At 42.0% G+C, this 72,089-nt stretch overlaps 1 protein-coding gene across 1 annotated transcript; it reads right to left on the bottom strand.

The window, feature by feature from the left end:
- Positions 1 to 12,153: 12,153 nt before the first annotated feature.
- Positions 12,154 to 54,964, bottom strand: LOC149287856 (formin-1-like). The gene is made up of 8 exons (XM_089492449.1): positions 53,191 to 54,964; positions 42,739 to 44,108; positions 42,065 to 42,182; positions 30,560 to 30,605; positions 26,003 to 26,021; positions 21,987 to 22,714; positions 21,527 to 21,671; positions 12,154 to 12,174 (listed from the first exon to the last, which is right to left on the bottom strand). The coding sequence occupies exons 1-8, from the start codon at positions 54,962 to 54,964 to the stop codon at positions 12,154 to 12,156; spliced, it is 4,221 nt and encodes a 1,406-aa protein (XP_089348575.1).
- Between the last annotated feature and the right edge of the window lie 17,125 nt (positions 54,965 to 72,089).

The raw sequence follows: 72,089 nt of genomic DNA on the forward strand, positions 1-72,089 counted from the left end.
ATAACACCCATACTTTGAGTTATTTTTATTAGGTTATAAACATGTGGTATCTTTGAGGTGGGTGGCAAACATTTCTAGTTAGTGTAGAAAGTAATGTACAGGTAAGCAGAGGATTGGTACCTACTTGGCAAGCCTAGTCACCCCCCCCAGTCCATGTCCCACCTTAACTAACATACTTTTACATTCATTCACAATAACACACACTCATACACACTTACCTTGCCTTCATAGCAGCTTGCACGCTGTGCGACTGGCCATTATGTTACTGTATGTTCACATAACGGTATGTTACATGGACCCACTGACTTTCTGCTTCTGTTAAGAATTAGAACTGACCAAGGTGGCAATTACACCCTGGACCAGTATGCCTCTGCAGATAAGAGACGTTTTATATCAATAAACAAACCAAACCACATTCAGTCCATGGTCCTGCCTTGTATTTAGGATAGCCTAATGCATAACCCGTGCATGTAGCCGTATGCCAATTCAATACACTTTGTTAACATGCCACACCTACTGAAAGTCTGTTCCACTCATCTATAACAATCTCAGTGAAGTAAATCCTCATATCCTCTGGAATGATATTTATCATGAAAGCTTGATAGGCAATGTGGTCCAATCATTGTACGGATGCTTTCCCATCCTCTATCACATCTGCATAAATGAATAACAGCTGTTATTTCCATTCACTCAGTACTCACGCTGCCAGATATTGTTTGCTGCCCATTCATTGTATGTGCAGTTATATGTGTAACAACCAAAAGCAGAAAATATGCTCTATATTTCTCTAAAATTGTGATGTCACTATATTTTTGTCAGTGTTTGGGTATGATATGCTCTTTCTAATTAAAATGATATACTATAACTGAATTGTTTTGTTACGTGAGACACTTTATCCTTGGATATGTTTTGCTTGGTTATACATCTAACCTATTCCAAATAGTGTTAAAGTAGAAAGCAAAAAGAAAACCGAATGCTCAGTACAGTTACTATCATCAAATAACCAACATGGTTCCAAAGGGGAAGGTTGTGTGCTTTTTGGGTCTAACACAAGCATGGAAAAGACCAGGCCTGGGGTGGCCAGCTGATGACTAATTGACGCTCACCTACTTTTGCTATCTCTCGTACAGCACATTCAGTCCGTGTGTGTGTGTCTGTCTGTCCGTCCATCTAGGGGGTGCCTCCACGTACATCATTTTATTGGCAGCTGGCCTTGAAGTAACAGAGCCAATTTTAATCGTAGTCCAGTCGTAGAAATGTGAGCATAAACCTTTTGAAATGTTCCCAAGTCAGCATCATTCCAAAAATGAATGAAAAAGTCTTAAGATTTCCTCCTAAAACTGAAGTTCCCAAAACCATACATGCCAGCATTACGTTTTAATTTTAAAACTTGTTTTTCTTTCAGTGTTTTATGGGACTCATGCTGGAAGAATCATGTCAGAATCTTATTTGGTGAAAATCATATTAAGGGAAATAAGTATTTGAATGAAAAACTATTCATATGTTTGCTTTTTAGTTTCAAGGATATTTGGACAGAACAGATTTTAAGTCATTGAGCTTCGTTGGACCAAAGTGTTAAATTGTCTCGTTCTCAATAGGATGGATATAAGCTTTGATCTACTCTGGAAAGCAGTGAATTTTTATTGAGTAGCATTTGTTGTGAGGAGTTGGCGCATGTTCCTTGACTGTGTTCCCTGGGAGTTGAGACTACAGCGGCTACAATTTAGTGGTGTTTTTTCAAACAGAACTTGTTGGGTCTTTGAATTTGGCCCACACATTCTTATTGTGATGTGTCTCCTGACTACAATATGATTGAAGAGTATACATTGAAGTGTTGAATTAATGCCGTACAAAGGATACCATTTGCATTAGACCAACTCTTCAGCTTTTCCTGCAGACTATACGTTAAATGATTGTGTGTCTGCGATAATATATAAAATACCAGGACATATCCTGTAAAGCAGAAATTAGCCAATTCAAAGCAATAAATCAGCGGTGTGATATAATACCCAAAGAGTATATAAAACTCTGCGTGTAGTCTCCAAGGAGACATATTCACAGTATGTTAGTTGGTATACACTTCCTAGGTTCTCAGAAACATATGCCTAATGCAAACAAAAAGCAATCATGAGTGTTAATAGGTGCTTCTGAAAACTGGAATGTGTTCCAGGGATTAAATGGCATTTATTATAAACTGCTGTAAACTCACAGAAGGACCCAAAAGTGTCATATATTAACCTTTCAGTGTTTTACGACTTAACTCTTTTCAAGACACTATAGTGACAGAAAATATAATGTAAGTAAAGGTAAGTAAAGATAATGATAAGTAGGGAGAGGGGGTGAGGGGAAGGCAGTTAGAAGGGGCAGAGGGGGGGGAGGCAGTGAGAAAGGGCAGGGGGAAGGCAGTTAGAAGGGGTGGGGGGAGGCAGTTAGAAGGGGCAGGGGGGAGGCATTTAGAAGGGGCAGGGGGGAAGCAGTGAGATGGGACAGAGGGGGGGCAGTGAGATGGGGCAGAGGGGGGGGCAGTGAGATGGGGCAGAGGTGGTAGATAGTGAGAAAGGGGAGTTTTGTGACAAGATTTTTTTCCTTTCATTTTTTGGGATAGGGGGGGTCCCACAGGAGTAGTCCGCACAGGGCGCCGGAACACTTAAGGCCGGCTCTGGTCGCATGTGCGTAAGTATAAAACCATAATGTTCTGGGGCCGCTTACACATTCCCCATAGTAGCATTATAAGATTTTCATGACCACTTATGGATCATAATGCCATGTATGGGGAAAATCCAACTAATGCTGTCATTTTTACATTCGCAATGACCAGTAATGCTTAGCTCTGCAATCCACACACACTTTTCATCATATTAAGTATGACAAATAATTTCTCTTATCTTTACCAGAATCAGCATAAATCCTGAGCAAAGACAATACAAAGAAGTGGAAACATATGGTGATGAAGAAGTAGATGGAAAAAAATTAGATTTTGTAATGTTACAAATATTCGCCAACCTTTCTACCATTTTTAGGATCCCTATAGGGGTTCATTCCACCTACTGATACAGTTTATTTTGTTTATTAATATTATATTTTACTTATATAGCGCCAACAATTTATGCAGCGCTTAATACAATACATATATTCAAGGGTTATGACAAGATGAGAATTGACAGACTAAGACAAACAGAGACACTAGGTGGAGAGGGTCCTGCTTTCTAGTTTATAATCTTGAGGGAAAAGGGTGAAGACAAACATAAGGCACAGAAAAAGGTGAGAGGTAGTGTGGGGCTATATCAGTAACAGGGACGTTCTAGCAGCTAAGATGGCGCAGCTTCTCTGAAGAAGTTGGTATTGAGATTTTTCTCTTGAATGTTGGGAGGGAGGGTGAATGCTGAAGGTTCGTTGGAAGTAGGTTCCAGAGATATGGGGCAGCCTGAGTGAAATCTTGTAGACGGGAAAAGTAAGAGGTGATAAGTGAGGAGGAGAGCCTTAGCCCATGGAAAGAACGTAAGGATTGAGCAGGAGAGTATTTGCTTATAAGGGCAGAAATGTATGGAAGAGCAGTGTTATGGAGGGCCTTATATGTTAGTACCAGGATTTTACATTTAATTCTTAAGGTAATAGGGAGCCAGTGGAGGGAGCAGACGTAGAGTAGTGTGCAGGGAAGATTAGCCTAGCAGCAGCATTTAGGATATACTGCAGAGGAAAGAGTCAAGAAGAGAGTTGCAATAGCCAAGACAGGAAAGGATAAGGGAATGAACCAAAGTGAGGAATGGGCGGATGCGAGAGATGTTTTTTTAGATGCAAGTGGTAGGATCTGGAAATGTGAGGGATGAAGGAGAGGTTTGAGTTAAGGTTCACCCCAATACAGCAGACAAAGAGGGCGGACCGCACCAACACCGAATGTTCCTTATTGCACGAGCAGGACTTCACTAAATACCCACAAATGGTTTAACAAATTCAAAAGACGCTCAGCTATAAAAGGCATCAGGTCTGGTAAGTGGAAGTCATGTTGTTAATGGTGATAGAGAACTCAGGTACTGGGGTGGAGATGGAAGGAGGAAAAAGAATGAGTTCAGTTTTAGAAAGATTAAGTTTCAGGTAAATGGGGGTGTTTCCCACTGACATCAGCGGGAAAGCCCCCGACATCAGCAGGAAAGCCCACTGATGGCCCACCAGCGTCATTGGGACCGCCTGCTGATGTTGGTGGGCAGTCCGTGCCGCGCCCCGCAAGGAAAAGCTCCGGGTATCCGGAGGTCAGAAGTCCTCAGGTATGTATACAGATATAGTGACAGTCTAGATGTCCCCACCAATAAAATAAAATAAATGTTACATAATTATGTATATTACATCATACCTGATAAAAGAAAATACATGGCTTTACTATCATTAAGAAGCACAAATTCTATTATTTTTAAAAGCTTGATTGAATAAGACTTTAATGTGTCTGACACACAACACAAGTATGCAGTAAGCCCCTTCCAAAGATCTCACTTCAGTTATGACATAACAAAAATATCTGTACTTAGAATTTGTTTATAATACTCTGTAAAATAACAGATTTCTCAAGAATAATTTGGACAATTTGTGAACATAGCAGATACAATAGTTTCAGAATGGAGATTATGCAATGCATTGGCAGTGGAACAGAGATGTAACTTGTGCACACATTACAGATGTGTTAGTATTAAGAATCATATTAGAAAGTATAGAATAATTACAGAGTGTGTAATGTAATCATATGGTTGGGTGCAGGAGTTTATTTATCTACAGTACTACCAATTTTGCTGCTAGCTTTAAGGTGTTAAAGATTAGCTTCAAGACATATTTCTCCTTGTTCTTTCCAAGTAACTTGTTCTGCTTCTAGAGCTGGAGTTCAACATGCTGTTCAACAAGATGTGTTTCTTACTTCCAATGGTCATTATTAGGTGGACAGAATTTGTAAACCAGAACAGGGTTGAAGGAAAATGTATTTTTTCGTCCAAGCATGTGGCGAATGACAACTGGTGGCATTTGTGTTAAAATAGATGATCATAAATCTACACTCTTCAATAAAGGTCATTTTGTACACAACATTTTCATTTTAACTATAACATTAAAGGCAGCTCTAGAAAGAATCTTCTGTATCATAGAAAATTTTATCGTGAAATAAACAGTGAGAATGGTTTGAACATTTCCATTGCCGAACAAAACTTTGATAATCTGGAAACCGTGAAGATATAAATGGCATCACCATATCATTTTAAAAAGAGAGTATGTAATATACACCAAAATAATTTAGCCTTCTGAAGTGACATTCAGGAACTCTCATTGCTTTACTTGCAATCCATAAAAAAAAATGTATAGCTCAATTTTGCCAAGCTAATTAAATGGAATGGGGTGCAGCCAACTAGAACCAGCTCCACTATCGGTCCATTAAACGTTTGCCTCCCTGTTTGTTTCTGACATGTAATCCTTCTACATGTGCTATTGTTGATGGAAACACATAATGAATCCCAAAGCAAGCAGCTGGTCTGCAAAACAAGTTTGAGGGAACCTGTCATATTTGTTAAAATCATGAATCTGTGGAAATCTTATCATAATGTCTAACAATTCCCTGCCATCTATGGTACTTCAATTTTAAGCACTACCTAAGTACTTGTTACAAATAACTAGTTCCAAGTTATGTGTTTAAATACAGGACATCTTATTAAACCCATATGGTTTGACTTTAAACCCTTTCTTTAAAAAAAAAAAAAAAAAAAAAAAAAAAAAAGGCTGTGGCCAAGGAAATACTGCTTACTTAATAATGGGCACTTATATTACTGAGGATGTAAAGGCAATTTCGCTGAAAATATTTTCCAGCGGTATGTTAATTAACACTAGTGTGTTCGGATTTATACGGCAAATTTGGCGATTCATATAAAGCCACAAAAACAGTACCAGACCCCTCAGAAAATGGTCTGAAATTCACGGGTCCTTTCACTCACACGGTCTCTCACTCTCTCAAGCTCTCTAAATGTTTCCCTACCCTTTCTGACGACCATTTACGCCAACCGTTTCCCCATCTTATTGCTCTTCATCTTCTATCGTTTCTCTTTCATCTTCTCTCTATTATCTTCTTCCACAGGATCGGACATAACCTGGCACGAACTTCCACCAAAATGGTGGAGCTTTCAGCATGTCCTCTCGCCCGATCGTCCAATCGGGAGGGAGGACATCACCAAATGGGCCGCCACTTTGGAATTTCGCACCAGGTTTTTTCCGGTCATCCAATCAGGTAAGGGGATGTCATCCAAAGCACCACAATTTTGTAAAGCAGATTGCAGAATTCATAAGGTGTCACATTTTAAATTGTGAAGGCAACAATCCTTGGCCACTTGATCCATAGCTTGAAAGAACTTTGGAAGTATCCTACTTTTAATGGTTGTTGTATTGAATTACTGTATGAAGTTCAACTTTAAAATCTTAAAATAGCAACGTGAAATACTAGCAACTAAACAGCTTTAATTGCACACAGATTGAATCAATTTCAGTAAGTTTATGAACTCTCCACCAATTAATTTGCACATCAGCTTATTTAGAGATACATCTGTGAAACATATGTTTTTTACCCCTTCTGTGCCAGGCGCCAAAAGCACAACGCAAACTTTAACCCTGTCAATATTCTATGCAGGATATTTTTAAATGTAAAAAAAAAAAAAGAATAATTTCAGCAGCTATTCATGCAATCATCAAATTAAAATGCAGTAACAAACAGAAGATCATTATAACCCCATCTCCCATAATAACAGTATTTAGCATGTCATAGTTTACAGTATGATATTGGGGACATGCAATAAGCGCAGCAGTGTAAGAAGTACAGTAGTCAGACACACAGTCGGACTGGCTATAGCTTGAACGTTGGCTGGATATGCACATATTATGTGTCCAGGCATATCCGGCTGCCGGTCATACGCTTCTTCTTTCTGGCCATATAGTATGTATCCAGCTGCCGACCACATGCTACTTTATTTTGGTCACGTAGTATGTGGCCAGGCGTATGCACCTGCTACCCACACGCTACTTTTTTCTGGTCACATAGTATGCGGCCAGGCTCATCCAGCTGCGGGACACCGGCTCCAGTACCCAATGTGGCACTGGAATTGCAGATTGGGTAAGTATGTAGTGATTTTGGCCGGCAGCCCACTGGGCATTTGCCCAGTGTGGCAGATGGCGAGTCAGGTCCTGGTCTGAAATGTAATGTATACATTAAGTCCCTGCTCTGTATAGTATATAGTCAAGGTGAAATATAATTTTGCATATATGGTGTTTATTCATATATGGCCAAAGCCACTGTATTTTGTATAATGCCTAACATCAGATTTCTTGAGTCATTTCAATGATTTAACCAGAAGTGTACTGGAGTGTGTGTATTGAACATTGGCATTATTAGCTACATATTTTGGGACACTCGGTTGAATAGTGATGGAGCTCCCTGGATTATCTTGGTCCATCGCAGCCATTCTTGCAGGAGGAATTTATTTTAGGTTAATAAATGTGTATTTGATGGGTTAATGAAATAATGAACTTCATATTTATGCTAAATGCTACATTAATCCCTTTAGTTAATGAAGGCATATAATTGTAGCAAATTATATTCTGACTCTTTGGTTAGCTTAATTAGATTTAGGGGAAATAAAGTACAACATTTTGGAAGAAATAAAAAATCCCAAATTCAAGACTTTTTTCTATTTTAACTGGCAGCCAAAAAAAGTTGGTTTAGTCATGCATTCAAATTTTTTTGAGCCAGAGATTTTGGCATTTAGTGACTGTACATTTTTCATTATGCCACATAGTACAGCTTTTAACCCTGTAGGCTCTTAATGTGTTTTGTAAAAACGAGAGGCTTTTTAATTAGTGTTACAATCCAAAATACAGTTTAATAATCATTATCAATTTAACACATGACTGCAAACAAACTTCATAAGAGCAGACAATTTTCACAAAATTACACTTTCTTTTTTCTTAACCAACAAAACAGCATTATAAATTATCACATAAATGAAATAATGTTAAAACATTAACCTTTCAAAATGAAAAAATTGCCCTGGCACCAAACTATAGCCAATAAACCACATGCATGCACTTTTGTAACTGATATAAAAGTGTAGTGTTCAGCCACGTGTATGCTGCAGATGGCCACATACATGTGATATGACCTGAACAATCAGGTCTATGTGGCTGTGCCATAAGGTCGCCACATGGGCCATATTTTCCAAGACACACATTTTTTAAACACTGCTGATAAACTTAATACTCAGTTTTAACTCTCATTATGATATTAATGTAGGCGCTAAATTAATTGATTAAATATAATTCTAACTATATAATTCTCTCTATAATATCAAACAATAATAATAATAGGTTTATATAAAATTTGAATTTTTGTATGTTTTTATGTAAACAATTGTATTATTAAAATTACTATTAATGTGCACCTTTCCATCATTTGTCTTTTAAAACCTGCTTTGCTATGCTAGACTGGCATTGTGCTGGATCGGCAAAATAATCTATCCCGAACCATGCAACTAAGAGAATCTAAGAAAAGAGAACAATGTTTTTTTGTTTTTTTTAGGTACAAGACCAGTATCATTTATTCCTGGAAAAATAATTTGATATTACTGCCCCTTTAAGATATTTTAAAATATACCTATTGGACTAGAAGTTTTAAACACTTCATTGTTGGAGGGGTGCGTAAAAGTAACATTTAAACTATCACATATTTACTCACCGTTAACGTTATTATACAGAACTATGTGAATGTTTTGCTAAATCAAAAATTGCCTTTGTAATAATGTAAAGAGAAATGACAATGCAAAACCAAGCATACATTAACATCCTGTTGTCTGAATATAAATGGGAAGCATATGTATCCTTATAGAGGTTTTACAAGGTCACCTGTATGCTAAGATACACAAGTCAGCACAAGTTCCAGAAATATCTGTCATCATATGAAATCATTCTGAACAATGCAGGTAAAGGGTCAATGATCACACCAAGGATAACAGATTTTAAAAATTTGCAAACGCTCTTCACTTTGCATCCTTACTCAGCAGAAGATGGAAGATTTGTAAAAAAAAATATGTGCACATTTTGGCCCCCATATGGAGATACATTATGCAGATATTAAAGATATTAATACAGAAGCATCATATGTGTTTATCGACTGTAAACATACATTGCATGACGATTGTGTATAATGAAATAAATTGACATCAAAAGCATGTGGTCAACTTTGAGAACGTTATGGCAATATTGAATAATTAATGGGCACTGTCACCACTGGCAGTGCTAACATTTGTCAAATGCTCTGAAAAATACCCCTCGTCTTATAATCGAGGTCGTCTTATAATCAGACCTCAAATGAGGTCTGACTATGAGACTAAGATCCAGATACCCCCCAGTGCTGCAGGGGACCTGGATCCTCCTGTCTGGTAACCTCAGATGCTGCTGGCACTTACACAGGGCGTCTATCACCCAGTGCCGGTGAAAGTGCTGGCAGCAGCGGATGTTGTCTACGCGCATACCTTCCCCGGCTGCCAGAGAGGAGAATTCCCTGCAGCGCTGCGGGGAATTCTCTTCTCTTCCAGCCAGTGAACATCCGCTCGATGAACACAGACAACCCCCGCTACTGCTTGTACTTCCGCCGTAACATCTATGACGCAGCACCAGCGTCACATGACCTTCCGGAGCTCATAGAAGTTCTGGCGGAACACCAGGGAGTCAGAAGCACTGGTAAGTCGGGGTGGGGGGAGTGTTGTATGGGTGGCATAAGGCTTTTCTGAAGGCAGAGTGCCCCATGATATGCCCTGTAACCCCCTATATGCCACTCTCCCTCCAGAAATGCCTTATACCCCCCATATGCCACTCTGTCCCATGATATGTCTTTTAACCCCTATATGCCAGAGTCCCTCTGCCCCTCTGTGCACTACAGCAACACAATTTAATGATTTGGAAACTGATATGAAAAGTATTTATATGAATTGTGCCATTAAACTACTTAAATGCAGTATTGCAGATCTATACACAAAACATTGTTGCCTTTAGAATCTCTGTTGTGTTAAAAGCACACAAAAAAACAAATTATATATCTATATATATCTATATATATCTATATATATATATTTCATAATATTATGGGAAAGGCCCCTATAACAATGCTTGTCACATTTGCTGTAAACATTATGTGTCATGCTACCAATATTACCAATATTGTACAAAAAATTATGTACAGGTTAGGAAATGTTTGCCTTAACTGGCTTCATGCAGTAGGAGTTGTAGTCCAACATCAGAATGTTGGGTTGTTCAGCCATGACACAATTTTTCCTTTACTTTGCGGGGGATTTATTTTTCTACTAAGAAGTATCTTCAGCCAACATTTCAGGCCTTCTGTTGGTAGATCAAACAGCATTCATGAGTAAATTCTAAGAACACCAATTTACATCTGGAACATATACTATACATATTATCATGCATATAACATTTTGTATACTATAGCATATACATATTGAGCATCCATGGTCTACAGTTTTTTCAATTCTGATATCAATCCCAGACTGTTAAAACATTAGGTTTTTCCATAGATTTTCTGGATCGTAACCAGCACTGAGGGATAATCGAATATATCACGGAAATCACTTTTCACAGCATGAGCTTCTGCTTTTGCGAATTACAGAGCAGAACATTCTCTCTCATAATCAATTTCACTTGAGTTTAAGGAGACGGTCTTCAGAATTATGCATGGGAATAGTTCCTGACAGCTAAATCTTGGTGTATACAATTTGGTCTCGGTTAATTCAGTCACCAAGTGGCTCACAAATCTGATGGGTTCTCCCTGGATTCTCCAGGTGGAGGACTCAGCAACCGAGAGTAGCTGTCTTTGAACTCATCTGTGTATAAGGCAAGAATGGAGCTGAAAGAGCTTAAATGCTGATTTAGAAACATGTAAACACTTAAATTTTGATGATAGATATGAATCATTCAGCCAATTTAGTAAATTAATAAATATCAATGAATACAAAATAATCCCTGAGTTTGTTTATTTTTGAATTGCTGTTTAAGGTAGTGAAAAATGCATGGTTTGCCATAAAAATACATGACTAATGACAGGTTTGCAGTTGTAAAATCTAGACTGCCCACTAAAGAAGGAGCTACAATAAAAACAATAGGAAACATCTTCACTTAAAGAGGTTCATTGAGATGTGCAGAATATTAGCATGTTTTAAATGCTTACATTTTAGTTAGACTTTCTAAAATGTCTACACATGTATATACTGTTCCAGGGCTGAGTCTAGGGTTGAACACCCTATGGCTGTAGGGTTGGCCCCCCACAGCCATACTAACATGCAAACTCACCCTACATTACCCCTTGGTTCAAACCTGTCACTAACACGCACACAGTGACACCAAATGCCATCACACACACACTCATGCTTACACCATACACTAACATACACACAAATGCTGATTTATACAAACTTTACAAGCATGCATAGACAGGCTAGGGGTAACAGGTTCAAGGATACAAAGACTTGTTACTGAGCAGAACAGATACAGAACATTTTAGTCTGTGGTGCAGGAAAACTCACAACATAATGGGGCACTATTGCTATTATGAGTGTCATAACAAAACAGCTGGTTAACTAGGTTAATAGAATGCCCTTTAGGTGGTCTTTGGTATTTAAATAATCAATGGTTCCACATTTATTCTTTTGGGTGGTTACTTTAATAACATGTAAATATGTTAAGCTGCCATTAACCATTGTTCTTCCTGTCTTTTTCATGTACACACAGTATTCGTTTCCTAAGTGTAGTAAAGAGAGACAGAGCTGGTTAGGGTGTCAATGAGGGTTGGATCTAAAACATATAGAGCTTCTTACAATGTATTTTTCCTTTATTTTGCTCCTGTATTACCTTTTCTTTAGGATTCACAGTATCTGGCAACGTATCTAGCAGTCTACCACCCTAATCTTCACATAAACATTATAAAAAAAAACACAATAATACTATACCTTTTGACACTGAATTTCTGCTCAAATCCACTCTGTTCCAATTATGGCCAAATGTTCCCTTGTTAAAGAGACAGTCTGGTGTCCCATACAGCGCCACCATTGAATAATGCATATTAAAGTAATGTAAGTGCTACATTAAGCATTCTTTAACCTGCAAGAGCAAAAAATAAGCACTTATCCTTATGAGTGGCTGCAGTGCACAGGACCCTGGTAAACAGTGGCAAGCAGGTAATGTGTTCGCCTAAACATATCTCTCACAAGCAAAGATACTGGGGGGGGACAAATGCATGAGAGGAGAAGCATTGTTCATAAACATGTAGATTTAAGGATGATATTCCCTAGATAACTTTATTAGTCGACATTAAGTATTTTTCTAGTATGCTTAACTTGAAGTTAACAAAGCAAATTTTTGACATAAGCTATTTTGTAAAAACTGTTTTTTTAAGTTAATATTGTTAACCATGAAGATAATAAAAACTATGGTGTGAGTTCCTCTTTAAAATGCATGCAAATGTAAATATTTCAACACAGAGGGACAGTAATAAGTCAGTTAGGCAGCATGTTGTCTGACAACATGACTCTCAGGAAATACTGAGTCATGGAAAAATAACAATGAAGATAGACATGTAGCCTTTGAGGGGGATCCCTTTGCTCAATTACTTTTGGGTTTGCGCCAAATTTATTTGATATGACCATGTATGATCAGCCCATTCCTTGATTTTCAAATTTTCCAATATTTATGTATAGGATGAAATTAAAAAAAATTCCCATTGGACCAATATATTTATGTTGCATTCACCTAACTCAACAAAAACTTAAATCTTTCCAAGTTAGACTGCCCTGTGTTCTATAACTATGACTGAAGAGGGGCATAAAAAAAATCTCCCATTGGCCCAAAATGTTTACAAATGTGCCACACGTACCCACTCAACGATATCTTACAATATAATATGTAAAGATATAGAGTCCCAAATACCAGCTTATCTGGTCACCCTGTGCCCATGTCCTATTTGAGACATCCTTGTAGCCGGCCAATTTAATTTTCCTCAATCAAATAATATATTTTTGAAAACTAGACACCCCAGACCTATTTCTACCACTAGCCTTTGTCAAAATTTGTGGTAGTAGTTTTTGTGTAACGCTATATATTTAAATTTCCACAGTAAAATCATACGACATTGTAATATATTATAGAGGGGGTTGGGCGTGAGGTAGATGCAACGTAAATATATTGTTTCTTGCTTTGATATTTCCTTTCTACAATTCTGGTGCTTTTTTTTCACCAATAGATCAGAGCACAATTCAGTCTTGGATTGGAATGCTCCGGACAGTAGAATCATTGAACTAAACCTTTACAAACACAATGGAAGCTACGTCTGTCATTATGCTGCTGCACTCAAATACACACAAAGGTATAATGCATGTACATATACACTCATACACTGATAAGCATTTTAGGAACAACCACCTGAATTCATACAGAGATATCCCACATATATACACACACTGCTTTCAATACAGATCAAAGCTCCTAATTCTATAGTATCTTCTTATCTGTAGATGCAGCTTCCTGCCTGAGGGATCCTCACACAGTAACTTTGGTCCTTGCCCTTCCCTTATATGCAAACAGCCCTACAGCTTCCGCTCTTATGAACTGCAACATGTGACCAACAAAGCAGCTTCTTACTGGCTGACCCTATCCATGAAAGGGAATATGAAGCTAGATGTGCCATCACTGATCATACACCCATAATGGAGTCTGTCTGATAACTCTGCAAATATTCCTGTTGCATGCATCTAATGGGCCCAATTTGACCTTCCATATCACCCAGCACAAGTTATTTCTGTGAAGTGTCGGCTATACTACACAAATTATATCACTGCCAGCAACAAGTGGGCCCCCTTGATACCACGTGCCCTAGGGCAAATGCCCCATTTCCCCTATTGTTTATCAACCACTGGTCAAGAGCACTACTTCCCTGAAGGTCTTAAAGCTGCTGAAAAGAGGACCTTTAAATAACTAAATGATCCTATGAGATATATATATATTTAGATTGGGCTGCAGGCTTAAAAAATATACAATAATATTTGCCTTGAGGCATATGATGTCGCTAAATACTAGACTTGGGCACCAGGGGGCTCTTCGTGTTCGTCTTCGTGCTCGTCTTCGGGGGGGAAAAAACCTTCGTATTCTGCGAATACTCGCCCGTTCCTGTCTTCTCTTCGGGCGAATATTCGCGGACATTCTTCGTGCTCGTTTAATCTTCGTTTCCTTCCCGGTTGCCTTGCAGGGGTTAATACGGGGTTAACAACACATCGGAGCAGCAGCAGCTGCCGTGAAGGAACGTGTGTGCAACTCTATTGGTCGTTTCGGCAGGGGGCTGGTCTGGCATCAACTAGTGAATTGCAGAACGCACTTCATTCGTTGATGGCAGGCCAGCCCCCTGCCGAAACGACCAATAGAGTTGCACACACGTACTGAGGTGTACTGTACACAAAATGACCTAGAGACAAATGCTCCAAGGAACTTGGCCTCCGTTTATCATACACAGTCACACATCCATAGATGTTTAATAAAAGAATAGGGATTATTTTACATTTTTAAATTGATTTTGGACCACTTGTAATACATGCCTAACATTTGCTACCTATTTACAATGGCATACTTTGCAACAACCCAACTTTTACTGGACAGGACTGGAAAAAAGCAGGACTGTCCACCAAAATCTTGGGTGTGTTGGCAGGTATGCGGATGGAAAAATGTTGGACAAGAACTAAAAAATAGCTTAGGGTTAATGTACGGTTATGTTTAAGATTAGTAGCAGTGCACTGCTTTGGTTAAAGATGTATTATGTCTAAATAATAATTTAATTTTAATGGGTTTTAAAAAAAAATTAGGGGTTTATTTAAATGTATTTTAAAGTTAGATTTATTATTTATTATTTAGTACTTTATTATATTTATTTAATGTTTATACTAGTGCTACCTACCGAGCTATAACTACCAACGTGTATTTGCATACCTAGTTTAGCTAAATTAGATGGGACAGGACTGGAAAAAAGCAGGACTGTCCCTGAAAAAGTTGGGTCTGTTGGCAGGTATGTGGATGGAAAAATGTTATAGTATGAAGTGTGAGTTATAGCGTTAATGCTAGTGAGTGTAGAAATGAAGGCCAGGACAAATAACAAGAGGAAAGGTCCTTGTGATTTTTGCATTGTACGTGTATGTGTTATGTGTGTTATGTGTGTTGTCACTTGTCACTGTGTTATATGTGTTATGTGTGTTATGTGTTATGTCACTGTGTTATTTGTGTTATTGTGTGTGTTATGTTTGGTTGGTTGTGTATCAGAAGGAAAATAATGAAATGGAAAAGGAAATGGGAAAGGCGAATGAGTGGGCAATTGGCGACCCACTCACCTGTTTCACCCCAGAGCAAAGCATCCAAACACTGTCAGTCCTAGACGTTTGGCAGCGGACTTCCAGAGCTCAGACACAAGGCCCTAGCGTAAGCTGGCCACTCCGGCGGAGGTAGCAGGCGTTGCCACACCGCAAACAGACGCAGCCAGGGGGGAGAAACTGCCCTTACCATTAGGGACATTTGAGGCATGACACTAGCCAGGAAGCGAACTGGCAGAGAAGAGACGCTGGCACCAGCAGCAGCAGCAGAATTGGGAAAGGCGAATGAGTGGGCAATTGGCGATCCCCCTCTCCCGTTTCACCCCAGGGCAAAGCACCCAAACACTGTCAGTCCTAGACGTTTGGCAGCGGACTTCCAGAGCTCAGACACAAGGCCCTAGCGTAAGCTGGCCACTCCGGCGGAGGTAGCAGGCGTTGCCACACCGCAAACAGACGCAGCCAGAGGGGAGAAACTGCCCTTACCACTAGGGACATTTTGGGCATGACTCTAGCCAGGAAGCGAACTGGCAGAGAAGAGATGCTGGCACCACCACCACCAGCAGCAGCATTGAAAAATGGGAAAGGCGAATGAGTGGGCAATTGGCGACCCACTCACCTGTTTCACCCCAGGGCAAAGCACCCAAACACTGTCAGTCCTAGACGTTTGGCAGCGGACTTCCAGAGCTCAGACACAAGGCCCTAGCGTAAGCTGGCCACTCCGGCGGAGGTAGCAGGCGTTGCCACACCGCAGACAGAGGCAGCCAGGGGGGAGAAACTGCCCTTACCATTAGGGACATTTGAGGCATGACACTAGCCAGGAAGCGAACTGGCATCGAAGAGACGCTGGCACCACCACCAGCAGCAGCAGCAGAATTGGGAAAGGCGAATGAGTGGGCAATTGGCGACCCACTCACCTGTTTCACCCCAGGGCAAAGCACCCAAACACTGTCAGTCCTAGACGTTTGGCAGCAGACTTCCAGAGCTCAGACACTAGGCCCTAGCGTAAGCTGGCCACTCCGGCGGAGGTAGCAGGCGTTGCCACACCGCAAACAGACGCAGCCAGGGGGGAGAAACTGCCCTTACCATTAGGGACATTTAAGGCATGACACTAGCCAGGAAGCGAACTGGCAGAGAAGAGACGCTGGCACCACCACCAGCAGCAGCAGCAGCAGCAGCAGCATTGGAAAAGGCGAATGAGTGGGCAATTGACGACCCGCTCACCTGTTTCACCCCAGGGCAAAGCATCCAAAGACTGTCAGTCCTTGGCGTTTGGGAGCAGACTTCCAGAACTCAGACACTAGGCCCTAGCGTAAATTGGCTACACCGGCGGAGGTAGCAGGCATTGCCACACCGCAGCAAGTGCAACCAGGGGGAGAAACTACCCTCTCCATTAGGGACATTTGAGGCATGATTTCAGCCAGGAAGCGAACTGGCAAAAGATGCTGGCACCACCACCAGCAGCACCGTTGGAAAAGGAAAAAGGTGAATGAGTGGGCAATTGACGACCCGCTCACCTGTTTCACCCCAGGGCAAAGCATGAAAGTCTGTCAGTCCATGGCGTTTGGGAGCGGACTTCCAGAACTCAGACACTAGGCCCTAGCGTAAATTGGCTACACCGGCGGAGGTAGCAGACGTTGCCACACCGCAAACACGTGCAACCAGGGGGAGAAACTACCTTAAACATTACAGATAAAAAAAATTAACTTTCCAAGCTAAGAGCTGGGTAACCCAACTTGGGCAGATTGAATTTAAGGAAGGCAATCTGCTCCATCAGATGAGGTGCCATGCGTGAGCGCTGTGGACTCAGTATGTTTCCAGTCATAGAAAACACGCGCTCACTTTGAACAGTGGTTGGCGGACATGATAGTAGCTGCTGCGCAACCCATGAGAGTGCAGGCCACACACTCTTCTTTTCATCCCAGTAGCTAAGAGGATCAACATTAGGCGCAGAAGGAACTTCACAGAGGTAAAGTTTGACCATTTCAGCAGCACTACTCTCCTTTCTGCTGCTAGCTCTGTCAGATGGTCCAACTATACTCCCAAGTGCCTCTTCCCAAAACGCAGCTGCTCCACTCAGCTGTGTTGTGCTGCTTGTGGCACTGCTGCTGATGCTGCTGCTAGGAGTAGCAGACCACATCATCTCTTCCTCCTCCTGCACCTCTCCCTCCTCGGACAGCATTCCCATTTTACGCTGCCAGTCACGCACCTTGTTGACCAATTGCTCCCGGTAGCTACTGAGAACATTAAATTTCAAAGCTAGCTTTCCCTTAATTCTTGGATCGCAAAGGCACGCTAGCATCATTTCGGGACTCTCTTCCATTCGTTTGCGAAGGTGTACTTTTAGCAGATCCTTCAGCTTCCTGACTATGGCTGCTATGTCAGGATGTAGAGTGCCACCTTGAACAGCCTCACGGTTTCCAAGGAACACATCCATCTTGCTGCCTAGATGGGAGAACACTGGGATTACCTGGGCCAGACTGGCAGTGTTTGAGCTTAAATTTTCTGTGGCATCCCTGAATGGTTTAAGGACTGCCACTAGCTGGGCGATCACTGTCCAATCCTCCCTATTCAATGGAGAGGTAATCCCAATATTGTGCTCTGAGGCAAGATTATGGATTGCCCTCTGCTGCTCCAAAATCCTCTCGAGCATGTCTAACGTGGAGTTCCACCGTGTACTGACATCCTGACGTAGGCAGTGTACGGGAAGACCTGACCTCTCTTGCTCTTCCCTCAAAAGTTGGCTAGCCTTAACACTATGGTGAAAGTGCCCAGCGATCTTTCTGCAGCGGGACAGAACTACTGCTGCCACATTAGTTCCTTCTGACATTGCTGCCTTCACTACAAGATGGATGATGTGGGCTGCACAGCGCACACCAACAATATGACCATCTCGCAGCGCTTTCACCATATTGGCACCTCCGTCAGTTACCACAAAACCAACTTCAACATTGGTGCCCGCCTCTGCTCCCACCCAAAGGCTAAACATTTTCCTCATCGCATGCAGAATGTTTTGGGAAGTGTGCTTGCTGATCAAAAAAAAACACAGCACTTATGCGGCTGCACTCACTAGCCCAACAAGTTCACTTCACTGATGGACTGAGGTGAGCAAAACAAATGAAATAAAATGAAAGATTAATTAAGAAAAATTGACTTGGTCTCTTGCTGTTGCTAAAACAAAGCACAAACTATAGAGCTGCAGCACCAGTACTAATAAGATTAGCTGAACTATACGCTAGTAGTAATTATTTAATATTATTACTTTTATTTATAGCTAATTTAATTAACTATTAAGACAAGAAAGAATTATAGAATTATTGATATTACTGATTTTAGATTAGACACTAGTAGATGTCTTGAATGTCTACAGTACACTCTACACTAGTATACTATTACTAACTATAACTGACAAATATATATATAATTTTATAATGAATTCAATTATTAATTATATTAATTAATATTACTGATTTTAAATTAGACACTAGTAGATGAATGTCTACAGTACACTCTACACTAGTATACTATAGAATATATATATATATATATGACTGACAAATATATATATATATAATAATGAACTATTAAATTATAGATTCTATTAAATTATTATTTATAAATTCTATTTAATTTATTTAAGCAGGACAGGCAATAGGCACTAGTGCCAGCCCAGGGCAAGGGCACCCCAGTGCCACTGAGGCACTGGGTGCACTGTCAACTCAACAGCACTTACACTACAGTTGATGACAAATTAAATAAAAAAAATTAAATTAATCAAATTATTATTATTAATTATATTAAGTAGCACTGAAGTGAGGATGAAGTACACTGTGAGAAATGGCAGGCTAAGGCTTACCAGTCTCACACAGAACAGAACAATCTCTCTCTGTAACGCTCGGATGCAGCACAGCAGTGTTGCCAAAGCAGTCACAGCGAAAAATGAATGGATCTCTCAGGCAAGCTCTGGTCTTATAAAGGCGCCTTCAGAATTAAAAAAACAGCAGCACAGGCATTGGACGAGACCCTTAGCGTGACGTCACAAGAGTGAGCTGATTGGACAGACGAGATCAGCTCACTCCTGTTTGAAATTTTGGCGGCTGCGCGGCAAAAACGAAGTCTTCGTCTTCTCCTACGTTTTGCCGGCACTGTATTCTCTTCGGCGTGTCTTCGGAACGAACAAAAAAACGGCCTCTTCGTGCTCGTTTTCATGTTCGCCCGAAGACGAATGCGCAAGTCTAGTGCCCCCCCAGCGCAGGAGCCGTGAGAAAAGGGCCTCAGCTGACATGCTCACCTCTAGCATCAGCCAATCGTCTGTCACTGGCAGAGACAGAAAATGAGGTGTATATAACCAAATAAAAAACATCATTTTTGGAAAATTTTAAACCCTAAAATGACACATAAGTGCTCTGTATCCCGTTCATTAAAACTAAGTACAACTTGCTAATTTCTGAAGGTCAGTAAGAAATATTCACCATTGGCAGAGTCCATGTTAACTTCATCTGGGATCTCAGCCGAACGTGGCCCCAAATAACAGCAAACATAGTACAAGGAGACAAATTGATTGCTATTGGAGTAACGAAGAATCTGGCAGGGACTCCGCTACCTAGAGACCCTATCAAGGTTAAAATGTTCAGTTCAGCAAATTTGCGCTAAAGTTCAAACACGTTTACGCTAGAAACTGACATGTGTCAGAACTCATTGCAACGCGACATGAAAGCACAGACCACAAAATGTATAGCATTGCTGGACCAACCACTTAAAGCCGCATGTGGCTTCTATATCCTGCTGGACTGTCGTCCAAGTGTTATCTGACAGCATGTAAAACGTATACACTAACTCGATATAATGTTTTACATATTGCTGCACTTGTCCACGGGAATCCGTCCAGTTTTATGTGTCGGGCCTGCTAGCCCTATCTAGAAGCATGGGTCCCAAATAAGTGAAAATGCAAAAGCATCATCACACGAACAAAATAGGAGTACGTTTCAAAGTTACATGAAACAAGAATAAAGATGTGTAGACAGAACGCGTATGACAAAGCCATCGCTTTAGCAGAGCCAATGCAGAGTTTAGGAGATGTAGAGAGATTAAAGAGATAAATGTTCTGTCCCCATTGTGGTTCTCAGCGCATTGGGGTCAGAGCTCCGCAAGGTTTCATAGACATCGATATCCCTGCCTAGTTTTGGCTCGATTCTTGTCTCTCTGGAATCGTTAGGATCTTCAGGCAGTGCCAGCAGATCAATGGGAAGAAAACTGACTCCAAACCTGGACAAAGTCACTGCCCCCCAATACCTACGATGCAATATAGTGATCTCCGGAGCTGGAGGGCTGGTTTGTTGCAGAACGAGCGCACCCCATCGCACACAGCACAAAGCTTTCTTTCTACTCGCAAAATGCAGCAATGCATACCCCGTGCGGGGTCATATTCTTTAAAAGGAATCATAAATGATGCATCCATACAAAAGTGACGCCAGGTAGAATCAAGGAATCAGATTTAAATCACCCCTTTATATCACAAAGAGCGTTTGTGAGTTCTCCATGCTTAACAACAATTCCCACAACCTTTAAACAACTTTAGCTGGCACAATGATACATGTGCATTATAGCTTAGCTATATTGGCTGCTGGTTTGTGAGCGTATATATATATATAATCATTTGCCACACCCAGTGAGGTTTATCATTATAAAAATATTACTTAAAATATGGCATACATAAAATAAAGTAACTATGAGGGGCTTTTAAGCATCTAACAAAAATGTTCCATTTTGCCCCTTATAACTCCATGGATCCCTCACCTTCCCTCGACACGGAAGGCACTGTTTATGATCATAAATTCAGAGTATTTCTTAACATATTTACTGCAGAATTTCTCTGTAGATTAAGGCCTCTGGTCTGCATTTAAAAACAGACATATGTTGTTAACTTACACTGTCCGAATACACAGCGTGAACTAGACATAGAGTTAACAGAAATGCCCAGGTATATATACAACGCTGTCACTTAATAATGTTGTTCACAAACTATGCATGTTGCATTAGACACATAATTTGTACAACGAAGCCCACACATAATGCAGACGCTATGGCTCGGGGGAAAATTAAAAACATACCTTCTTGGCTTTAGTTTTCTTCTCATAGGTCTCCGACAATGGTTTTTTCTTCGGCTGAAGACTCGCTTTGGAAAAAAGATCTTCAAACTCTTTGGGGTCAGCGATATTGGGCTCACTCAGCGATTCCCATAACGTGGGATTGGAACTGATTGGATGTACAGAGATGTGTGAACGTTACAACTTTTTTAACAACTGGTTGTAAGCCAAATACTTCCCAAAATTCCCTCGATTGAAGCTGATGCATCAACTATAAGTACTGACATTTTGTAACAGTAGCTGCAGAAATACCCCATGATTTAAAGGTCAAGCTCGAGCTTGTTTTTCAAGGATGAGTGAAGAATACTTTGTTTCACTCCATCACCAGGCACCCCACCACGCATGTGTACTTTTTTAGGAAGAGGAACACATATGACATAACCATTTTTGATTTTCTATCCCATTTTAATCTCCAAAAACGTACCCGTTACTCTTGAGCTGTATCCTCGTCCAGTACAGTGGCTTCATTGGGCAGCCAGGTTCTATGGGGGGTTTCCGAGGGGCTTTGCTTGAGGTTAAGTTGCCACCAAATATGAATCCAGGAGGTGGAGGTGGCGGGGGACCAGAGCCAGGAGGAGGAGGAGGGGGTGGAGGACCAGAACCAGGCAAAGGTGGCGGTGGAGGAGGTGGAGGCACAGAGCCAGGCAAAGGTGGCGGTGGAGGAGGTGGAGGCACAGAGCCAGGTAAAGGTGGAGGTGCAGGGGGACCCAGACCTGGTAGTGGTGGAGGTGGTGGAATAGAAATACCTCCTGGGAGCGGAGGAGGAGGAGGTGGCGATGGTTGGATTGAATTTGTGAGTGGGAGAGGCGGTGGTGGAGGAGGTAGGGCTTGAGTCTCATTTGGACCAGCAAGGCTCTGGTTCAGTGAGGTGATATTGAGCTTCTTGGGTAGAATCTGGTTACTCTTTTGAGTCCTACTGTCCTCCTCATTGGGCTTCAGGAATGTGTCTCTGTCAGTTTGAATGTACACGCTGCGAAAGGTCCTTGGTGGGTTCTCATCCTCTGTAGACACACAGACATCTCTGGCCTCCCCTTTTCGTGGACTGATTTTGCTTTCCAGCTGTTCTTGAAGGTTCTGGATTGCCTCCTCAAGTCTTGTTGTCTGAACTGCCTGTTCCCCGCGTACATTGAAGATCTCCACTTCAAACTGAGACTGAGGAGGAGAAGCAGAAAAGTCTGAACCATTAACATAAGCAACATAAACTGTTTGATGCCTGAAAAAGATAAAGCCACTGTTGACCAACCTCAAATAAGAAAAAATCAGCCAATTTGAGCAGTTCATCCAATATGTTTTTACACGTTATGTCCAGTGTGGGGGGGGGGCAGAGGGTCACCAGGCATTATCTAAGGTAGCCTAGAAAGTTAAGGCTTTGCAGCATAATGAAAATAAACTGAATAAGCAACTATACATAATTAGTAAGTTGGCTTTGTTAGTGGTTAATTGTTAAATTTAGGGGTAGTTTGAGGGAAAGTAACAAAAACACCTTAAAAATAGTTAAGATAATAGTTGAGATATCTTTGCAACATTGTATAGTGCAGAGAAGGCATACACCATTTTGGAATCCCACTATGACTGCATTTGACCTTGACACAATTTAGAAAGTACATAATACACAACAAGAAAAAGAGACAAAAAAGTATCAAATGAGACAAACGGCACCAAGTGTTTTGGGGCTTATAGCTCCCAAGATAGTCGGAGAGGAAAGACCCTTGCCACAGCATCCAGTAATAAAACCGAGTAAATCCCCGAACCTGGACATATGTGAAGCGGATCAGTAACTGAATATGGTACTTTTCTTCAACAGAATTGTGGATCCTAAGACATCATGTAGTTATATTTTTTATTTTATTTTTTTTAAGAAATATCAAATTCATACCCTGACATACACTATCAAATATACTAAAATATTATATTTTTAATTGTGATTAAGTTAAGTTGTGGGCCATGTTTAAATACACCAAAGGCACTGTGTGTGTGTGTTTCATTTTGGAATCTAAGCATAATTCAGCAATGAAACAAGACCAAATGAGACCTTCTATTAGAAAAACTTACAGTTTCCCAAAAATGATGTTTGGTGATACATTTATTTTTTTATATATCAGATAAAAATGGGTAATTTTAACTTTTTTGAAAAAAATATTTTAGGAATTTTAAAGTTTGGGCAACATACATGTGCACATGTTTTACAAAAAAACAAAACACAAATAATTTGTGTGTGATTGCCAAATGAGAAAGAAGAGAATTAGGACTTAACAGACTATATGTATATGTAATAAATAAAACTATATTTAACCTACAGTATTCTGGCAAATCGGCATGTGCTATAACAACAGGTTAACACGGCCAGCGGAAAATACTGCTATATTTAGTTTAGGCCTTAAATCCTAATGCTATAAACATGAAAAGTGCATGTGTGACAATTACAACAATTTATTTAAGCTTGTGTTTGGGTGAAAGAGAACTGGAACAAATGATGTTTTAATGTTTACCTATCGCTGCAGCCATCATAAAAACTAAACACTGCCCCCTGCTGACAAAATCAGAGACCTACCTGCCAGGGCATTTACCTGTGACTATATAAACAGTGTGTATGCATGTGTGTATGTATCTATACATACATATACACACACACACACACACATATATATATATATATATATATATATACACACATACAGCATTTATGAATTTTATTGTAGAAGTCTTCAAAACGGAATTTCTGCATATTCTAACATCTACATACACTACCATTAAATATGGAAATATTTTTACAGTATAGAGGAACGGTCATATTTTTCTTTAGTATTCTTATATACAAAATAATATAATATTTTTCTTTTCACTTTAGTAGTAATACATCTACTTATTTCTAATTAAGTAGCGTGTGGGATCACATATATTTTAAAATTACTTCTTTGCCCAAAAAATAATATATATATTATAATAGCTCTGGACAGCAGCCACACAACTGTAAGTAAGCTGTGTAGAGAGTTTGTCTAGAACGACGCAGAAAGAGTCCATGAAAAGTCAAGAACTACTTGAGATGAAAGTAGAACGTCAATATGATTTGCACTGGAGGGGGGGGCATGGAAAAAAAGGGACGTTTGTATGAAACGCACTAGGTATGTTTTTTGTGGAGGCAGATATGACGTAATGCTGGAAAACATAAATCTGAATCACTAACAAGAAGAAGACAATTAATCGATGGTTTCATTACCGGATTATTTTATGGGTTCGTTTTATGCTGTTTAAACCCCCAACTTGACCTTTATTTCCGGTATCATCATCAACCTGTGCTGTTCTGATGACACTGGAGGATAATCGCTGCATTTATCAACAGAGCCCCGCAAGAGGAGGGACAGAGATTAATTAGGTGGTTTCTAGTGATTAAATGTGTGTGAATTCCTCTGCCATGTGCAGCGTTGTATACATTGGCAGCGCTGCATAAAAACAAAAGCAGATTTCTTTTTCTTTATTGTAAACGTTCCTTCTAACGCTAATCTATCCTCCTCTAATGAAGTCAACATATTAGGAGTCTGGAGAGCAGATTAATCAATTGCTGATAAAAAAAAAAAAGAGCGTTTTTTTTCCCCCTTTTGTTGGGACTTAACAATTCATCATATTTTCCCAACAACGTTTTGTAGTTATACCCCAAATCTATTTGTGAAAAGGAAAACCTATGTAATACGGCATGGGTCATTAAATGGTAATTCTGCGGGGCCTTCTCATCATCATCAAATTGCCCTCAATTAATAACGTCTATCTGGCATTTGGCAAGAGACTAAACAACGTGCATCTGGTTGGAGTTAAGGGTAGTAACCATTTTCTGCTTAGAAAACATAGCAACCCATTCTAAAAAAGGTAAGTTTTGTTAAATGCACGCTATCACTAAAGTTAAATGGCAAAGGCGCTATACCAACGCAACTTCATAGTTCGATCAGAATATTTATGCTCTGTGACCGTTTGTAACAGTTGTACGAAGATCCATCTTATATTCTGATTCTATCATGTCTACAGTCATAGGCAGAGAATGTTGACTCTTCGGAACACCTGGTGTTGGTTAAGGATCTTGTCTATGGCATAATTTATAGGCAATCTATGAGAAACATGAAAGGGTACACATTATAAGAAATATTGTAGATTACTTAATAGTTTACCTTTGGAGTCCCCCCCCCCATCTTCTCTCCACAAAGAGACAAATGGCACATATATCAAGCAGAATAGTTCTGAAATGTTACCTATTTGAACCTATTAAATTCCTAAAACACTAGGGATCATACTGAACTGCGCAAGCAGTGTTCATAATCTTTACCACCGCAACCATCTAAAGTGCCCAAAAGCTAGGAGCACAGAAGAATTATGCCCCTTGCCCATAATGAATGCAAGTTATTCAGCAGAAAGTTTACACAATGCATGGAGTTCATCTAATAAAACAATAACTGTCAATTTTTCTATTCTAGTTCCATTTGAGGGAATACAAAATACACTGAGAAACGACCTAAACAAATAATAAAGCCGTGGTGATGTTTGGGTAGAAGGTGCAAGGTGGCTCGGAGCAATAGAGAACTTCATGTGGAAATACATACGTTTTTCATCCAACACAATGACGTGGTCGAAATCACGGCTAGACTGCCCAGTTCTTTGGAACATTCTTTGATAAATGGTCCTATTAAGTGATCTGATTCGCCGCACTTTATGAGTCTCGTTGGTTACGCACATACTCTTGCGGTCCAACCTCTACCCCCTTCATGGAAAATAAGGGTACAAAAGACTCCCAAAGAATTTAGCAGAAATAAATACAAACTCTGTGTCAATAAATCCTAGTGACTCAATCCAAAACAACAAAAAAAAATAATAAAAAGGCCGGAAAAAAGAAAGTGGTAACGCCCGAGACACATTCTGGAACAGACATATTGTCCTGAAGAGAACCTTCTTCAGCGCTCCACCAAAGATCTGTTTTTAGAAGGTATGAGAACTATTACACATTTCCTTCTTCTAATTTCCAGATGGGCTTCATGTAAACAGTTTTTTGGTTCTAATCAAGTTTCACATACATTTAGTTTAATCTGCTTTGTGCTACTCAACAGAAAACAAGAACGGTTCTCAATGAGGGATAAAGCCCGTAAGCACCGGGTTACGAGTCGCACATCATCACTGAGATAAGGCGTTAATTAGAGGTGCTCATCCGATCCCACTATAAACATAAAACTTTGAAAATAGATCCTATGCAAGATGGTCAACAAAAAAAGAACGTAAAGATATCGACCCCCCCCAAAAGAAAAATATGGATACCCCCTGCTTTGAAAATTCACATTGCTAGTTTGTTAAACTCTGGCACTGAACATCTGTGTATGACCAGTGTGTAAACTGGGAGTATGTACAAAGAAATAAAAGGAAAGAAATCAATAAAAATAAATGCCAAAATCAGCTCCAGAAGAAAACATGCTTGTTAGAAAATCAAAAACACACCAATCAGAGGTCACAATACCAGCATTTGGAAGGAAGGCAATCAGACCTCAGCCAGCATCCATAAAATGAGGCTAGTTGCGTCCAAGTACCTGGGACCCTATGATCAGATGCACATGGGAGCTTCACCTCTGCAGTGCTGGAGGGAAGTCCAGGCCCTCTGGGAAGAAAGGGGATGAAATTAGCTCTATACTTTGATATGTTAAAAAGAAAGTGGAACTATATATGGGAAATGGTGCTTACAGAAGATTAAACAATGTTGTACAGAAAGATGAAAAAAGGACTCGAGGCACCTGAAGAAATCAAACTAACTCCACGCAACAGAACAAAGAAGATGCAAAAAGGGAGCCTGGGGCAAGTGTTTCACTGGTAAAAGCACTGCCTTTGAAGCGGGGGTCTTACATATCTCTATTTAGATTTAACAGACCAAGGCGTCTAAGAAGTGATCTATGCGATTTTGGAGTATAGATGAATGTCTATGGAAATATGCCATGTTGAATTAATCAGTGACCTTTCCACGAGCCAGTTGCCCAAGAGCTTTAGGTTGGCTCTCACGATGAGTTTTGGAGAGGCTCCAAGAACATATTTCACTAAATAACTGAATCAAAAGATGTGGGGTCAATCCAATAAACGAGGAGTTTGCACGGGGCTTTTCAAACCATTGACTTTACTATGCCTGATGAAGGACCAAGATCAGAGAGCTACGGCAATAATGCGAGGAGTTACCGGTTGGAGCATCTTTCTGCAAGAGAAGCTCACTGGCGTTGGCCCTTCAAAATTTATGGCGATATCAAGGAGCTTAAACTTCCTATGTAAACTCATGGTTTATTGAAACTAAACCCAGATGTAATGGTGTATTTAAAGGGGCGACTGCCCTAGGACTGGCCCAGAGTAGCTTTGATAAATGCCTCCCAAGTCCTACATAAAGCCTCGCGTCATCTGTTCTGGATGCTAGGGCTTGACGTCCCATCCCGTCCCTCCATCACTGAAGGACGCGCAGTGTGTGGGATGAGTGCTACAGAGTGCAGACCTCTGCAGTGTATCAACCCCACAATCCATGGATCTACATAGGCCAGAATACACCACTGCCTGGATCCTAGAGTGTGTAGAAGAGTATTGTCAAGGGAATATACAGACTAATGCTACTCCGCATATGCTCTAAACATGTGATGTTACCTAGACAAAAACCAATATAGATTGTTAGAAATGTTGTATGGTAGTATGACATTTATTAGAATACAAAACACCTTTGAACTTCCCGTAGCAGAATGTATCCCCCTCAGAGGCACCAAACACTAATGTGAACAAAATTCCCTATGAGAACATGGGAAAGCAGATGAAAAGCATTCTTTATCCGTGCAACATTATCATTGGACATCTATTGTATTAAACACTATATGAAAAAAGGCGGAAACAACAAGTAATTGCAGATTTTTCAAATGTTACTTTCTGGACAGCATACAGAGTTGTTATCAAGAAATCCATTGTGATGTTCCAAGTATCATTAAAACCATAGGAATCCAAACAAAATCCACCGCCAACCGCCATTAAACATGCAAACTGTGAAAGATATAAAGCACAGCAGCCTCTCAAAGCTTTCATCAAAAGCTCAGCTCCCAAATAACAGAGCCAAGTTTGGGATGAAGAAAATATTAGTGGGCCAAGAGATCAGACTCACAGAGCACCGTGGTGTGAAACGGGTTACCAGTCACTGCCAAATCCACACCACTCGATAACAAAAGTAGCAAGACTATGTTTAATGGGCTACTTTGGAACATGCGATGTCCATCACAGAGCTGGCTAAATGCCTCCAGAAAGATTAGTATATGCTATACTACATAACACTATGTCTTGCTGCTCCCAAGAGTCATGGCACCATCTTTTTTAAGTGCATTCATGTCTAAAAGCGGATTTGGTAATTGAAAGAGATCGTGGTGCCTAGGTTCTACTGGATCTCTGATCAAACCAACCAAAAATGGGTTAAAAGTGGCAGTAAAGTTCTCTGAGAGGTGCCCAGTAATGCTAAATATGGAGGTTTGTAAAGATTCTTAAGAAAGTAGGTCCCAACAATGAAGAATTAATGCTGTCCATGGCGTGATAGGAGATATTAACTATAAAACAGGATCTTTGGCCTGGTGCTTTACCCTTCACGGCTCAAAGATCATAAATGCTCACATTAACCTTCAGATATTTACCAGCCCTTAACTATTCTTCAACAAGGACAGAGCTTCAGCTTCACAACAGGACTCTTCAACATTTTTGAAGGAGTGATAATTATGATTACTAAACAATCTCAAGAGCTATCATGAAGAAAACAAAATTTTAGGAAGTTTTTTTTTTTTTAAAGCTAGAACTGACACTTACTACCTCTTCAGTCATAGGTTACAATCTACCCACTAACCACCTATTGCTGCCAACAGAGAAGGGCTGGCAAGGACATCATGGAGTCAACACCCAAATCAGACTACTCAATTTAAAATGTTGGGCCAGGATAGTGGGCACTGGTAGTGTTGCTAACCTAATGTGTTATAAACAGCCCAATAGGCCATGAACACCTAAATGGCTAGTTAAAAAAAACTCATACAGGTACCAGCTGTTCCATTTCGCATCATCAATGTTTGTACACCCATAAACAGAATTTAGAGCAAGTCTGCGGTAACCCTAAGGATAAACAGAGAGGTTAAACTGCGAACACATCTCCATGTCCCACAGACCATCCAAAGGGTGACGCGACATCATCTCATGAGTTTATTTATCCGAATAGCAAGATAACTGAGAGGACAAGTTGCTTCCCCATTAAACAAGATTCCAGAACATTAACATTGTTGTTGGGGGAAGCAATCTTGAAAACGTATTTTAAAAAGCATTCACGTTCCTCTATGCCAACGTACGGAAAGAAGGAAACACAAAACAAACCTAGACGTGAAAGCGTGATCACATTATTTTGTTACGGAAACTCAGCAATCAGAACGGTATCCAAAAGCTCTGAGCTCTGGTTCAAATTGTATCTATTCAGAGAGAATTTATTGGATCTTAACTCCACAATTTGTACTGTACACCAGGGCTCGCTAAAAAATACATGAACACTAATTGGTTAAGGGCACCTGTGATTTCTCCATAATTACTTCTTCACACATAATACTTCATACTTTACTTCTTCACTAAATAGGATGCGCTTAACTATTACACGTTATTACAACTGTGCTTACAAATTACTTTGTTGTACTTTAACGGACTCTGGCTATTATTCTTTCACTATCGTTTTCCGGGACCAGATAAGGTTTGAGGTTTCTATGGCACAGAAATATGGGCAGATCAGACGGGTTGACTATTTCTTATCTGCTCTCAAATTCTATGTTTCTATGATTAGTATTCCCCAAAAATAAATAGGTATTGAACTATTCAGCTAGCTTCCTCCTTTCCGGAGAACCATAGATGGTTTTGAATCTCGCAGGTTAATTGGAGTTGGCTTTTGAACAATAGTTTCAAGGAACAGGTCCACAGATAATAGATTCAGATGAACCTGGCCATTTTTTATGGTGCCATTTTAACTGCACTAAGGCACCTGATCTAAAGTCTTATTAGTTTTGCCCCAGCATACAGGCTGAACTCCGCTATACTGGACACTGAATGCACAGGAAAAACGTATTTCCCACATGCAGAATCCTTGGAAAGCATGATATTCAAGTCTGCTACGAATATATCTCTTCCTTCCAAAGATCCTCACTCATGGCATGAATTAACCAAAAGTAAGCAAATTTGGGTTAACCTATGGGGAGTCAACCACTGTAAATCACTGCATTATTTAATGTCACGCTAGATGTTTATTGAACAAAGTGGTAGGCTCTGGCTATGTGACATATTAATTACACACAACTATCTCACTAAGACCCAAACTGTTTTGGGAATCCTTAACCATGGCACATAATAATCCTACCTGGACACCCAGTGATGCCCAGGTACTCATGGCTAGCTACTAATCATATAAAATGCCCCAATTAGAGAAACAGTGTCTGATGCTTAAGACATTTTATCGTCTTCAACAAGACAAATAGTAAAACATTTAGATGCATTTGGAAAGGAACTTGTAAGCAATCCTTTGGTGTTCTGTCAATCTGAACCAAATGCATCAAAGCAGAAAGAACCCTGAATACAATGTGCGCAGGTCACTCCCACTTCCCGGTGTTGCCATCTAATTGACTTCTCTAAAATAAGTGAGAATCAAAGTCTAGAACATGCTGAGCCTCCACAACATCAAGTTTGAAATCACTCCTTTTGCAAACAGAACAGGGTGTCAGCCTAATCTATCCCTGCTCAGCACACCTCCCATGTTATCTCTCGTGAATCATTGTATATTCAGGATCAATCTGCTGTTTTATCTAGTAGCCACATACAAGGGGAATGCTATATGCAAAAATAGCTCTGGATGAAGGTAAACCTCTACTGTCTAGATCTAAGGCAGAGGCCAGGGGTCTGTATTACTGCCTAAATCACTGGTTCCTTTTAAATTGTTTCATTTACATTAATTGGCTTTTCAAATCAATGATCAGCGTTTGTTAATGCACCCTCATATATTTCAGTGCAATGAGATGCTCATACAAAAGGACTATGTCAGCATGTCCACGGCAAGCTGGTTAATATCGACCTGAAAACAAACACAACTATATTGCCCCAAAGCATTTCACACACATGGCTGCGGAACACTGGCATGTCCAATACATACTAGCCAAAAAAAGTTAGAACGCCTAAAGCCACTGTGGCAATATCTGGAAGGCTATCACGCCATACATGTATATCAGATGGCAGGACCAACTGCTCCTCTATCACCACTACCAGCAGGTCCCGGCTACTGATCCTTTTACAGCAAACTGAACATCTACTATAATATGTTTGACTCGGATCCGCATCTCTTGCCAACATGGGTGTGACGGCCCCGGGTTAATCGGTACCGTCTGTAATAATTATTGTTTGTGATACCTGCATTTCCCAGTATATGTTGTGATTATGGTGTGTGCTTTTGTTCCCCTTGTTTGCTACCCTGTCCAGGTGCCACATGTCCTGCCCCTCCCTCCTTACACAGACTACAGTAGAGACCCCCTACTGGGCTGAGGGCTAATGCTCAGTCATATGCAAAGGAGGGCAGGATGTAATTCCCTTGTGTCTATTGGACGCAATTCCCTTGTGTCTATTGGACGCAATTCCCTTGTGTGTCTATTGGACGTAACTCAATCCCTTGTACTGTTTAAATGCCCCTGTGTTCCCAAATAAAGGGAGTTCCTGTTTTACCTCACTACGAGTCCTGTCTTGTTATTGAGGTAAGCCTCGGTGCTGCCCTTATTAGGGCGGTAGGGTGCTGTATTGCTATACTTCGGTATACTACAGTACGGCCGAGGTTCCTGAAGAGCTGTGTTCTCTGCTATGATCGCGTATTGTCCTTTTCAGGACGATAGCCACCCTGTGTAGCTCAGTTTCGGCTAGCCACAGACAGCGAAGGGGTTAGTCTCTGGTGCCCCGGTGGCCATGGGGCGAAGGAAGCAACGTTCGGCGGGCGTACCCAGTCGGGGTACAGGTCGGTCCCGTCACATTGGTGGCAGCGGTGGGATGCTTCCTCAGTACAGAGACAGCCCAACCACTACTGGGACTAACAGGCTTGCTGACCACGGAGGTACAGCCACATCGGCGGCAGCTATGGCAGAAGAACTGAGCCGGTGTCGGGAACAGGCAACGAAGAAGTTCCGCAACAGATTACAGAGGAGGATGGCATTCTACGGAGCCACTCCATCTGCAGAAACAGTCTGTAGGACGGTAATGGAAATGGATCGGCAGTTCAAGGTGGACCTGGATCTACAGAGGAATGCGTCACGAGGAGCTGATGAGTATAAGTGGGAAGCTCCGTTATGGGACTTTGAGACTCGAGTTAAGGTCGCCCTGACGATACAGGGAGGGCCGATTCCAGAGGAAGTACGGCTGGAATGGAGAGCCCTGATTCGGCTAGAGCTGTGGGAAGATGCCATGGAAAACTGGTACAACTGCAGAAGCGAGAACCTGCCTACCCCAGAACAACGCTTCGGGGAGCTGTTTAAGCTGCGGCGTCGCCGGATGAGATGGCAGCCCACCGAGGAGGAAGTAGCCACACTGGAGAAGTTGGTGGCGAAGGAGCTCGAGCTCGGGGACCTATACCGAGCATTATATTGGGCTGCAGCCCAGCAGGAGTGGGGGTCCGGAAATCACTATTCTCCGGAAGGTGAGGACCTCTATGTCCCTGGCTTAGATTGGGAAGCTTTTGAAGCAGAAGACGACTTTGGTAGTTCGGAGAGCTATAGGTTCTGGGACCTGTACAAGGACCGCGAGGAAATGCTGCCGCTTTCCCAAGAACTGACCCTGGCAGCTGACTTAGAAGGGCTAGTCTACAGGGAATGGTGCCTGGAGATGGAATACTTAGGGCTGCTGGAAGGCGGCCTTTCCATGACACGGGAGTCGACAGATCCTGCAGTTCCAGCTGAAGCACTGACAACAGGGCAGAGGGACGCTGTTCTCTGCCCATCACCATGCGCCCCTCCTACTCCGGCTGAAATGCTGGCAGCGGGGCAGAGTGCCGCTGGCCTCTGCCTGCCCCACGGTGAAGGGTCCCCGCCTGCTAGCAGGGACCCACCAGGGCAGAGCAACGCGATCCTCTGCCCAGCACCGCAAAATGCCAGACCGGCAGAAGAGCCGGCCACAGGGCAGAGTGCTTTTGGCCTCTGCTCATCCCCCAGCACGGTGTCCCGGCCGGCTAACGAGGACCAACCAGCAGAAGCGCTGGCACCTGTAGAGAGCATCGCTGACATCTGTCCTGCATCAGCAATCCTCGCTCAGGCTGAAGCACCGGCAATAGGGCAGAATGCTGCTGGTGTCTACCTGTCCCACAGCGAAGGGTCCCCACCTGCTAGCAGGGACCCACCATCGGAAGAGCTGGCGACAGGGCAGAAAGTTGCTGACCTCTGCCCTGCCCCGCCTACATCCCCATCATCTGGATTTCCCCAACAGCCGTCACCAATCATGGGAGGAAGGGCAACTGGCGTTCCTCCCCAGCGGCTGACAGATATCCAGGGAGATGCGGCAGCCGGCCCATCTTCCCAGCGGCAGAAGGAGCACCAGGGAGGGGGTGCAGGTGGCATCCCTCCCCAGCGGCTGAGTGAGAACCCGGGAGATGGCGCAGCTGGTCAGTCTCCCCAGCGGCAGCTCACAGACCCGGGAGCGGAGGAACCGGTCCTCGCTCCCCAGCGGCTGATCCCAATGATTGGAGCTGAGGGTATTGTCCCTCCTCCCCAGCGGCTGGCAGATATCCCTGGAGATGCGGCAGCCGGCCCATCTCCCCAGCGGCAGAAGGAGCACCACGGAGGGGGTGCAGGCGGCATTCCTCCCCAGCGGCTGAGTGAGGACCCGGGAGATGGCGCAGCTGGTCAGTCTCCCCAGCGGCAGCTCACAGACCCGGGAGCGGAGGAACCGGTCCTCGCTCCCCAGCGGCTGATCCCAATGATTGGAGCTGGGGGTATTGTCCCTCCTCCCCAGCGGCTGGCAGATATCCTGGGAGATGCGGCAGCCGGCCCATCTCCCCAGCGGCAGAAGGAGCACCAGGGAGGGGGTGCAGGCGGCATTCTTCCCCAGCGGCTGATCCCAATGATGGGAGCTGAAGGTATCGTCCCTCCTCCCCAGCGGCTGGCAGATATCCCGGGAGATGCGGCAGCCGGCCCATCTCCCCAGCGGCAGAAGGAGAGCCAGGGAGGGGGTGCAGGCGGCATTCCTCCCCAGCGGCTGAGTGAGGACCCGGGAGATGGCGCAGCTGGTTAGTCTCCCCAGCGGCAGCCCACTATCCCGGGAGCAGAGGAACCTGCCCTCCCTCCTCAGCAGCAGATGATAGCAAGGGACACCGTTCCCTCCCCCCAGCTGCAGGCCGGACCCGAAGATCCCTTAGCCCCAGCAGAAGCGCTGGCAACAGGGCAGAGCACCTCTGGCCTCTGCACAGCACCTACAACAGGGATCCAGGGAGATAAGGCAGTCGGCTCATCTCCCCAGCGGCAGAGGGAGCAACAGGGAGGGGGTGCAGGCGGCATCCCTCCCCAGAGGCTGGGTACCCTCCAGGGAGAAGGGGCAGTCGGCACTTCTCTCCAGCGAATGGTATACGCACCGGGAGAGGCAGACGTTGGCCGGGTAAGCGCTACCTTTGTAGGAGCAATCGAGCTAGGGGACTGTCACAGAGGCCTCCATGCCATGGGTTTCTGGAGGGGCCTGAGTGCCAGCCTTCTCCCTACAGACTATGGGCCCGGGTGCAGAGCGCCACACTCCAAAGACTGGGGAGCAGAGACAACCTAATGCCCACCTATCTTTCCCGGACAGCCCCAAGCCGACCCGTTAGGGGTCTAGCCGGGTCTGCCGGACTATGGGGGGGGGAGATGTGACGGCCCCGGGTTAATCGGTACCGTCTGTAATAATTATTGTTTGTGATACCTGCATTTCCCAGTATATGTTGTGATTATGGTGTGTGCTTTTGTTCCCCTTGTTTGCTACCCTGTCCAGGTGCCACATGTCCTGCCCCTCCCTCCTTACACAGACTACAGTAGAGACCCCCTACTGGGCTGAGGGCTAATGCTCAGTCATATGCAAAGGAGGGCAGGATGTAATTCCCTTGTGTCTATTGGACGCAATTCCCTTGTGTCTATTGGACGCAATTCCCTTGTGTGTCTATTGGACGTAACTCAACCCCTTGTACTGTTTAAATGCCCCTGTGTTCCCAAATAAAGGGAGTTCCTGTTTTACCTCACTACGAGTCCTGTCTTGTTATTGAGGTAAGCCTCGGTGCTGCCCTTATTAGGGCGGTAGGGTGCTGTATTGCTATACTTCGGTATACTACAGTACGGCCGAGGTTCCTGAAGAGCTGTGTTCTCTGCTATGATCGCGTATTGTCCTTTTCAGGACGATAGCCACCCTGTGTAGCTCAGTTTCGGCTAGCCACAGACAGCGAAGGGGTTAGTCTCTGGTGCCCCGGTGGCCATGGGGCGAAGGAAGCAACGTTCGGCGGGCGTACCCAGTCGGGGTACAGGTCGGTCCCGTCACAATGGGCAGTAGGTACAGTTTATGTTTTGGAAGATAAGATCCGTTGTATACTGGATGATCTGTACATTATCAGGGCTCAGGCAATGCTTGGTTTATATACTGTGACCTCTTGGTTGGAGATAATCCCAGGCAGAACATGGTTTCCATGACATGCATGATGTAGCCATGAGTTTACAGAGGGGAAGGCAAGACTATGTTTCCAGCTTTTATCTATGGTAGGATATGTCCCTGTAGAGACAAAACATACGGGCGAGTTAAGGCAAGCGCATCACACCCAAGTACCGCTACAGCTTAGACACCAGAGCCGTTGGGGAGAACATCTCCATCTGGTCGGCCCACGGCCTTCCGGGCAGTGGCGTCGGCAGGGGGGGGCCAGAGGGGGCCATGGCCCCCCCTACATCATGCTGTGCCCCCCGGTGTGCCCCCCCAATTGAAACACCGTCTTTTTTTTTCTTTTTTTTTAATAGACCCGGAGGAGAGAGTGAGAGGCGCCGAGCGGTTGCTGAGGAATAAGTTCTCAGCAACCGTTCGGCGCCTCTCACTCTTCTCCGCGACCGCGAGGCCTCTTCCTGGTTCGCAGTGCCGGCATTTCAAGCCGAGCGCCGGTATATGTCGTCATATCCGGCGCCCAGCAGTGAAGCCGGCAGAACCAGGGATACAGAGACCTCGCGATCTCACCGCTGGACAAGCCCAAGGTAAGTGAACTTCAAAGGGGGGGTTAGAAAGTTAGGAGGGGGTTAGAGAGTCAGAAGAGGTAGATAGGAAGTGAGAAGGGGTAGATAAGGATAGATTGGGAGGGAGGAGGGGGTAGATAAGGATAGATTGGGAGGGAGGAGGGGGTAGATTGGGAGGGAGATGGGGGTGGATGGGATACATTGGGAGGGAGAGGGGATAGTTAGGATTGATTGGGAGGGAGAGGGGGTAGATAGGATAGATTGGGAGGGAGAGGGGGGTACATAGGATAGATTGGGAGGCAGATGTGGTAGATAGAGAGGCAGATGTGGTAGATAGGGAGGGAGAGGGGGTAGATAGGATAGATTGGGAGGGAGAGGGGGTAGATAGGATAGATTGGGAGGGAGAGGGGGTAGATAGGATAGATTGGGAGGGAGAGGTCTTTATGGGACAAAAACGGCGTACGTTCAGCTGTTTGGGGACAAAGTTGACATAATGTGTAACTTAGGTGCTGGTCAGGTTCTATGTGGGCAGTGTGGACACCAGGGTTGGCTTTGGGGTGTGTGACCAGTGATCTATGCCTGTAATTTAAGGGGTTTTATCTATACCTTTAATGCAGAGTTTATATGTAATTTCCAATTGATTTATATCTGCAAAGCTGGGTTTTGTGTCATTCTGTTGATCTGTATCGGCTATATTTCCATACATTATTAATGTTTACCTGCAAATATAGGATTTGCATGTCTTATTCAGTTGATCAATACCTGGAGTGCTGTTGATTATTTGATCTAAACCTTCAGTGCTGAGTGTACATGTGATTTCCAGTTGATATATACCTGCAATGCTGGGTTTGTGTGTTCTGTTGGTTTATACCTGCAATGCTATGTTTCCATACATTATTTATGTATACCTGCAAATACAAGTTTTTTTTTAATCTCATTCAGTTGCATGTGCTGTTTCCATGTGTTGTTTATTTGATCTATACCTGAACTACAGGGTGTAGTAAAAGAGCGCTATGGTTTAGTGAATGAGGGGACAAAGGGACTCTGGGGATGATTACAGGGGAGAGGACTTCTCAATGTCACGGTGCAGTCAGAAGGAGGGAACACTGCACTGACTCTCACTGTCTTCCCCTGATCTGCAGTCAGTGTGGCAAATATATTGGCAGCAGGGTCTAATATTAATATATATTGGCTGCAGGGGCTAATATTAATATATATCGGAAGCTGGGACTAATGTTTATATATATCGGCAGCAGGGGCTAATATTAATATATATTGGCTGCAGGGCCTATTATCAATAAATATTGGCTGCAGGGGCTAATATTTATATATATTGGCTGCAGGGACTAATACTATATATCGGCAGTAGGGGCTAATATTAATATATGTTGGCAGCAGGGTATAATTTCTATGTATATCGGCAGCAGGGTATAATATAAGTATGTATCCGCAGCAGGGGCTAATATTAATATATATCCGCAGCAGGGGTTAATATTAATATATATCGGAAGCAGGGTGTAATATTTCTATATATCTGCAGCAGGGTCTAATATTTATATATATTGTCAGCAGGGGCTAATATTAAAGAATGAAAAATAACTGTCACTTTAGCTGTTATTTTGAAATCATATTTTAATCACAGTCTTTACTTCAAAGAGATAAGTGCATATTATGTAGTTAAAAATGCACGTCTAACGTGTGTGTGTATATATATATATATATATATATAGTGTATATGTACCGTTTTATAATTGGCCCCCCTACTTTGGTCCCTGGCCCCCCATGTGCCCCCCTAAATATGAAACCTGGAGACGCCACTGCTTCCGGGACAGAGTGTCGGACTTTATATCCCTGTGCACAGGATGCTCAGGCTAAATACAGCAGAAGAGGCATGGGGCATGCGTATCTGGGGCAACAGAGGCACTAAGGCCTCTAGTCTACCAGGTAAGGTAAGGGGAAGAGTATTTAGATGTGAATGCACCTTCTAAAGTGCTGAATATAACATTCACTGCTTGAACACTGAACATTTTTCTGCTCTCATGAAGCAAATTAGAGGTAATCACACAACCGTGTAAATTAAATTATTGGTAGGGATGAAGGAGACGTAATAGTTTGATGGAAACCAAGCCATGCTATCTTGTACTAATCATAGTTCACAGGTTGTAATTTGCAAGTTATGCTAGCTGCAGACTCCTCTCCTGGGGTCATAACACGTGGTCCTCCAGTTTCCATAAATTTAGCGTGGACTAGCTAGGGTCCGAGGCTGCAAAATACAGTGAATCACCGACAAGGGCAGAGTTGGACAAATGCCAAACAAGATTACCCAAAGTGAATTTTATTTTTCTTAAATGATTTCTCAGGCCAGGTTGGCGCACTGGAATAGACTCCTTAGTCTTATACCTGGTTCTGCATTGGACTAAAATTTTAAAAGGTTGGCTTGAAATATTTGAAAAAAGAGCCCATGCTTTTAGTGGCGCTGAACCTAAAATGCCAGGGACAGACTTAGAACGCTAATGCAATTAGACAAATGGGTAATGGACACTAACTTTACAATGGTGACACATCATGCCACGTTGCGTGCACACTTTAACACCTTTTTATTCCAAGATTCTAGAACTTCCTACACAATGTTCTGCCACAACCTGCCCTTTCTATAAACATGATGTAAGCAACTCACATGGAGGCTTCACTTCTCATCTGAAACTGTCCATGGTCCCGGGGAGAGTCCTTACAGGACCATAAAGAGTCTGGGGATGAACGAGTGCTGCAGATGCTGCTAGTGGGTGTCTGCTGGTGTTTACGTACTTCTGCACTGCTGTACTGGAGGAGGTGGTACAGAGAATGCGTTCAGTGTTTCCTTGGGCTTCATACTTAAAGAAATAAATACTTTATGAATGGGAAAGTAACTCCGGAGTGCCTCCCCTTTTTCCTTGGAATACAGATTGCTTTGAGCCGCTGATGTGAGCACCTGGAGATTTTTTTGAGCAGACACTGTAGACTGTAAAACTTTGGAGTTCCTGGCTGGTTAACACTTTAAAACCCCAAGCTCACAGCTCTATGCCTTTCAACGCTCCTTCCCCTCCAACATGCCACTACAAACCAGAGCAGGACTCAGAGGAGAAGCACCAGGACCTGGACAAGGTTGGTGAATCCAGGGTTTGGGGTGCAGTGAATGGGCAAGGTCACTCGGCAGCAGGGGATAGGAGATAAGCTAGAGGGGGAAAGGAAGTTAACGTAACTAATTGAAGCGTGCATTCTGTGCACGTGCAGATTCTGATAGTGTTTCATGCTTGCACAGATGACTTTTAACACAATAAATCAACAGGTCAATGTACAGGAACATTTATCTGTCAATGAAGGCCATACCCTCTGCGTCCCCGAAATCCCATACTCAAAGCTCCCCCACCTGGCTGATTAGCAGATCAGGGGCTTAACAATCTATGTTAAATCATGGCTCGGCTACAAGTAGTATTATAAAAGGTCAGGAACTTTTAGAAGCCGCAGCTTGCTAGCTATTTGGATTCCTATTAAAGGAAATAATCTCCTTTTGACACAGCTCACACCTCTCACATCCGCTTTAAACACAGTAACTAATTTAGAAATTAGGTAATGTGTATTAACTGGGAGCTGGGTGTGTTTAACATAAGAGTACGGTGTGACGAAGTATTTATGAATCAGCTAACAAACTATCATTATGTGGAAAAACTGGTTCCACTGCCTTAATATGCATGTCTGCAACAAATATATTCGCATATGATGAATAAATTGCCCTGAGATGCTCATCGGAGACACTTCTTATCCTACTGAATGGATACTAAATGGTTAAATCAGACTCCAACTCCTATAATCAACAGCTATCCTTTCCAATAACGATGGTATGCCAAGGATCATGGCGTCTTTTTATTTGGTAGATGTATCCATTGACTCTCTCAAGGTTAATAAAGAGTTCTGCACCCCAGTGGCCTGTTTGGCACAATAATTGACAAAATGTTTTACAGATACTTGGAGCAAAGACTATACGCGGTGATAAGGTTTGGTTATCTGCCCTACATAAATACATACCAAACCTGAATTCAAGACTAGGTACCCAATAAAGGTATCAACTTGACTCTACTCGTCTCCTGTGTTTCTACGGCCAACATGGTACCAACTCTCACTGTTTCTGAATGCAGCGTACAAACGTCATCTGCGTAATCTGCTCGTAATCCATAGACGTTGGAGAACATATCAGACAGCGCTACTTAATGCAGAAACAAGAGTGTCGCGCTTCCCACCAACGCACAACAAAGACTTGTTATCTCCTTATACATACACAAACACTAATTATTCTTCCTTGTAATGCAAACCAGCCAGTGATGAACCTCCCAACTTCCTGCTAAAACAAGTAAAGTGACGCATTAATCCTACCTCTTCCTAGTAAACAGATATCAGGTACTGTACACAAACATTACAACTCCACCTAGCATACCTGTAACTGAATCACACTGCCCGTTCCTAAACACCAAGAGCACATTCACCTAACAGAACACGTCTCTCGTCCTCACGGGCGGTCTGGCAACATTCAGCCCGTGGGCAACCAAGTGCACTACTAATAAAGTGGCAGAAAACAGTCTAGTAGGCAACATGCTCGATTAAACTATTCCATCCTGTCCGTGGAGTCATCACATGAACGCCATCTAAAGTCTTTTCTACTTTATACAGCCTGGTGGCTATAAAACTCCCAGAAAAGCTTCAGGTAGTGGCCCAAGATCTTTAACTTGGGCCAGTCCAGGAGGCAATTGCCCCCCTGCATGTCCTCTTAATATGCTAAGGTACTTTTACTTCCAAGTGCCCAAAAAACCCAGACCGTGTACCACGTAGACTTTATGACACATGCACCCTCCCAATAACTTCCAATCTCCTCCGAATACAAGCTACATATGTCTTGCCATGCAAGGGACTTACCTTTCAACACATTTTAAAACCAAAATGAACAAAGGACACCTAGCAATTTAGTCAGCAAATCACAAATTGCAGGCGAGTCAAACCATTTAATCAGTCATCGTTACCAATTTAATGCTGCATTACAAAAGGCCAACCCCAGTGAGATGAAATGTTTCAACTCACCTGCACCTTAAGCTATTATGAATAAACCTCAATATCTCAAGCAGCATCTCTAAATTTATAGTAGAAACACAAAAGGAATTGTGGATCAGCCATCCGCCAGTTTGGCGTAAAAAGCTTCTGTACCAAACAGCAACAAATGCAATTCTCACCGATGCTCCCCTACCTGCTTCAGTGTACTTCAAACCAACTTTCTCCTCCTCATCCTTGGGTTTTGGGGGTGGCCACACAGCCTGAAGTCTCCCTGGAGTCCTGTCTTCTGGATCAGATGGGCTATGGTCGGGCTGCAATAATAAAAGATATCGTTTCATATACCATATTAAGATGGTTTAGAGGATCCATCGCAATTATATTTCGGCTCCAACATTGCTTTAGAAATGCAGCACTATACCCAACTATCGTGTTATGGAATTCTAGTTTCCAGGCAAGTCTATATTTAATGACACAACAATAGGTGGATGTTTTTTGGGTTTTTTTTACTAACTTTAGAACGCAGTTTTGTACAAAAAAATGTCTTCTTTGCAATATAAAACCTCATTGTTAGTGCAAGTAAACAATTGTGAAAAAATGTTCAAATTAATAACATTTGCCAGTGCTTAAGATGTAACTCAACTAATCTGCTATGGTCTTTCTTTTTAAAGTGAAAAGTATTTAATCACTCCACTGTCCAGATGTATCGAGACAGCTAAAAAGTTCCAGAATGACATTCACCAAAATTAGGAAAATGAAGGCGGCTAAAAGGCTCACATTGACCTTACAGAAGCTGAATAATGTATTTTGAGGTCATCACAAGCACATTTACACATACAATTGTTCTGATGGGGGGTATAGAAAGCTTACATTTTTCTTATCAGAGGAGTCATCACCATCATTATGCCTGGTTTTGTCAAATATGGCCTTCAGAGACTCCTTCTCGCTCTTTTGTTTCCGCTTCACAGTCTCCAAGTCAGGGGACTCTTGCTTTGCAACCTTTTTGGAAGGCCCGGTGAAAAAAGATCTAAAGGCATCCAGGGCAGAATCCTGGGGTACAGGCTCTGGGGATTTTTCTGTGATGACCTCAGTGCTCTGCTCCACACATTCTTCTTGGCTTTGCTCTGAGGGTATGTCTACCTCCTTTTCATCTTGCTTTGGGAGATCAAAATTCAGCAGCTGGGAGAGCTGTTCCATGAACTTCGAGCTGGATTTGGGTTCTGCCGTCTTCTTTGGCTCCTGCTTTCTGACCGGCGAACCCACAGGCAACTTTGCCTTCTGCACTGGCTGGGACAGCTTTAACATCGCCAGGTCGGTGTCCCCTGCCTTTACCGTGACCGTTTCATTCTCCTGTACAGGAGCTCCCTTCTTATGTATGCGAAGGCCGCTAAATATAGCGGGCAGTTGGAAAGGCTTTTCGTCCTGGGTGTCTGAAAGTAGAGAGTCTTTACCAGGTTCTGGATTGCTTGTGACATCAGGACAGTTTGTATCCTTATCCAGTGTTGACATGTTATCTTTGTCCCTTTCTACAAAGTCCTCATTACCCGGCTCTTGGGTTCCTGGCTCCTGGATGGGGACACTATTAAGTGGTACATGAGATTCAGAATAATCCTGGGACTCTGGGGTCTTTGTTGTTTGTTTTCCTGTGACTTCTTCAGGACTCTCGCTGTCAGAATCCGTATCACTGGTTGTATGTACAAGAGTTCCACGCACAAGCATACCATCCTGGTCGTAGATTTCCTTCATGCAAACATCTGAGTCCGTGGTGTCATATATGATACGTGAAGCCGTCTCTGCATCCTTGTGAATATCTGAGGCTTCCAGACGCTGCGCGTGTACTCCTTTCTTTTCATCATTTTGCTCTTGTAAAACCTGGACTTCAGTCCCACCCAGATTATCCATCGGAGGATGTGGTACTCTGTGGACCTTCTCACTTGTAGCAGGTTTAACTTGTTTCATGGAGACTTGAGAATCTATTTCTTTTTCACTGGGTAAATCATCCGTATCCCGAACCTCTATCAACTCTGAATGCTCTACCTGCTTCGTTTGTTCATCTCTAATGGTTGCCACTTCTTTTAAGCTTTCACAAGAATTAGCTCCTCCTTCTGATGTGTCACGCTGTGCTTCAAACTCGGTGTTGCTTGACTCCTGGGAAAAGGCGAGGGTGTCTGATTGCACCTCTGGTTTGTTCCCGGTGGATCTGAATGCTTTCAGGACTGCATTTTCCTCTTTAGGCTTTGCTGCAAATCCAAAAAATGACTTTATGGAAAATTTGCCTAGCAGAGATGGAGCAGCCTCATTGTGTGCAGCTGCCGACGCCACCGCTGGAGCCTGGGACTCTGTGGGAACATTGGCTTTTAGTTCCATATCCCCAAATAACTATGTCCTGTAACCGTATTAGGTGAGCTGGACCTAGGGGCTACAGTATTTACAACAATGCAAGAACCAAAAGAAAATAAAACTGGATTTTCCACCGTGTTGTTAAATAAACTGAAACTTACACTTTGACCAAACAAAAAAACTTAAGTTAAATTAAATATTCATTCTTTTCAGGCAAAAAAAACACCAAGACAGTTCAGAACATATCCTTTGTACAAGTTAGCCTCGGCAACCAAGTCATCCCAAATCTGTTTTTGTAGAATGAAAAGACACAGAGGTAGAAAGTCTGTTATTCCTTTTGGAAACTCTGCAGCGGAGACCTTTGGATTCCTGCTTCCTGCTTGTAAAGCAGTCTCTGCGGTCGCTTGGCAGTTTTAATTACACGCAAATAACAACGTCTTTGTGAGCACCAAGCCGGCATGACAACTCTGAAAAGATTTCCTGTGTCACTCTAGCCTCAGGTCTTTCTCAGGTCTCTCCCGGTGAAATCCAAACTTTGCAGATGAAGCCAGCATGTCTTTAGCAGAGCGGGATGAGAAAGAAGAAAAAAAAAACCTTTACCGCAAAACCAGCAGTGCTAAAAATGACGTCTTTGCTTTGCAGACAGCCAGACGGATCCTTTCAGCTGAAAACAGGGTGAAATCGTTCTCTTCCGCGTTGTGGAAGCTTTTCTAAAGAATGCAAATGTCACCGTCCAGAGACGGCATGAAAAGGGCTGGTTTCAAATTACCCTACCTTCCTGCTTTCAGGTAACAGGTATGCACAGCAGGCTTTTTTTCCACTCCCACTGCCTGTGAAAGGAGGGAAGGCAAACAGACGAGAACCTCTTTGACCGGGAATCAGCCGGACACCTCATATCAATGAGACGCTGGAGCCTTGTCACTTGTGTAAATATTTGTGATAGTTTCCAGCTGGGCTGCGTTGAAGAGTGTGATACTTAAAATGCGCACAGCAATATTCTATACAATTTGAAAATATCAGGGAAAGTACAAAAAAAAATAATAATTAAAAAAATACAAATAAAAAAAAAAATAATAACTACAATACAGAGAGGGTGGAAGATACAAGGAAGAAACTTCCCGTGGAAAAAGAACTGTAAAGGAATTCAAAGCCAAGATTGTTGTGCATAAAATTATGCTAAACCATTAACAAGTAAAGTGATTAAAAAGGGTAAACTATAGGGGATGGTGTTAGTCCCTCTCTTTGAACAGCATACGCCACCTATGGTGATTCACTGTTTCATAAACCTATTAAATGCCCACGGATGCAGCTTGTCAGCACGTATCACTTCTGAATTTCTGGCTGTGTAGCTAATGCATTACGACCTTCAGAGATGGTCTATCCAAAGGGCATAGTTTACGCATATGAATGGTGTAACATAGTGCAGAGGGGTTTGGTTCTGTTTATTTTCTATTATATATTATATTATTATATATATTATATTTATAATATATATATTATGTAAACTCATATTGCCCTTCTACATACATCAACTTTATTATTATTTATCAATTTATATATCTTCATCATATTCTGCAGCAATGACCAGTTGCTCTTATTGCAACTGTAGCTATCCAGATATGGGTTATGCTGAGCTGCATTCTTTTCCTGTAAGTAGACGTAGTGTGTAGCTCTTATGAAAAACAACTCTTTAGATATAGATTGTCCTTCATACTTTATTTTAATGCCATTAAAATAAACTAATTTTAAGTACTTGAACCCAGTTTGGGTAATCACCCATTGCAAGAAAATCATGGGGATTCCTCTGTGAACGTAGGTGATCAAGGTAGCAACTTGCCAGCCAAGCGTGGTGAAGGGAGTAAGCGTCCGCCATACATTTATCAGGGTATCCCGGCTCCTAAACTATTAGTGCTCTCTCCCCTTTTGTGCTAGACAGATCTCAGTGGATGCATACCTTCTTGCCTCTATATATCTCTCATATTACTTCTAATGAACTTCTTTATGTGTTAAAAATGGTGGTTTATGTTTGGCACACAACTTGACAAAGGATAATGCTAAAAGCACACTCACCAGTATCTCCAGACTAAGATGCAGCGCGTTCCTATCAGGTTTCCCCGGCTTGTCCCGGTTTGTAACGGGCCTAGTATCGCCCACACAGGAGATGTCTTCATTGACACAAGATTGGAAACCAGGAGATGTAGCCAAAGTATCTCTCTGTGTCACCCCTCCTCCTGCACAAAAAACATTGTAATTAAACATATGCAAACAGTGGATACATTACTATAATTCACTAATCAACCCAAGGATGAAGAGGGGGAATCTTTTAAAAATTCAGCAATGTTCCAAAGTACTTCACATTTGCTTTCAAGAAAAATTAGCATCTGGCGTGGCCGGGTGTTGACCTCTGTACTTCACGAGACTCATGTGGATCAGAACTAGTGGCTGTAAAGGTCCCATTTGGTATAAACTATGGTTTCTGGGCTATACTGGGGAACTGTAACAGCTTCCTTTACAATTGTATTCTAATTATATATTCTGGAATATGTAGATTTTTTCCAAAGTTTTCTTATAGACCAAATTATACACTATGCAGGGCCCAAAAGACAAGGCTGTACAAAACCCATGTTTACTTTTCTCTAGACACGATAGTGCCGTAACCGAAGTGATGCAAGGAGATGCACCCATTGCCATGGCGGACCTCCATCAAACAGCCCAGCCTTTGGTACCCCTACTATTTCTGCCCACTCATCGAGTAGTATGTGTAAAGTACTGCCACCTTGTAAAGTCTGTATACATAAAATGCTTACATATTTAGGCTCTGTACCAAACCATGGATCATGGAGCTACAAGATCAGGCAATGGCGTTAAGAGACAAGTAGAGGTCTTCAACAGCTCAAAAGGGAAACTTTTTGCGTGAAACACAATTATACCTTTATTAATGTTTATGGATAGCGACAGCATATTTTTCTTGAAGAGTATTAAATATTTCTTCTAGGAGACAAGTTACATTGCTGTTCCCTTCGCTGGAGCTGCACCGTTGAAGTCCATCTCATCAAGCTCTTTTAAAAATGGCTACCATATCTGTACAGGTTATTTGGGTAACAGTGAACGGATATCAGTTTGACAAATTGTACGTTACATGGAAATCTAAGAGGGTTGGGTAGAAGGCATAATTTTGCGAAGCAAAGAAAGAGACTGTGGTTCTGGATTTAACGAGGAGAATCCTTTATCCAAAGGGCAAAGAGCCCTCCTATGTTTTTCCAAGCAACGGAAATTAAAACACCACTGGCTGATTTTTATCCTATAAGTTAAATATTTCCAGGCAATAAATAAGTGTATAATATGGACCAGCACAAGATTAGTATAAAATGCAGATGTTTTGTGATTTGGGCATATGTTCTACAAAACCCATCTGACCTATTACATTTCATGCAGTGCATCATAGACATGATTCTTATATCTCAAAAAAACTATCTGTGGATATTAAGGCAATATGTGTCCCCTGGTGCAAAGAAATATATAAATGTGGAGCTAATCTGGAGACGAAAAGAAAGACAGAACCTGAGCACGGAATACAGGAATTTTAATGAAATTAAAATAACCCGCGATCAATCCATAACAGAGTTAGATTACTAACATTTGGAACAGTGAGCTCCTTTCTTCAGTGTATAAAGAAGTAACTGGTGTCTGTTCTACATAACACTGTAAAATAAATCGAAGGGACATTACCAGATATATTTAAACAGATAACTCAATAGCATCATTGAATCCATATAGAAACGTTTAAATTCAACTTCCTTACAAGTAAGGCCAACCTTACAGATAAGACCACGCATATTCGGAGTGGAATGTAGGATCCTTTGTATTGCATCACAGGGCCACTTGGTGGCAGCCTTCCGGACTCATGCGAATTCCCACCAACACTGCCCCTGCTGGTTGTCACTCAAATTACAGCATCTTCACACGATTGAGAGGTCTGTAACACTTCACTACACAGCCTTCTGGAGACCCGACTTGTTTCAAGTCCTGGAAGAGGCGGTGGGTGGCAATTTAAATCTCAGGGAAGCACTTGGCACAAAGCACAGCGGCTTCTTTTAAAGCCGGTGCTTCATATTTCAGTACTATAAAACAAATCTCGAGAATTATTGTCTTGCTTACGGATTATCGTCTGACGAACAACACGAAACTTAGAATGTTACTTACAAGCAGTAATTTGCTTTAGTACAGAGGTGAAGCCCACTGAGCTTTGTAAAAATCCAAGATAAAAAATTATTGTGGGAGTAAAGGCATTGTAGAGAATTCATTGCAGGAGTAAACACAGAAGGCCAGTGACCAAAAGTAATCAGAACTGACAGGAGGACCTGCGCAGAAGAACGCCTGGCCATCCACAGGCGCCGGTTATGTAATACTGGGTACAGGATGACAAATTGAACGCAGCAGGATGGAAACAATGAGGATGTATCTTCAAGAAAGGCAGGAACCTGCATGAAGACGGCTGCTGACCCCTACTATGACCCAGATCCATTAGCGCAAAATACACAACAATCATTCATATTTTTGTGCTGCTCAATAACTAAACGCCAAAGGGGAATTTTTAGCTATAATCTTAAATATTTAAGCTGTAGCATAAACAAACACAAACGCTATAATCTTATGTTTAGTGCTTTCACTGGCAGCAGTATAGGTTTCCTATTTTGTTTCCAAGTGTTGAGTTTGTGTGGTTCGTCTCTTCAAAGGAGGTATGAAGACCTTCTGGAGATCAAGGCATTATTCAGTTGTGATCTAAGAGCAGGCAAACCAGGTGGGACCACCAGAGCCACAACCTCAACTAGCTTCACCCATATCACACATTCAACATAGAAAAATGCTTCACAAAATAGAACCTCTTGACAAAGAGGTCACTGAAACCACCAGGTGAGGGGTGAACCTGAGCAGGTGGACCAAGCTGGCCTACAAAGTTCTTTAGAAAGATCAGTCACATGATGCATTTCCTGGAATTCGTTAAATTAGGTATTAAGGTTCCTAAACATTTCGTAATCCTGGATCTTTATATCTAATGGGGCCTAGGGCAAGCTCTCAACCTTGGGCTCCCTTCACACCCAAGTCTAAGGAGGAAATCTGCGCAACATTTGGCAAAGACAACACTAGTTGTTTTTTTTTTTACGTCTGAGAGGACAAAAAGGGGGCATGGCTACCTCTTTAAGACTAAAACACCAAAAAATGGACTCTATTTTTTAAATATTTGCAAGACATAATGAAGTTCAGGAGTAAAATTACAGAAAACCTTAATGGGAAAGCAGCAAGTAAACATTCAAATGCAATACAGCTAAGGAACACAATACTAATGATCACAAGCTTGTTTCTAAAAACGTTACTCTTTGTGATCTAACTTGAGGGATTTGTACCTTAACCCCACTACATTCAATGAGGGGACTCCTGAGCACACTCTTTACCTATGATGATGGTAGCATCATTTCTGATCTAAATTTCTAAATGAGAAGTGTATCATGAGAGGTGAGAAAAGAAGCTTAGCTTATCAATTTGCTTGGGGCAGCTGTTCCCATATTTATCTTCTCAGCACAAATGGAGATATAATGGGCATAATGTTCCAAGTAAGGGAGCAGTTATATTAAGCCACGGAACGCACTTACGTCATCAGCCGGCCTTCAGCCTTGAAATGCTAGGGCCGCCACATCACCGCCAGTCCATCACCGCCAGTCCATCACTGGATACACTTTACTTCCGGTGCTTAAAGTTTTGAGCAGATGTGTATCGATCTACTGCTACAGAGTGTCTATGTTGCCCCATGAACTCTTTATAAAATAAACTTTCTATGATATAACTTGTGCACACACTATTTATACTCTATATCTGGGAGCCAGACCAAAAAAGGCCATACCTTGTAGTTGTACCTTCTTTTCCATAAAGGATTTCTTTCTATTCTAGAGTCACCAATAAAGCATACAGGTCTGGATAACAAAAATGGCATTTAGTTTTATGGCTTAGGCCACTGCTTTCCTCACTTTGGAACATTCTGATCATCACAGGGACTGAAATTCCCGACTCCTCTCAAAGTGCATTAAGAAAAATCACTTTTCCATTTTATTCTTGATATAATTTGATTAATTAAAAAATGATTTAACAAAAAAGAAATAACAGAAACCAGGCTTCCAAGTCTTCTGTCCCCAGTGGCCGGGGTGTGTAGGAATAGCCATTGAAAACATTCAAGAGCTGTCTAAGGAGTGGTAAAGGTTGTTTTTTTTTAAGGTCAAAAACTTCCTGTGGAAAAGCCATGAAGAAATAATATTTGGGCTGTAGCGATACCAAGTAAAACATAATTGTCAGCAGAAACAGCAGAATGGAGAAGTTGAGTAAGAAGAGGCTCATTTAAAAAGCAATTAAAAGTGAATTTAAATGTTGAAATAGGCAGTTAGTGAAGTATAAGTTTTGTGTACATATAAAGTTAACAGCTTACATTGTAGCAGGCCCAGACCAACCTTTACCACTCCTTAGACAGCTCTTGGGGGGCTTTCTGTTCACAGTCACTGGGTGGTCACGTTAGTACCCCCTGAAATGTTCACTGGACCTGACTGGCAGTATTTCACATGGCAGGAGAGACTGTACTGTATTGAGAACATATCTATGAACATACAGTACATCTTTAAAAAAAAGAAATTGTAATTTGTGTGGGTACGCAAAAAAAGGGAAGTTATGGTTCGATATATGGTAACAATTGCAAAATGCACTCATTAAGGTTCCCTTCTTCCTCACCTTAGAAAGGCTGTCTGAACCGATCAGCAACTATCTTAAGAACAACAGTACAATAACGGAGAGGGATAAATATGCAGACTGAGAAGTGAAGATAGCTGGTCCTATGGGATGTATATAAGGTGGGTTTTCATATATAGATACATCAATATTTATCTACAGAGGAGAGCTGACACCTTCTGGCCCATGGGCCCCTTGCCCCCCCCCCATACACACTGGTACACATACGTATAAACATTCACGCAACACAAACTTACATTAACATACAATCTAACAAATTTCTCTGTTTGTACACGTTGTAGCAAGGTGCGGGGTGTTGTTGTGGAAGGGGTATACATTCCCCCTCGATTTTGTAGGGTTTTATATGACATATAGGGCAGGCTGGTGCTCCACCCCGCAGTTTACATGCACCTGGACTGACACAGGATCCAGGCCAGGAGTTTAGGCTGACTCCAATGCACTGGTCAGCTGCAAGTAATGAGCTGCACTGACTGCAGTAAAGCCTGACCTGTTGGACAGAGGGAGAGGAGAGAGAGTTTGTTTGGAAGCAGCAGGGCTTGCTTTGCACAAGAGAGACCATCAAAAAGGTTGGTGGGATTACGTTTTGTTTAGTTTTAGACCCTGAGTAGCGAGGGAGTTCTATGTTAGTAAGCGCTCAGACGAGCTAGGCTTTTGTTTGTAGGGAATTTGTGTACTATGAAATTCTGTATATAGCTGCATACGTGGACTACAAATAAATCGTGGTTGATTACCTAACTGAGATGTGGTGTTAATACCCTAGAGGACCGTGCTGTTTGGTACCCTGTGTGGGTGCAGGATCACAACGTATACATGCTCACACACACTTACACTCATTATAATTAACATACATTCATTCATAAATACTCCCCTCCCTTCATCATTGTTTACCCTACTAGCAGTTTACTTTCTGGCGCTCTGTGAGAATAGCATCGCTTTTATTGCAGGATCACGTTATTTTGCTTTATGTGATCACGCTACCTCAATGTGTCCCAGGGTATCCCTGAGAAAGGTGATAGCCCCACTTTAACCATACCATTCCTGGCCTGTTACAGATTCCATGAGAACCCTCTTGAAACCTAAAACTTTTCTAAACAGCCAAACTGGAGGGCTTAATGGAACAAAAAGGCTTCAATACTCAGTGAGAGCCAAACCCTACACATCCATCTCTTCATGGACTTTATTACTTTGATATCTGAAACAATATAGGTTGTGGTTAAAGAAGTGCTCACAGTTCATGTATGAAAATGGGTACCAATTGGGCAATAAGCCAAACCATTCACGCCCAATGAGTGAATTTGTTCCTGAAACATGTAAATGCTTAAAGAGGAATTTCCAAGCTTTAAAAAGTAACCAAAACTGGCTAAAGGTTGTGCTTTTTGTTTTTCCAGATATTTGACTGTTGCAAGAGTATTTAACTTAAAATTAAAAAATTTTGTGGCAAGATCTGACACAAACATCTATCTTAATAAAAAAAAAAAATGTCTCTATAAACCTTACCTTTACAAAGGATACATAAGCAAATCAACAACTATCCAGAACAAATATAAAATTGAAGGGGAAATAAATCATGCAGGGATATGTACCCACATAAGCTTGGGTTTTAATACGTATATTACAACATTACATAGGTGCGTAATGCCCTGAACAATACAATGCAGGATTTACAAAGCATTACATCCATTATAAGATGTGACATTTTAAGATAATTCTCTGATAAAATGTACATTGTCTTAACAAGAGTGATGACTGGGCGCTGAGGGGTTAATGTACCCTTTTTGATGTAGCAACACAGGTTACTCAGTGATACTTTTTCTTGCCAACAACTGAATCATAGAATCAGGTTGATACAGGTACTGAATATGTGTCTATATTTCAGAGCTGCTTAAACCTACAAACCTTTTTCTCTACCCAGAGAGACTACCCCCAGGGAATTGAGTCCTTGCTTGTTCGGTAGAGAAATATATTATATATATGGCTCAGGGACAGGTTAACTTACAAGTACTGCCCCACTGCTAATTTAGAAAGCTTAAAAATGGGTTCCATGATGCAGATCAAGGGGTACAAAAATTCTCAAGATGATGATGAAATGCCTACGATGAGTTGGTTTGTCACTCATCGGAAGGCACCTTTGAGGTAGAAGGATAACGTTTAGAAAGACATCTGATTTATGTTATAAAATACAAAATTACTAACCTGGAGGAGGTAGATCAGGTTGTAAGGTGCTGTATTTCACAGTTGTAGACTGGTTTTGCCTTTGCTCATCAGAAGCTAAATACTCTGACCAGGTAGGATCTTTAGTTTTAGTCCCCAAGGCCCGACGTGAAGAGCTTTTGTCACATGGGGTATCCCATTGTATGTCCCTTTGGGGTAAGTCTGTGATGTCCTCAGACAGCTTGGTGGATAACGGCAGAATCCTGTGATGAAACTGCGGGCTTGGAAGGCGGGAAGATAAAGGAGACGGGGAAATAGAATTTCGTTTGATATTACTTGGCTGGCTGGATTCATTACGTACATCACAGGTAAAAGAAAGGGTTGCGGGGTGCTTTTCCCCTGCTTTAATGTTGGTACTCTGGTGGACAAACTTTGCTGGATTTAAAGATTTGGTTGCTTGTTTCAGCAGGTTGGGGCACACAGCAGCTCTGTCTCCTTTGTGATCCAGTTGTCCCAACCAATATTCAGTCTCCTCCACACTGTCACTTTGCAGAACTCTTATGAGACTTTTGTTGACAAATCCATGCGACACCAATGCATCATCATTAAGCGGTAGGACCAGGTGTCTCTCACTTGCCCTGTCCACCTCCTGGTCTGTCTCACTGCCTCTTAAGGATTGCGGATCTCTGTCAGGAGGATCACAAAGCTTAAGCACATCTGCTTGAGAGATAAACTCATTTGGTACAGCAGATACCACAGTGGTGACATTTTCACACCTCGCATCATCAACGCTATGTTCTGGGTAACTGAATGAGGTGACAACTCTCTGAACACAGGGGCTGATATCCTGAACTTTAGCTACGACGGTCCTTGAGCCCCTCCTGCTACCCGGTTCGTCACTGTTATTATACTCTGTGCATCTTCTTTCTGCTTTACTGCCCTGAATCATGGGGGCACTGTTCTGTTCCTGCATGATCTTCATGACTCCCTGCAGATCACCCAGAAGGCTGTCGCTATGAGGCAGCAGAGAAAAATCATCAAATACATCATTATCATACACAGAAAGCGAGCTGCCCATCGCTGATTCAGTACCCAGCATCCCAGAGCTTTCACAAAGCTTACCCTGCATACTGTTTATTGAGGAACCCGTTGTGTAACTCTCCTTGTTCTCTACAGACTGCAGTCTCGGGCGTGACAAGGAGTCTACAGAGTTGGTCAGAGATGGCCTTGCTGCGAATGCTTTGTCTCTCGTATGCATCACTCCAGCCTCCGGACCCCCTTTCCACTTAGTCTTCTTCTGCACAAAGTCTTCTATACTTTCCTTCCTCCTACTGAATCTCCTGTTCTTTTTAACCTTAGACGAGGAAACCTTTTTCTCATTTGAAGCAGACCACGACTCGTGGAAATCCATACGGCCAGAAACATCTTCCTCCGGGATGCTAGAACCTGGAGGCAGGTCTTGAAATTTGCCTTCCTGATTACCCATTATGAGTTTTGGATTCCTGGAGGCTTGAAGTAGATGGACCAACAACCTGTTTTTAGCAGCCGTGAGCTTATACAGTTCTGTAAGGATGTTTTGGGTTGTGGTTTCCTTTAAGGCCTCTGTAAAGCTTTCGTAAGGTGGATCCCTGTGCTCTGCAGCCTCTGTCTCCTCCTTGATCCGATAACAGCTATCAAAACATGTTCTGGCTTTGTCTCGAGTTACACAGCGCTTGTATGTGAATCCCCTGACACTACCCCCAGGAAGGTAGAAGCTGACGTAGCAAAGCTCCATAATGGGTTTGTGCAATTGGAGGACAGAGTGTGTGCTCTCCATTATACGCCTCTAATTATTCCAGGATTTAAATGTGGTCAATGTTTCTGTGCTTCATGACACAGCATGTGATAACCAGGCGGAGAGTCATCTGACTAAGAACCATCATACTGCAGCCTGTTAGAGCAAGAAAATGAAATCATTAGGCTTTCAGCACGCCAAATATTCTTGCAGAAATTTCAAATACTTTAATTCACAATGAAGACATCAGGACGTTGAAATCAAATGCTAGCAAAGTATTCTTTGCACTATTAAGTATTCCCAAACCAAGAATGGGGGGCTTGTGTTCTTCAGACTGCGACAATACCTGTTAATAACGATTTGGTTCAAGTTAGTAGATTTGTTACATCACAGAAGAATAGTTAACTGGCTCTAAATAATTTGCAAATGCTATGTACGCTTTCCAGATTTAAAATACCATTTTGGGTTATGGGCTTGGGTTTTGGATAATATCCAAGGCCCGGACTGTTTACTCCACTTTTACCACTTTGCACCAGAATTACTATAAGGAGATATGTTTTGTCTATGGTTTCCATCTCGTATATTTCTTTTGCAGTCTACGAGATGATTGGTATTCAATTATAGGATGGATGGGATTTGTTCACTAACCTAGAAGCTCAATCCAGTAAGCTTCTGTGCAAAGTTCACTCAACGCAAAGATAAATCAGAGATGAAAGAGGGGGCCGTCGCAGCAGCTTGGCCCTTAATAATGCAGCGTGAAACCATAATGCTGCAAACCTGTATATAACTGTATGTTTATAAAGCACCAGAATCTTTCACCAGCAGACCTACAGTTATGACATTACAGACTGTGATGGGGCAACATTTGACACAAATTGTTAAAGGGACACTCCCAGTCATCATGTGCACTTTAATGCATTTGATATCTGTGGCCCCTTTATATTTTAAAGTTGTCCCATTTTACAAATGCATAGGGGATTCTGTATGTGGTATACTTACCTCCAGTGAACCCCAGCACTGGCTCTGGCTTCACCACTGTATGCATGTCAGTCTACGGAGGAGCAGGGTAGCCGCTGGAGCAGCTCTGCCCCCCCCAGAAGGCGAGAATTAAAGTACTCACACGGGGTGCTTTAGTATGCATTCTTCTATAGTTGGGGGTGTCGGGGACATTTAACTGTCCCTTTTAAAGTGTTTTGATTTGAAAAACTAACTCTGCAACAATGTCACTAAAAAATAAATAAATCTGTATTTTCACTGGGAATGTGAGTCAACAGGGGATCTATTCCACCAGTAATGCCACCAGTAATATCTCTCAAGTCGCCCCTTTTTTCTTTTTTTGGGCGGAACAGTCCCGCTGTAGGACTTTAGCTATAAGTAAGTCACAATGACACATTACATTTTTGGATGATGTTCCACCCCCCACCCAACAAAAGTCTGTTTGGCCATTTGAAATCTTGGGTGGCATGGTTGAACTTGTTACCCGACTGCCTTAAACAAAACGCTGGTAATGGATGCAGCACTGTTGTGCCGATTCATTTTGAGGTCTGGGATGCGTTGCATGAAACTAACTTTGGGTAAAGAAATAGGTGGAACAGTGGCTGTGCCAAAAAGAGACCGCGTTTATCATGACATTACTTCTGCAGGGTTGTGCTGAAATCAATACAATAATCTGGTTATGAGGGTTATGTTCATGAGTTACCCCGTTCACAGCTCAGTCATTTTCAGAGACGTACAACGCTATATAATAAACAAATCCACAATTTCACGAGACACAAGGGCCTATTCGCTAAAAAAGAGTTGTGATTCAAGCCCTTCACTTCATCACACAGTATAAATGTCCAACTCCAGCGAGCTCCTGCTGCAGGGTGAACTTGACTGGCCCTGTATAATGTATAGTTAAATTCCCCCATTGACTTCTACATTACAGCCCATACTGAAGAAGAAACCTGCCAGTTCTGGTCCTGTATAATAAAGCAAGAGAACTAAAACCACAAGCCTCCTGCAAACTTTCCTGACAGCTCTCCCTTTAGTGAATAAACTCCACAGACAACCCTGTGGATATTATAGCCGAAGGAAGATTATGAGTTAATGAGAAAGATTATGTAGACTGTAGGATGAAAGATCTGTATCGCCTTTCTGACAAACAACCTTCCTTTCAAGACCATATAGTACAAAACAGTAAGTAAACACTAATGTGATTTCTCTGTTGACTTCTATCCCAGTCCATCTACATCATACGTTTCTCAGCCCCGGTATGGCATTTCCCAAACAGTACATGTTTTCTCTGTGACCTGGGTGAGCACAGGTGATTCCTAAACAGGCACCGGCCTGACAGGCACGGATTGGACGACTTTTGCTCGTCTGAGGAGATCCTGAAAACCTGCGCTGCTGGGAGATTCTTACTTACAACAGCGGCAAACATGATAATGTTACATAAAATAGCAACATGTTGCATGCTAAGACAGCCGAAAGGATTAATATCTCAGCAGTAACATACAACACACACCAACATCACACATAGAATTATGCTCTCCTCACTCACCATTGCTGCCATGTAGAGAATGCTTGTATGAGGAAAAAAAGCCAGGAGTGATGTCCTTTTGTCGACCATTAACTATGATGGTAAGAAAAGAATAACCGCAAGATTAAGAAGCTGACAGCCCTCACACTGGCTGCTTTGTTTGGGTGGGGTATCTGTAAGCACGGGGCACTTTGTGGTGTGTCTGGGCTGGATATTGGCAGTAATTCTGAGTGAATATGACCTACAGCTAATGTATGAGACAATGCAGCAGCGGCAGAGCTAGAGAGAGGTAGTGAGCTGGCGAGGGGGGCATAATCTTCGGCTTCTAATCTGCAGCATGAGAACCGGGTGAAATAAGGACACCGGGAGTTGTGGGGGGGGGGGGCATTAAAAAAAATCTAATAATAATTACAGGCCATCCTTACCTCTTATTACATTAGGCACAGGCAAATGAAATGTACCTTGGTTTATAAATGCATTATAGCCTCCTGCCCAGACTCTGCTAATCTGATTCTCTGCAGCTTCACTGCCCACAAGCGGTTAAATCCATGATATCACTTGAAGCCTTTGCCATCCGATCTCTGCGTCTAGCACAGGATTTCAGAGGTAATTCCACATACTAACAAATCCTGTTTGTCGCAATTGCTTGCATGTTTCAATACACATATAACTATTTTAATCCATGTAAATCCCTGTGTGTGTTTAAATCACACAATTGGTGATCACACCAATCATTTCTCCAGGACACACGCATATATAATATGTTGCTCACCATCATATGTAACGTGTTGTCCTGCCGTATGTTTCTAGCAGGAAAGAAAAAAGCCTGCTGTTCCACATTAATACAGAAAAATCCTTGTCTGCAATGACTTTTTATTGGATCTGCCCCGAATCTTCAACCAATACCCCTGTTTGATATTCTAATGTTTCACAAAAAATAACTGCGACCTATACTTGTCATTAATTATAATTAGCATTTCAAACATTCAAGGCCTACTGATTTTTTTTTTTTTTATTATTTTTCTTTTGGTCATTTGAGATCATGCACATATTGCATCATTAATTATTCATCTCTTGTAAAACAATCCATGTTTCATTCAGACACAGGGATGTTTCATATTTCTCCAAAGGCAAGTATTCAGAACAAATACGTTCTTTGATCCTAAAATAACTAGGTTCTTTCCCACTGTTTTAACAGAATGTTGACAATCCAAGCATCTGTCTGAAAGAAGGCATCTTCTAGCTTTATTTAACACTAGAAACATAAGGCATGTTCAACGTGTTTCATTTGGATGTTACAGAACTACCCAGTACAGTTAGTATCCTCGGCATGTATTTTTCAGTCCACCTCCTAATACTAGGAAGGTCCAGTCAACCAATAGAGCAGCATAAAGCAATTTAAGGGCCAGATTCTGGGACCTGCTTGTCAAGTTGCATGCAAACAGAACCACGCTTCCCGCCGCATAGGAAAGTCCTTCCATCCATTTGGATTTGGTGATATCAATCAGCTAGGCCCAGGGGCTGGCAGCCTGATCTCTCATTGCTCCTGCGGAGAGGATTGTCCTGTGTGATTCATAAATGGTAGAAGGGTTCTTAACTAGATAAATCTTGATAAATTACTTTGTCAGCCACTACAGCAGCTTCTAAAGTACAAGCTGCCTTCTCAAACTGGTTGGGGACAATTCTTTGATAGAAGTATCTTATTTTGAATGATTACTGCTGCTTTATTTTATCAGTATAAAGCAAATCAATCAGAGCTGGCTTCTGCAATCCAGGAGCATGTATGATGTCATAAGACAATCCTTGAAGTCCTCTTTAAAGAACTAGGACTAGTTGGGTCAATAAAGAGCACTTTAATCGACAGCCACGTCGAACTGGAAGACTAGACTGATGCTCAACCCATCTGGATGATAATCAAACTGTCTCAAGTACCCAGAGAAGAAGACATTTAGTTGGACAATAACTACTACTACTACACACAAATCACGTTAAAGATCTCGAACAAATCCACAATACAAGCACTAGATTCCCAGAAGATAAGCAACATGTTTAGGGGTTGTGGTTCCTTGGATTTTTTTTTTTATTTTTTTTTAGATAATATAACATTTTGCTGATTCTTATGAAATCTGATAAACTATGAATATATTACAAAAATTGCTATTAACAAAGTTAAGGGGTATGATGAAAAGGTAATATTACTCTTTCTGTCTTGTTATGCCACAGCCCAATGAACCACAAAACTGATAGACCTCCTGACGGAAGAGGTAAAGGTTACCCGGCCTTCTGCCTGATTAACTAAGACTGGCTAACTGAACACGGTCTTCATTGAATGACCTTTATGAAGAATATTGTACAACGCCTCAGAATATGATAGCGCTATATATTAAGAATAATGCAGATACCATAGACTAATGCAGATCCTAGTAATTCTGTGCATGTACTGGCAGGGCTTCCGACCACACTACTCATTAATCTGACCTTTTTAAACATTAAGCTGATTGAAGTATAAATTGGCGATGTCAGTCTGCTGATGTATGCTTAGCCAAATCGTTTCTCCTAAAGTGTAGGCAACGCAAGATGAGTGATGTGAGCATAAGAGGCAGAGTGTTTAAGAAGAGGATTAACACAGAAATCCTACGATTAATTCTCTGCATATTATAACGCAGAAAGGATTTGAATGTGTATGCATAAAACATCAAGATTTAAATATATATTTGCACATCTGTTGCAAAATTCTGTAATGTTTAATGCTGTCAAATGTAACAATTTCAGGCAAGCGGGCAAAACTAATTGCTACATTTACAGCGCAGTATTGGATCCATTCTATAAGCAGGTATTTTCCAGCAGCAAAGATACAGTGAATAAAGAGTTGATATTGATAACCATTTAAGATTCATGTTGGGGTACATTTTGCCTTTATCATTGTAATGCATAATCTAAATCAATTATGCAGAAATATGTATATTGCTGATCAACAATGATCCCAATCCATCTAATCGTGGACACAAGTATTGGGACACCTGACCATTACACCAACAGAGACTTTGATGTCATCACATTCTAAATATATAGACATTAATATGTAGTTGGTCCCCTCTTTGCAGATATAACAGCTTCCACTCTTCTGGGGAGGATTTCCACAAGATTTTGGAGAGTTTCAGTGGGAAATTTTACACAGTGTAACTTAATAGGGAGATGTATATCCTGAGTTTGCATCTTCCATGGTATACACCTAATGATATATGTTTTTCAACCTGTAGTCATCAGAAAAGTATTTATATACTTTTGGGAGCCATCTAAACTATTTTTTTTTTTTTTTTAAACGGTAATGTTGAAGTAGTCAAATATCATATCGGCAAATAAAAAATACTATGCCTTTCAAGAAATGCATCCGTACTCAAGGTGGGATTAAGCTTGATGTATAAGCTATGAGTCAGGCAGTCGGTATTAGAAGCCAAAACAGTGTTTTGTGTGCCACAACGGGACATGTCTACAGACTAATATAAAAAGCATACCTTTTAATCTCCATTCAGTGGCGTCGCTACAGGGGGGCAATTTCCCCCCCTAGGTTAATCCTTGCCCCCCCTGCCGAATTTGGAAAAAAGTCGCAATGCCACTTTAAATCCCGTCTTTTTTTTTTTTTTTATGTGGAGGAGAGAGAGGGGCGCCTAGCAACCGCTCGGCGCCCCCCATTCTCCTCCACGAGGCCTTTACCTCCGTCGCGGTGCCGGCATTTCATCCTGAGTGCCGAAATATGACGTCATATTTCGGTGCTCAGCAGTGAAGCAGCGGCCACCGCAGCAGAGAACGAAAACAGAGGCCTCGTGCTCCCGTCGCTGGACTTAAAGGTGAGAGAACTACAAAGGGGGAGGGTAGATAGTGAGTAGGGAGAGGGGTTAGAAAGTGATAAGGGAGGGAGAGGGGGTTAGAAAGTGATAAGGCAGGGGCGTCCAACATGCGGCCCGCGAGACCTTGAGGTGCGGGTCGCACCTCGAGCATGTACTGGCTGACTTGGCATGATAGGAGTGTGATTGCTAACAGCAATCACAGTCCCATCATGCCTAGGTTCCAGCACTTACACATCCGACCAGTAAATGCTGGAACCTAGGCATGATGGGACTGTGATTGCTGTTAGCAATCACACTCCTACCATGCCAAGTCAGCCAGTACATGCTGAAACCTAGCTAGCTGCCCCCCTTGTGTATTGATGCTGCCAGCAGTATGGGGTCTACACATCACTTACAGCCACCCTGTACCAGCATGTACTGGCAAACTTGGCATGATAGGAGTGTGATTGCTAACAGCAACCACAGCGAGCACAGTCCCATCATGCCTAGGTACCAGCATTTACTGGTTGCCTGGGTATGATAGGAGTGTGATTGCAGTGTGGATGCCAGGGCTGGCTTTGGGGTATGCAACCTGTGATCTACGCCTGTAATTTAGGGGGTTTTAAATATACCTTTTAATTACGTGTTTTTTTGTGAATTCCAATTGATCTATACCTGCAAAGCTGGGGTTGTGTGTTATTCTGTAGATCCATATCTGCTATGCTATGTTTCCATACATTATTTATGTATACCTGCAAATACAGGGTTAATATGTCTTATTCAGTTGATTAATACCTGCAATGCTGTTTCCATGTATTTATTTGATCTATACCTGCAATGCTACGTTTCATATACTATTGTATACCTGCAAATACAGGATTTGTATGTCTGATTCTGTTTATTTGAGATCACAAGTGAATTTCAGTTGATCTATACATGCAAAGCTTGGTTTGTGTGTTAATGTGTTGATCTATACCTGCTATCGGCAACTGGGGCTAATGTTAATATATATGGGCAGCAGGGGCATCAATACACAGGGGGCAAAAACACTAAGGGGGGGTATAAACGACAATGCAGTGTGAAAAATCCATCCTGATGTAGACGTCTGTGACGTAGATTGTGTCCTGCTGTTTGTGTGTTTTTGGTTATCAGTGGAGCAGAGCCTGTCCTCGGTGTGTGTGTATAGGTGTTGGTGTGGCAGAGCCTGTCCTCAGTGTGTGTGTATAGGTGTTGGTGTGGCAGAGCCTGTCCTGGTGTGTGTTTGGGTGTTGGTGTGGCAGAGCCTGTCCTGGTGTGTGTGTTCGGTTGTCAGTGTGTCAGAGCCTGTCCTGGTTTGTGTGTGTGTTTGGATGTGGGTGTGGCAGAGCCTGTCCTGGTGTGTGTGTTTGGTTGTTGGTGTGGCAGAGCCTGTCCTGGTGTGTGTGTCTGGGTGTCGGTGTGACAGAGCCTGTCCTGGTGTGTGTGTCTGGGTGTCGGTGTGACAGAGCCTGTCCTGGTGTGTGTGTCTGGGTGTCGGTGTGACAGAGCCTGTCCTGGTGTGTGTGTCTGGGTGTCGGTGTGACAGAGCCTGTCCTGATGTGTGTGTCTGTGTCACAGAGCCTGTCCTGGTGTTTGTCTGGGTGTCGGTGTGACAGAGCCTGTCCTGGTGTGTGTGTCTGGGTGTCGGTGTGGCAGAGCCTGTCCTGGTGTGTGTGTCGGTGTGACAGAGCCTGTCCTGTTGTGTGTGTGTCTGTGTGGTAGAGCCTGTCCTGGTGTGTGTGTGTGTGTGTGTGTGTTTGGTTGTCGGAGTGGCAGAGCCTGTCCTGGTGTGTGTGTCTGTGTCACAGAGCCTGTCCTGGTGTGTGTGTCTGGGTGTCGGTGTGACAGAGCCTGTCCTGGTGTGTGTGTTCAGTTGTCAGTGTGGCAGAGCCTGTCCTGGTGTGTGTGTTTGGTTGTCGGTGTGGCAGAGCCTGTCCTGGTGTGTGTGTCTGGGTGTCGGTGTGGCAGAGCCTGTGTTGGTGTGTGTGTTTGGTCATCTGTTTCCTGGCACTTAACTTACAGTAGGAATTATTTAATTTATATTTATCCAGAGATAAAATGCCCTCCTGAAGTTGTAGTGACTTCAGGGGACAAAACGTTCAAGGCCCTGAAATCATTTAGTGGAAAAGTTATTTATTGCGTTATAATATTTATTTCAAGGATTAGTCGGACTCAATTGTGGCTTCAGGCTTCCCATGTTGAATGATCAAGTATTATTTTAGCCCAATAACAAAAGAATAATTCCATAGCACATTACTTTTGGAAATTATTAATGCCCCCCCCCAGTTTGACTGTGGTATCTTGTGTGCCCCCCCTATATATTGTTTCTAGAGTTGCCACTGTCTCCATTACTAATATTTTAAGAGCCACTTTGTCCTGGATGCTGGAATTCACCCAGCTCTACCCGTGGTATAAAACTAAATTAAATGAAGCTTATTTATGTGATTTTTAATGGCAGCTTACCCCCCCACTTAATAAATGGTTATAGAAGTCCCCAGCTGTTTGGAAAGCCCATCTGCTGTGCCTAGTTTTTACCGATATGTGACTGTGTGTGTGTGTTACATAACACTCAAAGACTGATACATCTGCTATCGTATATGCTCCTCGCTCCATACTACCTCGATTGCGTATATGAGAAAGCATTATTTATACCATGAAGAGCTCTGTGCCGCATGATATGAGCCATGTAGGGCCATCAATAAGGGATCTGAAAACGTATTAACCAGGAGAAAAAGGATGGCTTTTTGGCAAGAAAGTCCAAGTGTATGACTCATAAATGTAACACGTATTCAGTGAATCGTTTCAAAAGGAGCCCTTTCCAAGAAGCTCTTTACGGAGATTGATCTTGCTTTAGAACAACAACGACGACGACATGGGGTATTCGCTGACTATTTAAGTGCCTGCGACTAGGAATCCAGGACTCTCAATGCAAAAGAACTGAAAGCATTTGAAAGGAGGTATGAGTAAGGAGCTAGAACTTGCTTGTTGATTAGAGCCGGGATAGTGAGGGTTCAGAATTGTAAGTCTTAGGACCGAGGTATTGGAAAGCGATGTACTATTTGGTGAACTTATATAAAGCTTTCTGATCTATCTATGGAGTGCTTGTGTTGCCTGGTAAATCATGCATATTACTGCCCCTTCCATCACTTAATTGTATGGTATTCCCTATATAAGGTATTATTATTACTATTAATGGTTGAAGAACCAGGACCTGTCATAGCAACCAACCAACCAATTTTTTAATTTCACGAGTAGATTCTTACGGCGTGATAACCACTTGTTACTTTTCTCACTTTCCTGCAGATTGCAAAGGATGATAATGAATCAACGGTATTAAAGCAAGATACGGAATAAATAATGTGAGGCAGCAAATGAGTCACATTGAGATATAAAATCCAGACGCACCGAGCGTGCGGAAACAAATCTTTATCTATTTTATCATTATCTGTCTGAGAGACACTAAAAGTCCCGGTCTCTTTCTTTTACGTGACGATTTACTGCATGCACGTTGATGCAAGAGTTCATTTTATAGAAAAAGTGAGGCCCGTCTGCCTCTCTGCTGCCTGCGCATGCACTGCGGTGTATGTCACCGGAACTTGCAGCTGCTTGCAAGTAAGCCAGCTGAATGTCCATTTACTTCATTTGAATTATTATTATTTCTTGTTTTATATAGCGCCATCAAGTTCTGTAGCGCTGTACAATGGGTAAACTGTAAGTCTTAAGTATTATTTATGTAAGTGTGCGTACATCCACATTCGTAGCACTGCAGGGAATATGCAATTCCGACTATAGTATGGGGACATACATACACATATCATACAAGCAGGTGACCATTCATTGTGGCCCAGGCCCTGCTTTGGTGTACTTGTCCCCAAGCCAGACTTGCCTTGATAACATGCCTGATGAAGGGACCTGAGAGGTCTTGAAAGCTTGCATATATCATATTTACTCAGTTAGCCAATAAGGGAATCTTTCACACTCCCGTAATTCTAGGGCTAACACGGTACCAACTCTCATCTTTTGTATATCTAGGTTAAGAAGCAATAATACACAAACCAACATCACAGAAAATGCACTCGGACAAGTCAACACAATCAACTATAGCATAAAGACACTTCTTGTGTCCCACTGCGACCCCATCAAATTAATAATGTATTTTAGGGGCAGAAATTGACTTGCCTTTAGTACAAGCAGCAGCAGGCTTCACCCTTCATAGTCCCAATTTCGCCCGCTATCGTCGATGGTCGGGAAGCACTCTCACTGAAACCAATGCAGAACGTTCACACGGTGCGTCTTTTGACCCCTTTGAACTGTTCTGCAAGTCTCCGCTGCTGGTGGGGAGTGCCGCGCATGTATGCTTTGGGAAGCAAAAGATGTGTTTGGCTGAACACATCTCCTGCCAGCCTAGGAGCCGGGGGTTAAAAACAAGCAAATGCACCGAGGAGGATTCTGCAGGATCCCTCCAAACATCTGCAAGGAGGAAAAAACTATTAAAAAAAGGACACTGGGTCATTATATGCGTTGGATGCCCCCTTTAAAGGAATTCATTGTGTTCTAGTTTGTTAGAAAGTGTGAGACCAAATTGCTACTATTTGTTGCCTCACCATAATAGGATTTGGAGTTCTCAGCAGACTGCCAAAAGTCTCGCATTCTAAAATAAATAAATAAATAAAATGGATGATTAAATAAGTTACTGAAGGGACTGTAAAGCCACACAACAAACTAATAATTTATATAATAATAAACGGTGACAACATCCCTCCTCAACTGTTGTTTCTGTAAGTCAAACTGTTGTTATATATTACTTGCAATGTCCTGTCTACCCGCTGTACAGCGCTACAGGATAGGATGGCGCTATATAAAACAATAAATACATAATAGTAACAATGGTAAGATCTGCCAACTCCCTGCAAAACAAAGCCTATCCTATTGTTCTGCGTTCATGGATTTACAATATTACACCCTACATGGGTCTGTCTCCAAGGATCAAAACGTTTGGCATCAGTTCCATAAACAAGGTTTCCCAGTATCGTAATGCGGGGCTTTATACCTTTAAAGGTGTATTCAGCGATACATTGATGTGAAATGAATAGGCAGAAGAAACCACCAATACATTATAGCAGATGTTTTGTGCATTTTAGGACCTCGCTCTCTTGATTAGACACGCGTCTCTACTCCGAATCATGTGTTTTTGCACAGTGCTTATTTGTAAAGCCTTTCCATGGGCTGATTCGTAGCCCCCACAGGCTTCAGTAATGACGAGGAACACCACGCACCCCTACACAAACCGTATTACCGAGTCTGATACATCCCACAACAGGTTAATCTATAGATCTGATTATTAACGTACACATTTGCCTATTGCATGAATTCAATTCTGCTTCCTTAAGGTGCTGTTCCACTGATTGCACTCTCCAGTATTCGGAGTGTAAATCTGCAATGTATAGATTCGCCTGCGGGTTTAATCATAGAAAAATCACATCTATAATCGTATAAAAACCACCCAAACTTTTAGGAGGCTTTTTCTGTTTTGATTTTTGTTGTTTGTTTGTTTTATTTTTTATGGCAACAACCTTCTAGTGACTGCTTTTTTATTTCTGTAACATACCAAATAAACATTGTGGCCAAAAGAATTGTGAATGGGACATAATCTTACAATGTGGAAGAATGACGGTAAATAAAACACTTTATACTACAAAGCATCTTACATTACGCCAGGTAATTTATACCTTGGGTAACGACCCTAGATTACAAAAGACAGAAAATCTATCTGAATTACAGAATTTTTTGTGGAAAACTTTACATAATGAAGAGCTCTAGTTATCCTACAATATACAGCACAAAGCAACATCATAATATAACCCTATATCTGCCACAGCAGTCCCATCCCCTATGCAGTCCCATTCATTCTATAGAATGCAGAGTATTGTCGGCTGCCTCCTCTCTGCATCATTTCAATGTTAATCTCAAACCTCACACAGCCCCTGGTAGGTGATCTATAAGCCTGAGGCAGGCTCCTATAGATTTTATAAAACATATATATAGAGAACAAGTGTCTAATTCCACTTTCTATATAGTGCTTTCCCCAAATCCCATAACATTAGCTGTGTGGCAGGACACTGGACATAAGCACATGCACTGGGTGCCAACATTGCCCTCATTAATGTATATATCATGTACATATATGACTGCTCACCATGCCAGTGCTTGCTGCTCCTCCTGCACCCTTCTCTCTTCTGTTTATCTTCCTCTCTCCTCTTTTCCTCTATCCCTCTCGTGTTCTCCTGTTTCTGATGCTCGTGCAAAGCTCTCAGTTACTCTCTCACCAGCACTCAGCACTCTCTCCTGCCCTGACACTCCCTCCCTCCCTTCACCAGTCACTCTACTGCTTGGCACCTCACTCCACTATCCCTTGTATCTCATCTCTCTCTCTCTCTCTCCACCCAGGACCCAACATATTCCTATACTATTTGCTCTGCCCTCTCCCCACCATACTCTTTTTTGCCCTCTCTACATCCCCATCTCTAGCTACCCGCCCCCCGGACCCCTCCACTCCCTGCCTGTGTCTGCAGCTCCCCTCACGCAGCATCAGCCTCCCTTCTGCCCGGATCCCATTCTAGCGTAATCAGCCAATCAGGGGGCAGAAGCGTTCATGAGGTAAAAGCCGAAGCGATAAAAGGCAGGGGAGCCAGGGAATAGTTGTGACGCAGTTTGCAAATTACATTAGGTAGGAGAGGTAGTGTCTGTATGTACTAAGAGAACAGGTATGTATATTAAGGCGATAAAGTGTGTGCAGTGACCTCTCTGAAATTGCAAGAATTCCTTGTAGTTTAAAAACGAAATATAGTTCACTTTCTCTTGCAAAATTGTTTGTAAACCTGTAATCACCCTAAACTCTGCCATTATTTTCCAGAGTCCTGTACCCCATCTCCTAAAAATCTTTACATTTCTTTGCCCTAGTCCTCTACCCCATCTCCTTATATTTTCCATTATTTGCCTTAGGTCTGTACCCCATCTTCTCATATTTGCCCTAGGTCTGTACCCATCTCCTCATATTTGCCCTAGTTCTTTATCCTGCCTCCTCATACCCCTTGCTATTATTTGCCCTAGTTCTTTACCCGTCTCCTCATATTATTTTTCATTATTTGCCCTAGTTCTGTACCCCATATCCTCCCCGCTTCAGCCCACTTGGCAGACATGATGAGCAGAGCTTGCCTTAGGCCATTACCCGCCCCGTTCAAATTCCAACAGTCATTTGGATGCGGTGACCCGCAATGTCAGAACAAATCGGATTTTATTTTTAAGGTTTTTTGTGTTTCTTCAAAGCACGAATATAGTTCATTTTCTCTTGCAAAGTTGTAATCACCCTAAACTCTGCCATTATTTTCCAGAGTCCTGTACCCCATCTCCTAAAAACCTTTACAATTTTTTTGCCCTAGTTCTCTACCCCGTCTCCTCATATTTGCCAGTATTTGCCCCAGTGCTGTACCCCATCCCTTCATACTCCTTGCCATTATTTGCCCTAGTTCTTTACCCCGTCTCCTCATATTATTTTCCATTATTTGCCCTAGTTCTGTACCCCATATCCTCCCCGCTTCAGCCCACTTGGCAGACATGATGAGCAGAGCTTGCCTTAGGCCATTACCCGCCCCGTTCAAATTCCAACAGTCATTTGGATGCGGTGACCCGCAATGTCAGAACAAATCGGATTTTATTTTTAAGGTTTTTTGTGTTTCTTCAAAGCACGAATATAGTTCATTTTCTCTTGCAAAGTTGTAATCACCCTAAACTCTGCCATTATTTTCCAGAGTCCTGTACCCCATCTCCTAAAAACCTTTACAATTTTTTTGCCCTAGTTCTCTACCCCGTCTCCTCATATTTGCCAGTATTTGCCCCAGTGCTGTACCCCATCCCCTCATACTCCTTGCCATTATTTGCCCTAGTGCTGTACCCCGTCTCCTCATATTATTTTCCATTATTTGCCCTAGTTCTGTACCCCATATCCTCCCCGCTTCAGCCCACTTGGCAGACATGATGAGCAGAGCTTGCCTTAGGCCATTACCCGCCCCGTTCAAATTCCAACAGTCATTTGGATGTGGTGGCCCGCAATGTCAGAACAAATCACATTTTATTTTTAAGGTTTTTTGTGTTTCTTCAAAGCACGAATATAGTTCATTTTCTCTTGCAAAGTTGTAATCACCCTAAACTCTGCCATTATTTTCCAGAGTCCTGTACCCCATCTCCTAAAAACCTTTACAATTTTTTTTGCCCTAGTTCTCTACCCCGTCTCCTCATATTTGCCATTATTTGCCCCAGTGCTGTACCCCACCCCCTCATACTCCTTGCCATTATTTGCCCTAGTGCTGTACCCTGTCTCCTCATATTTACCCTAGTTCTTTACCCCATCTCCTCATATTTGCCCTAGTTCTTTACCCCATCTCCTCATATTTGCCCTAGTTCTTTACCCCGCCTCCTCATACTCCTTGCCATTATTTGCCCTAGTTCTTTACCCCGTCTCCTCATATTATTTTCCATTATTTGCCCTAGTTCTGTACCCTATCTCCTCCCCGGTTCAGCCCACTTGACAGACATGATTAGCAGAGCTTGCCTTGGGCCATTACCCACCCCGTTCAAATTCCAATTCCAGTCATTTCGATGCGGTGGCCCGCAATGTCAGAACAAATCACATTTTATTTTTAGGGGTTTTTGTGTTTCTTCAAAGCCGGATTATGCAATTGCTTTGCGTTGAAAAACCAAAACAACCAATTCCTGAAGATGTATTTGTTTACCTTAAGAAATTGTATATCAAAACATTGCATTCTTATAATCAAAACATCTTGTGGTGTTAGATGTATTATATTTTATTATACGTTTATATGTCAATACACTCTTGTTATTTTTTAGTAATTTTGAAGAACCAGTAAGCAGAAGACTTAACCTGAAGAATTGTCAGGTATGTGATAATATACAGGTTGAAGAAAATGGATGATAGTTTGGGGATTGTGCATATTACAAGTACTATATAATAAGATAATTAAGTTAATAAAAAATAATACAACTGACTCCTCACAGATCTGTAATAAGAACTTAATTACAGATTAAACTGTTTATTTTGGGCCAGATAACACACTCCTCCTTTAAGCCAAGCAATTTACAGGTTAGACAATTAAAATCCCTTTTTCATAAGAGGTATTCGGAGAAACTTGCCTCCTCTTCATTTATCTAAACTTAAAGTTCATTATGCATACTGTTCTTTCACATGCATGCTGAATATTTGTTTGAAAATGTAGTACTATATTATTACTCACCAAGTCAAGTTATAACGTGAATAAGTCTTGAGCTATTGGTATGCAATATCAGCGTACAATAGTAACTTTTAGATTCAAATAAACGTAGAGGAACTTGATCAGAAGAACTATAAAATACCAGGTGTAGAATACAATATAATTATGAAGACTATAAAGGACAAGAGTTTTGTGTTTGGAACAAAGCAACAAAACACAATATGCAGGTTATATATGCATATCCATAAACTACATATCCATATAATTTGTTTGTATATTGGAGGAGACTGCGATTTAAAGTTACTTACAACAATTTGGTCTCTTTCAAGGATGCTGTCAAGAAGGATGAAGACCGGGTGACAAAGTAAAGCTAATTCAAGCGGTCGTGGTGATCCACTATGGGGAACAGGGAGGACAACCGGCAAGATGAATCTACTACACAAGGTACTAATTCTGTGAATATGTTTTTGTTTAAAGACACAGGCATTAAGGGTACAACGAATTCCCATATTCGTTATAACTGAAAGTACACATCATGCATTTTGTTTTGTTTCTGGTGAATTGAATGGAGGTTCAGCTGTCTTGTGTTTATTGATAGCGGCGGCACTTGGTTAATCACTGTAAATGTTACTTATACATAAGAAGAAAGCGGTCATGGTCTTGCACGGTTGGATGGCAAAGTAGGACACATAGTGAAGGCAAAGCCTAATCTTTCAGAATGCAATGTCATCTGCTTTCCGATGCATAATCAGCTTTACTTCTGTAGCCTGTAGGAATTCCATGCTCTGGTTTGGAATAACCTCTATTTAGAGACAAATAAAAGTGGTCATTTTTTTTACAGCAGATATAACCTCATGCTTTTTTTTCTTCAATGCCAGTTGTTGCAGTGTCGAAAGTCACATAAGCTTTACTTTAATGTTAAGTATCTCCAAAGTTACGCTTGTGTTGGAAAATGTGAGAAAAGTCACAGAACCTGTTTTTTTAAAAACAAGATTACTAGATTAATAGATTGGTGTCATTGAACATTACAACATTGCTAGGACTGCTGGTTGAGTGATAGGTAGCTTTGTTGATTTTTAATCTTGCCACAACATTAATAGTGCTAATATTATAGCCTTTGTTTTCCTTAGCATGGTAAAAAGTGAGAAAAAAGCCCTAAAATATCTTATAGCAGTAGTATGAAAAGATGTATTTCCCAGTATTTAATATGGTAAAAGTTGGATATCTATTATGTTCTAAAGCCACTACGTTTATTTCCTTGGTTTATATGTACTATATATACCTTCCTAATGTTGGTCAAGATAAAAATGCCATTGGCAATATTTACACTGGCTTAATGTTACTTTGGCTGGAAATTTGCACAATGTTGGATAATTGTTCTACCTTGTAAATTGTCATTAATGGTAGTAGGATTACTTTTGCTGTTAGTGGCTTCTTCACATCAATTGGTATGTTGAAAAATCTTACAGCGACAGCCTGTTGTGCTGACCATTAATGTATGTAATTGGCAGGCTCCA

This window comes from Sceloporus occidentalis, unplaced genomic scaffold, assembly GCF_023333645.1.
Source record: "Sceloporus occidentalis isolate IW3139 unplaced genomic scaffold, rSceOcc1.0.p SCAF_56, whole genome shotgun sequence".
Taxonomy (NCBI): domain Eukaryota; kingdom Metazoa; phylum Chordata; class Lepidosauria; order Squamata; family Phrynosomatidae; genus Sceloporus; species Sceloporus occidentalis.

Excerpts from the sequence above, each read along its gene's own strand:
- LOC149287856 (XM_089492449.1), bottom strand. The coding sequence starts at position 54,964 with ATGGAGAGCACACACTCTGTCCTCCAATTGCACAAACCCATTATGGAG. Across the intron at positions 44,109-53,190 it reads ACCTGATCTACCTCCTCCAG|CAAAGCCTAAAGAGGAAAAT; the intron begins GTTAGTAATTTT and ends TTGGATTTGCAG. Across the intron at positions 21,672-21,986 it reads ATACAGCTCAAGAGTAACGG|TTCCAATCCCACGTTATGGG; the intron begins GTACGTTTTTGG and ends ACATCCAATCAG.